Here is a 59,128-nt window from a genome sequence, read left to right as displayed (position 1 = left end):
GTAATTTAATTTTTCAAAAATTTATCCGTTGGAATTTGAAATCTGCCACGAACTAGGCATCTGTCAAACTCTGGCAGTCGTCTGTCCAAATGATATACCTGTAAAACTCATGGACAGAGAGGTGGCAATTGTCTGTCCCTTGATTGGCAGTCGTCAGTCACCAGAATATAGTTATAATATTTACACACAGAGAGGTGGCAGTCGTCTGTCCTTAAGTGGGCAGTTGTCTGTCCATGAACCACTCAACTTGTAAAACACTCAGAATGGTGGCAGTCGTCTGGTAGAACACACAGAGACTTCTCCCTTGGCACTGGCAGTTGTCTGTCAAAACCTTGATAGTCGTTTGTCAGGCTTCTGCCTTCAGTTAAGCTTTACTATATTGACCAGTCGTTTGTCCATAAATAGATAGGCGTTTATCAACTGAATGATTTTCTTTTCTAGTCATTTTTTGATTTCTCTCTCATTTTTGCTTAGATATTCTTGGAATATAGATTTGTTTAACTTTGAAAAATATGTTCCAAGTTTTATATTAAGGTCTCTAAGTCTCTTTGCCTAATGAGTTTCAAAATGAAAAACTTCATATTTGAATAAACTTGAAGTACTTACAAAGACCTGTCCTAAAGACCCCTTTGATTCTTCTTTGCTCTGAATTCTCTTTGTTGCTGGTCTCTGATCTCTCAGACTTCTTCTGAGCTTTCATCTCTTTAAACTCTCTTGATCTTTCATCATTGATTCAGACTTTGAGCTCCTTTGATCTTTGAGTTTACTTGAACTGGATTATTTTGCTGATGTAAACTTTCCACGTTCCTTGATCCTTGTGAGCTTTCAAGATATGACACTTTGAGGTCTAAGCTTTATTTTCTTTGTGTCACGCCCCAAACCCTGAAATGGGACCCAGGGGTGAAAATGTAACCTAACCTGTCCCTGTATCATACAAATCATCATAGATACAGTACAAAGGATGAGGGTCCGACCCCGTGGGGTTCCCAGGCACCCTAAACACATCCAACCACAATCATATACGCAGCGAAAAAACCACACATACATATGCAGTACCATACCAGAGTCTATACAAAAGCAGACACAATGCTCTATCAAAATGTACAAACGGGTGCCCAACACATCCCAAAATGACAACCCACCAAAATTACAGTCCTAGCACTTACTAGCGCTATACGCGGTACACCGGCCACTACGCTCCCTACACCAGGACGCTAGTTCCGGTTACTCGAAGGACCTATAAAAATGTACGTACAGAAGGGGTGAGACACCTTTCGGTAAGGAAGAACATAGGTTATATCGGTGTGTGGCATACACGCATATATTCACATACACACACATGATCAGCAAACTCGGTGTCGTCATACCCATCGGCCTGAAGCCGGTTCGCAACAATCCGGCGTTGGCCCGTAGCCAACCCGCGAAGCACGACGCCACCAGCACATGGCTAGTCCTCGAATCCCATGGCATCGTACCGGTGCATAGCTGGTGGATCCACACCCTTTGTCCTGATCTACTGGAATAGGCTCACGCCCTTGGATATAGAGCTAGACACTCTTGCCTATATGGCAGGCGATAAACACACGCCCTCGGATATAGAGCCGGACACTCTTTTGCCCACATGGCAGGAAATAACACACGCCCTTGAATATAGAGTCGAACACTCTTTTGCCTACATGGAAGGCGACAAACATACGCCCTCAGATATAGAGTCGGACACTCTCAGTACCTGAAACAATTTCGGAACCGCGTTCCTACTAGCATTTCACAATATCACACACACATGCATGCTCATATAACCAAACAAACCACACCCATTTGGTAATCTAAATCATGATTTTTCAAACAAATACAGTTTAAACAAGTCAAGGCACGACCATCCCAATATCACAGTATAAATCAACATATACCCACGGTTTTCAATAAAACCTGGGATGCAACCCGTCGCCCTTTTTTCCCAAAACTGTAATAATGAAAAACTCATAGTTTTCCCCATTAGATCCCCCCAAATGAGTAGTCAAGAATCTGATTTAAAAAATAACCAATATAAACATAGTTCCTCTTACCTTTTCTACGAATATAAAATCCCAAACTCTAAGGCTCCTAAACCAATCGAGTTCCAAAACCTACAAATTACAGTACAAAATATACTCATAAGACCATTCTCTACAAAACTACTAGATCAAAAATAAAAACCGAGTCTTACCTCAATTTTTAGCCAAAACCCAAAAATCTTCGAAACGAGATTACAATCCATAGAATTCGTAGAGAATCCTTCCACAATCCTTGTGGTAACTTTAAATTTCCGATTCTATCAATGATCGGCGAAGAAATCTAGAGAGAGAGAGAGAGTAGGAAGAGGTTTAGAGAGGGAGAGAGAGAGATATCTGAAGTTACTTAGCTTGGAAGTAAAGAATATTCTATTTATAGCCCTTTTGATCTGGCCCAATTCATCGACAAATTGGTGCCTTCGTCGACGAATCTTCCACTACTTTCGTCAACGAATCAGTGACCTCGTCGATGAATCTGAGATCACGTTTTCCGAGGCTCCTCGGCTTCTCCTCGTCGACGAGTCTCTGAATTTCATCGACGAGAAGAACAAAGGCTTCGTCGACGAAATATGCCAAATTCCCAATTTGCCCCTCTCTTATATATTTAAACCCAGTTATCACGATTCGGGTTCTTACAATCTCCCCTCCTTACAAAAATTTCGTTCTCGAAATTTGCCATCTCTCATTCTCAGACTCATAAATACCATCAAACACATACATATCACTCTAAAGAAAAAAACTGGCGACTACTACAGCTTAGCCCCATCATACACATACACATACATACCTTTACTTATGGCGGAGGAATACTGTGGTTACATATACAACTGTCTCAGGAGTTCACAATATACACACACTCCCAATGACTAACCACCTATCCCAACCCATAGTAGGATCATGTACAAGTGCTCAAAATAACAATGGATACTTCCGGTGTATTTCCGTTTCCAGTTCCCAAGAAGCCTCCTCAACCTTGTGGTTTCACCACAATACCTTCACTAACGGTGACTCTTTGGTACGAAGCTTTTAAACCTTACGGTCCAGAACCTGAACAGGTATCTCCTCATATGCTAAAGTATCCCCAATATCAACTCATCATAACTAATATCATGTGAAGGATCCAACACGTACCTTCTTAACATGGATACATGAAGCACATCATGGACCCTCGAAAGTGCTGGAGGTAATGCAACTATATAGGCTAACAGACCCACTCGCTCAGATACCTCGAATGGTCCGATATACCTCGGGCTTAGCTTGCCCTTCCTCCCAAATCTCATCACCCCTTTCATCAGAGTGATACGCAGAAATACCTTACCGCCCACCTCGAACTTTAACTCACGGTGGCGAACATTTACGTAACTCTTCCACAGACTTTGAGCTGATTTAATCCTCTCCCAAATCAAACCTACCTTCTCAGACGCCTGTTACATGAGTTCAGGTCCTAACACCTGACGTTCACCAACCTCATCCCAATACAAAGGAGATCGACACCTCCGACCATACAAAGCCTCGAACGGGGCCATCCTGATACTAGACTGGAAGCTGTTATTATAAGGGAACTCTACAAGTGGCATAAACCGTATCCAACTACCACCAAAGTCTAACACACACGCTCACAACATATCTTCCAATATTGGTATCGTCCTCTCCGACTGTCAATCAGTCTGGGGTGGAACATTGTACTGAAAGTAAGCTTCGTCCCAATGTCTCCTACAAACTCATCCAGAATTGAGAAGTAAACCTCGGATCCTGATCCGATACTATGGACGCCGGTACTCCATGCATTCTCACAATCTCATGCACGTATAAATCTGCTAGCTTACTCAAAGAATAGCCAACTTTCATCGGTATGAAATGAGCAAATTTCATCAATCTATCTACAATCACCTATATAGCATTCTGCCCGTGAAGCGTTGGTGGCAATCCGGTCACAAAATCCATGGAAATATGCTCCCATTTCCACACCAGAATAGGCAAAGGCTACAACGGCCCTGCTGGCCTCTGACGTTCAACTTTCAGCTGCTGACACGTCAGACACTGCTCCACGAATTGAGTAATCTGCCTCTTTATATCAGACCACCAAAAGGTCCCACACAAGTCCCGATACATCTTTGTACTACCTGGATGTACCGTATATGGAGAACGATGCGCCTCCTCTAGAATCATCCTTCGGATCTCATCATCATTCGGAACACAAAGTTTGGTCCCAAACCTCAGCACACCTCCCTCAGAGATGTTAAACTCTGTAGCTAGTCCCTACTATACCTTTTCCATAACCTTTGTCAACTCTGTATCACTAGCCTGTGCGGCCTTTATGCGCTCAAACAAGGTCAGTTGGACCACCAAACCAGTAAAATAAGCCTAATGATCACCAATCACCAATTCTATACCTGAGCTTTCCAAATCCCGTCAGATGTGACACTGAGTTACAACTGTAAGCCCTAAGTTCCGACTCAACGCATCAGTTACCACATTAGCCTTCCCTAGGTGATAATTGATCGTGCAATCGTAGTCCTTAATCAACTCTAGCCACTGCCTCTACCTCATATTCAACTCCTTTTGCGTGAAGAAATACCTGAGGCTCTTATAATCTGTGAAGATCTCACACTGCACCCCGTACAGATAATGTCGCCAGATCTTTAGTGCATGTACCACAGTAGCCAATTCCGGAGCATGCGTAGGGTACTTCTTCTCATACTCTTTCAATTGTCGAGAAGCATATGCCACTACCTTACCCTACTGCATAAGCACACATCCCAAGCCCTTCAGAGACACATCACTATAAATCACAAACCCATCATCCCCCGAAGGAATGGTCAACACTTGAGTAGTAACCAGTCGTTGCTTCAACTTCTGAAAGCACTACTCGCAATCACTGGTCCACTCAAACTGAACTCCCTTCCTGGTTAATCATGTCAGAGGTCCAGTCAGTTTAGAGAAATCCTCTACGAACCGACGATAGTAACCTTCCAGTCCTAGAAAACTTCGAACCTCCTGCACATTCTTCTTCCTTACCTAGTCAATCACGGCTCCAATCTTACTAGGATCAACTGATATACCATTCCCAGTAACCACATGGCCTAAGAACGCAATCTGACTCAACTAGAATCACACTTCTTCAGCTTAGCATACAACTTCTTCTCCCGCAGAATTTGTAACACTAACCTCAAATGTTCCACATGTTGTACTGTACTCCTCGAGTATACCAGAATGTCATTAATGAATACCATTACGAATCGATCTAGGTATTAATGGAAAACTCTATTCATCAGGTCTATGAACACCGCTGGAGCATTCATCAACCCAAAAGGCATAACTAAGAACTCGTAATGGCCATATCTGATTCGGAAAGCAGTCTTCGCTACATCCTCTGCTCTAACCCTCACCTGATGATATCCTGACCGCAAATCAAACTTCAAAAAGACCTGCATCCCCTGCAACTGATCAAAGAGATCATCTATACGAGGTAAAGGATAACGATTCTTCATAGTTACCTTGTTAATCTCACGATAATCAATGCACATCCGCATCGACCCATCCTTCTTCTTCACAAATAATACTGGAGCTCCCCAGGGTGAAACACTAGGTTGAATGAAACCCCTGTCCAATAATTCCTGCAACTGCTCCTTCAACTCTCGAAGTTTTGCTGAAGCCATCCAATATGGAGCTTTAGAGATCGGTGCCTTACCAGGTAGCAACTCTATCAGAAACTCCACCTCACGATTTGGAGGTAAACCAGGTAAATCATTTGGAAACACATCCAGGAATTCATTGACTACCCAAATTTCCTCGAGCCTCAACTCATCCCGCGGCGGTTCCTTCATACAAGCTAGGTACCCCTAACATCCATCCAAGAGTAGCCTCCTCGCCTGTAGAGCCGACAAAATCTGTGGCACTGATCGCACACTCGATCCCACGAATTCGTACTCCTGCTCCCTAGGAGGTCTGAAAACTACCACCTTCCGACGACAGTCGATCACAGCATAACTAGAGAACAACCAATCCATCCCCAGAATGACATCGAACCCCGACATGTCATATACAATAAGATTTACCGGTAGCAGCTTTCCTTGAATTTCCATCGGGCAGTCTACCAACATCTTCCTACAGAAAGATAAACTCCCAGATGGCGTAGTAACAGATAACACCTCATTTATGTCTCGGGTCTCAACCCCACACCGTCCCACAAAATTCATAGATACAAAGGAATAGGTTGCACCTGAATCAAACAAAACAGAAGCTTTATTCAAAAGCAATAACAAGGTACCTATCACCACGTTACCTACACGCATAGTGTCCGCAGGAGTAAGAGAGTATACTCTGGCCAGAGCTGTGTTCGTCTGAATGGTTCCCCGAGGTATCTGATTGCTCCCTTGGTCCCCACTAACTGCAGGCACGTCTCGCCTCGGTGCACGACAATCACGAGACATGTGGCCTGGCCAGCCACAATTGTAGCAGTTACCCCTAAATGACCAGCACTCACCTTTATGCCACCTGTGACATCTAGTACAACGACCACCAGTCTGGCTCATCTGAGAATCCTGGCGCTCGGTATTCTAACGATAACTTGAGCCCTTGCTCCTCTTCTTCCACGATCTCTAACAAAATCCTGTCTGAGAACCAGAAGGTACTGTCATCTTCCTCAATTCCTGATCCACCTCATCCTCTCAGATACCGGTCTCAATCACTGTGGCTTTATCCACCAACATCAAGAACTCGCGGATCTGAAGCATACCCACTAGTCTGCGGATATCGCTCCTCAAACCTTTCTCGAACCTCCAAGTCTTCTCATACTTTCTCGAGATCATACATGGTGCAAAGCGGGACAGCTTTACGTACCGAGTCGTATACCCCGATACCGTCAAACTCCCCTAAGTCAGCGCAGAAAACTCATCTGCCTTCGCATCACGTACAGAAGCCGAGAAGTATCTATCAAAGAACACCTCCTTAAATCGCCTCCACATCATATCCTAAGATCCGGCTCTCTGCTTCTCCAGCAGACTCACCGCAGTCCACCATCGACCCACCTCCCCAAATAGCTGGAAGGTAGCATAGAGGACTCACTGTCTATCCGTGCAGTGCAAGACTTCCAGAATCCTCTCAGTCTTCTCCATCCAGTTCTATGCTGTCGTTGGGTTAGGTCCTCTAGAGAACGTCAGAGGATGCATGCGTGTGAACCTCTCAATGGTGCACCCCGTAGCAATAGGAGAGCGCCGCGTCTCCTCACACTCCACCCGATCTCTTGTAATACCTGCCTCGTTAAACCTCGAGGCACAGAAGGAGACTCATTACTCGCAGTCTCCTCGGAGCCACTTCCTAGGTTATTATCCTTGGGCTCCATACTGCATCACAGTAGAAATCTATTAGTATCCCTATAACACATACTGTTGTGACCCGAAAATAATAATAATAGAATTTAAATAATAAAAGAGAGAGAAATAGAAACAAAAACAGAAAGAGGCCGTAGACTTCATCGACGACACTACATTTTGGAGATAATAATAATAATAATAATAATAATAATAATAATAATAATAATAATAATAATAATAATAATAATAATAATAATAATTTCAAGGAAATTGCCAGGACTTGTCGATGAATACAGGGTTTCGTCGATGAGTGCATAAGGAATTTTGTTGATGAATACAGGGTTTCGTCGAAGAGAAAATACCGAGTGGGGGTTTTTGGCTGCTCTGAATTTCGTCCATGAATACAGGGTTTCGTCGACGAATTTAATGAAGGACTCGTCGATGAGGTGACGTGTCTCGTCGACGAATCTGGCCCTATAAATAGCTAAAAATCGGATTTTTATTCACTTTTAACGCTTCTCTCTTTGTCTCTCTCTCCTCTCTCTCTCTCCTACATCTCTCTATCCTATCTCTCTTTGATTTTGGCCCTGCTGGTCGCCGGATCGAAGATTTGAGGCTACCACGACGCTTCTGGCAAAGTTCTCTACAAGTCCACTGGAGCAAATCGTTAGGAAAACGAAGTTGAATTTTATCCCAAATTCAGGGTAAGACCTTTTAGCCTATTTTTGACCTTATGACAGCTATAAGAAATGATATAGGCAGAAAAATACTGATATTATGTTCTGGAAAATATTATTTTCAGGGTGTTTTGTAGGAGGCTCTGCGGGTGTTAGGCTAGTATTCCATAGGGACTTTCCAGTAGTCAGGTAAGGGAAATATGTTATGCTAGGTATTTTTAAAATATTATACAGTTTATTAAATAATGAAAATTATGTATTACAGTATCGTGTGGCTTGTGAATATGATTACAGTACGGAGATATGTTTTACGATATTTCAGTATTCTGATTTTATGATATTTTAGTATTCTAATTTTACGATATTTCAGTACCATGATTTTATGAACCTCAGTACGATGATAATACGAATATCAGTATCATGATCATACAGTTTCAGTAATATGATTTTGCAGATATTAGTGTTATAATTATACAGTTCTCAGTATTACGTATGAATTACAGTTACAGTTTATGCAGCATCATGACTATTTCAGTATTTCAGAATCATGGTAAATCAGATAGATATGTATATATAGAAATATATTATATGATATCGGACCCTGTTAAACTATGCAGTTACAGAGCACGGTACCGCTGCTACAGATATTATGTTACTTTATAAGTACAACCACTTATTTAGATAATACATGGTAAGGTCAATCACCTAGGCCCTTGAAGAGGACATGCTCCCCATCCAGATATGGGTTGAGGTGGGCAGATCGACCGATGGAGTATAGTGATTTATTCTTGGTTGGCCACCCAAGGTAAATCCAGCCTACGGGGCGCACAACCCTGTCATGAGGGGGTAAGTCACGACACACAGATATCCATAGGGAATATTTTTAGTTATTATCACGTATGTATCGATTTGCAGAAACAGGAAACATACTTACTTATACTAGAAGTATTTTGAATAATAAACTTCAATACTGTCATGTTAAACAATAGGGACAGGGGTGGTGAATTTTATTACTTATACCGTACTTACATGTTTATATGAAAATAGAATTCATGATATATAGTAGCTCATTTGCCACACACTAGTAATAACATATTTCTTCTTACTGAGCGTTGGCTCATCCCAGTGTTGATTCATTTTTCAGGTGAGCCAAGTAGGCGAGCAGATCAAGCTTGTAGATAGAGGGGCTTCAGTAGTGCCCTGTCAGAGAGTGAGTATGTTTTGGGAGTGTTTTTGAATATCCCAGCATGTTAGGGGTATTTTTGGGAAACAGTGACATGTGTATATTTTTGGGAAACATGTAGCACTTTGGTATTGTTTTTGTATTGTGTATATATTTTCATATGGTTATGTCTATGTGATTTATGCTTCTCGATGCTTAGGTTAATGAATGGGTTTATCCCCAGTATGGTATCAGAGCATGTTAAGTATTATGGCATAAAAAAAAACATGGAAATTAAACAAGTCGTTACACATATAGTTAATACAATGATCTACACTAATCATGTTAACTACTCCCTGTCAGGTCTAAGTCTGTCCTATCACACCGACACGAAAGTCATCAATGATCTGCCCTACTTTTAATGGAATCGTCATCCTAGGAAAAACACAAAATACCGTTGATAAATCCCGATCTAGCAACCGAACAACCCTCAACCAACTCTACCCATATCCACATCCTATACTCTGGTATGTACTCACAACTAAGCCTAACCAAGTTTACAAGATCTAGTAACCATTAGTTTTGATACCAAGTTGTCAAGCCCCAAACCCCGAAATGGGACCCAGGGGTGAAAATGTAACCTAACATGTCCCTGTATCATACAAATCTTCACAGATACAGTACAAAGGATGAGGGTCCAACCCTGTGGGGTTCCCAGACACCCTAAACACATCCAACCAGAATCACATACGCAGCGAAAAAACTATACATACATATGCAGTACCATACCAGAGTCTATACAAGAGCAGACACAATGCTCTATCAAAATGTACAAAGAGGTGCCCAACACATCCTAAAATGGCAACCCACCAAATTACACTCCTATCACTTACCTAGCGCTAAACGCGGTACAATGACCACTACGCTCCCTACACTAGGACTCTAGTTCTGGCTACCTGAAGGACCTGTAAAAATGTACATACAACAGGGGTGAGACACCTCTCAGTAAGGAAGAACATAGGTTATATTGGTATGTGGCATTTGAGTGTTATCATGATACAACATACACGCAGTTAAATGCTGTCCAGTACTAGTTTACACAGTGCATACATGCACATATACACATACACACACATGATCAGCAAACCCGGTGTCGTCACACCCATTGGCCCGAAGTCGGTCCGCGACAATCCGGCGTTGGCCTGTAGCTAACCTGCGAAGCACGGCACCACCGGCACATGGCTAGTCCTCAACTCCTATGGTGTCATACCGGCGCATAGCTGGTGGATCCACACCCTTCGGCATGATCTGCCGGAATAGGCTCACGCCCTCGGATATAGAGCCGGACACGTTTGTGCCCACATGGCAGGCGATAACACACGCCCTCGGATATAGAGCCGGACACTCTTTTGCCTACATGGCAGGTGATAAACACATGCCCTCGGATATAGAGCCAGACACTCTCAGTACCTGGAACAATTTCGGAATCGCGTTCCTACTAACATTTCAACATATCACACACACATGCATGCTCATATAACTAAACAAACCACACCCATTTGGTAATCTAAATCATGATTTTTCAAACAAATACAGTTTAAACAAGTTAAGGGACGACCATCCCAATATCACAGTACAAATCAACATATACCCACGATTTTCAACAAAACCCGGGATGTAGCCCGTCGCCCCCTTTTCCCAAAACTGTAATAATGAAAAACTCATAGTTTTTCCCATTAGATCCCCCCAAATGAGTAATCAAAACACACACAAGACCGTGGACCACATTTCCACCGAGTCTAATTTCAAAAATAACCAATATAAACATAGTTCCCCTTACCTTTTCCCTGAATACAAAATTTCGAACTCCAAGGCTCCTAAACAGCAAACCAAGTTCCAAAACCTACAAATCACAGTACAGAATATACTCATAAGACCATTCTCTACAAAACTACCGGATCAAAAATGAAAACCGAGCCTTGCCTCAATTTTTAGCCAAAACCCAAAAATCTCCGAAACGAGATTTCGATCCATAGAAATCATAGAGAATCCTTCCACGATCCTCATGGTAACTTCAAATTTTCGATTCTATCAACGATTGGCGAAGAAATCTAGAGAAAGAGAGAGAGTAGGGAGAGGTTTAGAGAGAGAGAGAGAGAGATATTTGAAGTTACTTAGCTTGGAAGTAAAGAATATTCTATTTATAACCCCTTTGACTTGGCCCAATTTGTCGACAAAATGGTGCCTTTGTCGATGAATCTTCCACTACTTTCGTCGACGAATCGGTGACCTCATCGACGAATCTGAGATCACCGGTTTTTCCGAGGCTCCTCGGCTTCTCCTTGTCGACGAGTCTCTGAATTTTGTCGACGATAAGAACAAAGGCTTCATCAATGAAATATGCCAAATTCCCAATTTGCCCCTCTCTTATATATTTAAACCCAGTTATCACGGTTCCGGTTCTTACACTTTGAGCTTTCATGTTGATCTCTTTAATCCTCATGCTTTTATGATCTTCAGATTTTGATCCATGCTTCATGAATGCTTTCAACATTGATTCTTGAAAAATACAACGCTCAACCGAAGCATGTTAAGTCCTACTTGTTTGTTAGCATCAAAATAGGATATTAAGCCTTGTAAGGCCAATAAAACTTTTCAGGAGCCCCTGATAGGAAAGTAAATAAAGCTCCGCTGAGACAGATACAGCTGACCTGCCCTTTTTGAAGGGTAAGTATTTTATTAGGGCCAGTTGGATTTGGTGAAAAGTGGCTCTAAGACACTTTTTGGGATGTGCATATAAATGTAATAGATGTAGTAACTCTGGTAAAGGTGGATAGTATTATGTTTATAGTGATTATAATTTTATGTTTCTTGTTGCTTAGGCTTCCGTATTATATCTCTGATATATCCCTAGTACCTATGGGTTCAGGTTGATCATGATCTGCTAGATGTGTTATACCGATTTTATTATATTATGGAATATATATATATATATATATATATATATATGGAAAATAAGCAGGCCGTTACATAATTTCTTTGCTTTTAGAATAACAATGACACCTTTACTAACCTTCATAACTCCACCTTTAGTAGAGTACTTGTACCTTTGGATTCAGAGACTCCAGAGATATAACAAGATTCTTCTTCAAATATGGAATGTGTCATACTTTGATGAGAGTTCTCACAACACCATCGTGCATTTTTATTCGTTCCATTCCAATCCCAACAATTTTACAAACTATATTATTGCATATCAATGCAATCCCACTAAAGCTTGATTCATATAAGGAAACCAATCTCTATTGGGAAACATGTGAAACGATGATGCTAATCATCACCTAATGATTTTTAAAGCATGCATCACTAGTAAAGGAAAGAACAAATTTAGTAGCTTCATATTTGTTATCAACAACATTTGCTTTCATGCAAGCATTATTTATTTGTCAAATAATGTCTTAATGAAATTTCTAAAATGTGAGCTCGTAACAGCATGAGGCAACAAATGGATGGATTTTTTTGTTTTAATATATTTTGCATTGGTTGATCCTTATTCAAGTACAAGGACCAACCTTCAATATGAATGAGCTATGTAGCAGTCATTATATGCTTATTTCTTAACTATTGTTTCCCTTCTTCTTCTTCTTCTTCTTCTTCTTCTTTCTTCTGAAAATATAATTAGTTAATTGCTAAAGTGTACTAGTGGAGATCATCAGTAGTGACTTTAATCAGAACATTCTCTTATTTGATGTGGTCTTTTAGATTTATACGCCATGAGTGTATGAGATTTGTTTATTTTCTCTGACTTGTACGATTCATTAACTATCTTATAGATATTAGAGAAGTTGCAGCATTGTATAAAGATAATCTTTTGGCCTTACTAGCATGTTGAAACTCCCAAAAAAAATTATTTTTGTTGCTTGAATCATTCGCTTAAATAGAAACAAAAATATAGCTTTTAATACTTGATAATATCAATATTCATATCCTTTGGATCCAATATCCTTAGTCACCTGCCACAACCAACGACCACCTACTAGCCTCCTGCTACTGTCATCCTCCTTCCTGCCAAAATCTCTGCTTTTTCTACAACGTGCGTTCGCGAGGGAAGCAAAGGAGAATGAAGGAGTTGAAGGGTGTCAAGGTAAATCTTGTTGGACCAAGCAGCGAGATTTGCCACGCGTCACACACCGATCGGCCATTCCATTTCCCCGACAAATCTTGCTGCTTGATCTAACGAGATTTGCCTTGACACGCGTCAACACCCGATTTGCCCGACCCATTAAATCTTACTGGACCAAGCAGTGAGATTACGTGAGCGTCATTCTAAGAAATATTTTCCCAAATAGGGTATTTTTTAATATATTATTTAAAATTAAAGATAAAACGGAAAAAAAACTCAGGGCTGACTTGCTGCATGGGTTCTAAGTTGGGCTTTATACGTTTTAATTCCTTTAAACATGGGCTGTTGGTTTGAGGTTGCTGCTTCTCCCAACACAACGTTGTTTTTACGAATTTTTAATTATTGTTTTTTATAAATAAAATTATAAGAAAGTAGATTTTTTTTGTTACCTAAAACAACTCTTTTACATTATATTTAAAAGCATCTATGATTATCATAATTTATTTAATTCTATATATTTAAATTTAATTCTTAAATTTTATTAATTTTTTAATGAAAAAAAAAGAAAACAGTTAATTTTTCCTTGATCATAAATTTTGTTTATAAATTACACCATACTATAAATTTTATCTGAAATTTTCCCCTCATTGGAATTTTTTTAAAAATTTATATAAATTTAAATTCAAACCATGAAATTCATATTTTTATATACTATCATAAGGTAATTAATGAAAGACAATAATGATTGTTCCTTTAAATAACTTTGCATTTAAATTTATGAAAAATATGGTTGATCTTCCCGTGCATAAAAAATAAACACCTCCTAAGATGAGTTTGATTACCCCTTCTTCTCAATTTTTTTTAAAAAAAAATAAGAGTTCAGTTTACGAAATAAGATGTAAATTTTTCTTTATTGATTTTTTTTTTAAAATTAAAGTGAAACCAAAGTTGCTTTGTAGAATTTTATGATTTTTATCTATTAGACATGGTTTGAATTCTATACACTTAACAAGGTTTCAAGTATCTTGAGTTCATGTGAAAGATCAACTACCATCTCTATTTAAAAATTAACTTCATAAAAAATTTTCTTCGAGCTCATTACTTAATAAAAGTGGCGAAATTAACCTCATTATCATTAACATCATTTATTTCAGTTAAGATGAATCTATTCAACCTGAAAGTAATTTAACTCTATTAGCAATTTTCTTTTTGTAAGTGAGACTATTTTAACGGCTAAATGTGCCATTGTTCTATGAATTAGGGTTAGGTAAGCTATTTTTGTTGTAGTACAAATTAAAATTATAACAAGTTAGCAAATATTTCCTAACTTGTTCACATGAGTTAGAAATAGCTAGCTTGCTCCCGCTTACAAGTTAAGGGTAAGCAAATTACAAAATGTAAAATCAATAGTAACGGTACATTCTATCTATATGCTTTATTATCTCTAATGCGTGGAAAACCAATATAGGATAGAATAATTATTCACTCTAACTCAATATAATACTAATTAGTTTGATTTTTTCTTTTTTCTTTTTTAAAATCCAATCTTAACCTTAGAAAAGGCAAGCCAATAATAACATTTACTTCAACCCTCAATGGTAAAATTATTGGAAGGGAGGGAGGGAATATTATCATTAAAATCCTCTTGGCATTATACATCCTATTTAATTTGTTCCACTTGTAGACAAATAGAAGTCATTTTGGAAGATCAAAGGATTGTAATATGATATTTGTATTTTAAGTTCAAAATTTTAAAAATCTTGGAAAAAGGTTTATGAGCAGATTACATTTTGTTGTTCAACCTAAACTCGATAAACTTATAATTAACTAATAGGAAAAATAAAGAAAATAAAATAAAATAGTAAATGGTTAGTGATATTAACTCTTATGTCTCATTGGGTAAGGATGTCATCATCTATGATTTTTTTTTTTTTTAAAACAGTGACATGTTACTTTAATTTATTGGGTGCTTGTGTGTGATTAAGGTTGTACAGTAAAACATAATTTATCAACTGAACAAAAGAAGTTCAATTAAGTTAGCTCAGTTAAGTTTTTAATTTCAATAAACTTAATTTAACTCAGTTCAAAAACTTTCGTGTTTGGTAATTAATTTGATTTAAGAGATTTGTTTTCAATAAAGCAAACTAACCGACTGATAGTATAAACATTAATATATAATTTATAAATGTACTTATGTAAATAAGTAAATATATATTATAAATAATTATATATTTATATTATATATAAATGTAATATATATATATATATATGTAATTGTAATTTGAAAATGTATCATAATTTTGGTTAACCAAATTAACCGAAATAAAAAATTGTCACAACAAGTGTTTGATTATATTTTTAATTCAATTTAGTTTGGTTAATGGATATAGGTAAATTCTGAATCAAATCTCCCCAAGTAGGATTCGAACCTATGACCAGTCAGTTAACGGCCGACTACTCTACCACTGAGCTACTAAGGAATAACGGGATCTCATAGATGCATATAGAATTCTGTGGAAAGTCGTATTCGATGAAAGTCGTATGTACGGCTTGGAGGGAGATCTTTCATATCTTTCGAGATCCACCCTACAATATGGGGTCAAAAAGCCAAAAAAAAAGAAGAAGTGATTTTAGCCCTTATAAATAAAAAGAACCTTAAAGGAGATTTGAAGAATTCTTAAAGTAAAAAATATTAAGAAATAGAAAGGAAAATAATTTATAATTCACATATTATATTTGGTTATCAAGAAAAGTGAGAGAGAAAATTTAAAATATATCAGATTTATGAAGATATATATATATTTGTTTACTTTTAATTAATATTTGATTTTTCCTAATTTTTAATCATATTAAAATACGTATTAATTTAAAAAAAAATTAAATGTAGAAAAAATTATAATAGAAAATGATTTTTTTCTTATATTTTTTTTAAAATAAAATTCTTGATCTAACCAAATTCTAAGAAAGGTTTATACTTTTTTTGTTAGATTTCAAAATAAGTTACTATGCATTTAGTTTTTAAGAATGGAAGGAAATTGGAAAGAAAAGAATCAAATTTATTTATTGATTTTATTATACTTTTCACTCAAATTTTTAATCCATTCATTTACTAATACTATCATATTTTAATTATTTTTTGATAATCCAAAATTTTAACTTGGACGAGTCCTTTAAATCTACCCGAGTGATGCCAATCGAAGGATAAAAATGTTACCATTTGTTAATTGACACATTCATATTAATTTATTAGGTAAAATATAAATAAAAATAAAATTTTGAATCTTAAGGTTATCAAAACTTAACTTTATTATTATGATTTAAGCAAATTTAATTACACTATTATTATATTCTAGTTGGCAAATCAAACATAACATTAGAGTTTCTTTATATTATATTTAAATTTACGTGGAAAATCAAAATTTTATCAAAATCTAATATTATTTTTAATATTTATTTTATTCAACTTCAACCAAATATAAATTTAGGAATTGAACTAAGAATACTTTAACTCGAGGAGTGTGGTACGGATGCCAGTCCTAGCCACGGATTGGCGGCCGGGACGAGTACGACACGACAGGGGGCGTTTAAGAAGCCGAAAATGCCACTGAAGATGAAACGAATTTAAGGGATCGCCACTACCAGCCAGTGCCAATGATGTCTAGTGAACGTGTATAATTGGAGGTAGTTCCTCGAATCACAGCATGGCTTCCATGGCAGATTCCGAACTAGCCCCATGTATGGCCTTTTGACTTGCAGGTAGCTATTCTTTTTCTTTCCCTGTTTTTTCAAATTCATTCCCTTCTCCACATCACCCTAATTTCAATTCAGCTCATGCTTCCGCATCTCATCTTTCAATCCCAGAAACAGAGACTCTCTCCTCTGATGCTTCAGTTTTCTGCTCTATACTGAAATCTGTTACTTGGGTTTCTCTTCCGTTTGTTTTTGTTTTTTTTCTTTTGAGATTCTTTGGAGGTCTTGAATGTGGAGTCCCTTGTCATCAGTGGTCGTGAATACTTGCCTGCTCCGTATATCATTCTGTTCATGAAATCAGATGTAGTTTTATTATAATTATTATTATTATTATTAATTTTTTTTTTCTGAAAAAAAATTTGTACATTTTATGGTGTATCTCGCAGTTTCTGTTTGATAAGCTTGCTCTTATTGTTTGGTCTAAAATTACAAGCCTCCCTGGGCAGACCCATTTTATTGTTGTCCTCATCGGGGGAGAAGCTTTTGTTGTTAGTGTCCATACCGTTCAAGCCTCTTCCTATACATTCCTCTTCTGTGTATTTGGTATTTTGTATATCATCTACTTTGTATGTTGGGCCGAGCCATTCGTATCCTTGATTGAAAATTGTTTTTTGGTTATCTACTTTACATTGAAATCCCATTTTGTATTTTTAGTTTATACATGTTGCTCCTGTCAATTTTACTTAATTAGTAGTACCAGCTGAGCTCCCTCATCATACCTCAAATCCGATTTCTGGGTTTACCATCAATATCTGTAATCTGTGCATTACTCAATTATTTATATGTGAAACCAATTCTCCAACTCCATGCTAGTTTGTTTGTTGAGACAGTAGTAGGCATCAATGTCGATCATATGTGGCCTGCCTCTCCTTGAGTGTGTTTACTGCCTGGCATGTGCTCGCTGGGCATGGAAACGGTGTCTCCACACCGCAGGTTATGACAGTGAAACTTGGGGCCTTGCCACTACTGAAGAGATTGAACCCATCCCTCGCCTATGCCGCTACATTCTCGCTGCCTACGAAGATGATCTTTGGCACCCACTATGGGAACCTCCTGGAGGTTATGGAATTAATCCAGATTGGTTACTTCTCAAAAAAAATTATGAAGATACTAGTGGGCGAGCCCCTCCCTACATATTATATCTTGACCACGACCATGATGATATAGTTCTTGCCATTAAAGGCCTCAACTTTGCAAAAGAGAGTGATTATGCAGTTCTGCTGGATAATAAGCTAGGCCAAAGGAAATTTGACGGTGGCTATGTTCACAATGGGCTTTTGAAGGCAGCGGCATGGGTTTTGGATGCAGAATGTGAGGGTTTGAGGGAATTGGTGGAGAAGTACACAAATTATACTTTGACTTTCACTGGACATTCACTTGGATCGGGTGTGGCAGCATTATTGACCGTGGTGGTTGTGCAAAACCGGGATAGATTGGGTAATATTGACAGGAAGAGGGTCAGATGCTATGCTATTGCACCAGCCAGGTGTATGTCATTAAATTTGGCAGTGAGATACGCAGATGTAATCAATTCAGTTGTCCTTCAGGTAAGTTCCCAGTGTTCTTGTTATTTGTTCTTGATTTTTTTTTTAAAAAAAAAATGCAGTTGAATAGTTGATTTGAATGGATATGTATATTATGAAGGCTATCAACTTTTGAATTTGTTTTAGCATGTTCATGTCCTGTTATTTTCTTGATATTTTATAATTATACTTTTTGACTTCTCCTTGTATTTTGTATTGTTTTAAGCTTATAATCTGTTGGCAATGATGTCAAAACACAATTTTAGTATATTCATGCTAATGACAATTAATTCTACCAACATCCAAAAGCAATTGAAAGAATAAGTCTGTGAGTTTGCTGCTCTAGAATATTTGGGTTTTTTCATGGCACTGGTATAGTGGGCATGCTTCCTTCTATTTCTAGAATTCTATAGAGAAAGCTTTTGATGTTGATAGAGTTTACTAAATCCAAAAGTTTAAAGGAGATTGGAGTTTAAAGGCTTATTTGTATGCTTACATTTCTTGTTGAATGTTACACTATGCAACCAGGAAATTATAATATGATCGCTATTTGCTTTGGTATAAACAGTGGTGGATGACTTTAATTCTCCATGAGGAGGTGAAACTTCTTGGAGGAGTTTGTAAACAATGCCTACCATATGTGGGCAGTGGGCCCAAATAAATTTCTCTGGTAGTCATTGGTACCAAAATAATGCTAGGCTTGAAAAGTTCAAAAATAGCAATTTTTTTTTAAACATGAAGTTATGCATTTAGACCTAGCACTATCTATATTCTTGTAATATTCCCGTTAGCCATTCCTATTTCAGAATATTATTTTTGAGTTAGGGAGGAATACAACTCATTTTTAACTTTTTTGTGGACAGTCCAGTCATGTTGACTTAGATGTGAAATGGGGTTCACTTAGTTTGTTCACTAACTCATCGTGGGTATTTACTTATGGATCTATCTGTCCCATTTTAACTTGTTGGCTTTTTTCATTTAAGCACATGCTCAAGGTTGCTTAGAAATTTAATAAAATTGGCATAGATATATACCCTTCATGATTTGACATTTGCATATTTAACCACTTGTATTGCCTTAATTTTCCTATGGTGTTTTTTCTTTCTTTTTTCTTCTTCTTCTTCTTTAGAAATGGTTTTCTATTCTTTCGCATTGTGAAACTAAACAACTTAAAGTTGATTTGAGCCAAAATTTTCTATTTAGAAAAAGAGTGACATCATAAGTTAGTCCTATATTATTAAGTGAAATCTATTATAGTCCCTATACTTCTATTTAGTACAATTCAGGATTTCTACTTGTTACTTTTATTCAATTAAAGTTGTCATCTAAAGCAATTTGCTGGTGTTTATGAATTGGAGGATAGAAATGAATGGAAAGCCTACCACGCTATGAATTAGTCAGCCCATTTGGAGCCTAGTTATTATTGGTTATGAAAAAAAGTATATATTATTTTTTAATTATTTTATGCTAATAATACATTTAAAGCCATAATGGTATAATCACTTTACAAATAAAACTTATTTAGATTTTTTTTAACACTAGGCTCCTAACAAAATAATAGTGATACAACACGCAATGTCAATTCAACATTTTATATATGTATGGGGGATTCACTAATTGTTGTAATATGTGTCTCATATGTTGAGTGGAATGCATGTACAAAGAGAAAACATGGTTGAAAACAGAGTTACTAGCTTGCAGGAGGAAACCGTCAATGGTTTTGTCAGGATTAGAAGAAACAATCGAGTGTTATGTAGTGTCATATCGACTATTTGGTCTTGGCATTAAACTGTCGACGGTATTTCTGAAACCATTGACGGTTTGGCTCGGTTGCACGGCGCTGGTTTTTTGAATTTTGAATTGGGAAGTTGTATAGGTTGGGCTTGAGGGGAAAACCTCTGAGAGGGTTATATATACATGTTGTATGTTGTAATCCATATGCCTTTGGACAGAAGTGTTTGCTCATGTGGATGTAGGCATTGTCGAACCACATAATACTTAGTGTCATTGTTTTATTGCTTTCATATAATTTGCGTGATTGTGTTTTTCTTGCATATTTCATTGTTGGTTGCTGCATTGTAAGATTGTTTGTTTCCGCTGCGCATTAATTTGCACAAAAAATTGGTATCAGAGCATTAGGTTTTTAATGGCTTTTGAAATTTCTTCTGCAAAGTTTGATGTTGTTAAGTTCAAGGGAATGGGAAACTTCAGACTATGGCAGAGGAGGGTTAAAAATTTGTTAGTGCAGCAAGGTATGGTGAAGACATTATACGAAGGTCAACTGGAAGGCATGGACGAAACAAGTTGGAAGGAATTGGAAGCAAAGGCTGTGACGACTATCATGTTTTGTCTGGCTGATGACGTGTTGTATCACGTCATGGATGAGGAATCTCTTGCGGATGTTTGGAAGAAACTTGAAAGCCGGTATATGTCCAAGTTTTTAACGAACAAATTGTATCTTTAATAGAAGTTGTATTAGCTTAAGATGGCAGAGGGTTCGGATTTGAACCAATGCATCAATATATTCAATCAGATAGTAAGTGATTTGATGCGGGTTGATGTGAAGTTCGAGGAAGAAGACAAGGTGTTGATGCTATTGAATTCCTTACCTGCGTCTTATACGTATGAAAATCTAGTTACTACTCTGACATGGGGAAAAGAAACCTTGAATTTGGAAGAGGTTACAAGCACTCTGCTAGGTTTTCATCAAAGAAAGAAGGCTAGCGATGAGATTTCATAAGGTGAAGGGTAACTAGGAATGTGGGAGAAGCAAGTGCCGGAGCGGATTGAGTTATAATAAGTCTCGGTCGCAGTCCAAGAAGAAGAAGGATATAAGGTGTTTTAAGTGCGGGAAAAAGGGGCACATAAAATCGGAATGTCCGGAAAGGAAGAAAGGGAATGCACAAAATCAAGAGGGCTCTTCAAAATCGGTGAATGTAGTGGAAGAAGGAGACTCAGAGAGCGGTGATGGTGATATGCTTTCTGTTTCATTGGGTTCAGTTCGCCTTACGAATTCTTGGATCCTAGATTCAGTATGCTCTTATCACATGACACCAAATAAAGATTGGTTCAATACCTATAGGTCAGCTTATTCTGGTTCTGTTCTGATGGGAAATGATGCTTAAAGAAAAATTGTTGGAATAGGAAACATAAGAATTAAAATGTTTGATGGTGTTGTGAGAACATTATGTGATGTAAAGCACATACCAAATCTACGGAAGAATTTAATTTCATTGGACACTTTGGATTGTAATGGGTTTAGTTAAATATTTGAAATTGGGGTAATGAAGGTGTGTAAAGACATGCTAACGATGATGAAGGGACAGAACTTAGCGAGAAATATCTATGCAATGCTGGGTACTACAGTTGTAGGTGGAGTTGCAGTTGCAGATTCTCAGTTTGATAATACTGTTTTGTGGCATATGCGGTTAGGGCATATGGGTGAGCATGGGATGAAGGAACTTTATAAGAGGAATCTTTTGAAGGGTGTCAAAACATGCAGACTGAATTTTTGCAAGTATTGTGTTATTGGGAAACAGAATAAGGTGCAGTTCAAAACAACCATTCACAAGAGGGAGGGTATTCTTGACTACATTCATTTGGATGTTTGGGGGCCGGTGAGAGTAGTATCACGGGGTAGACATATGTATTTCGTGAGTTTTATCGATGATTACTCACAGAAGGTCTGGGTGTACTTCATGCGGCACAAGTTAGAGACATTTTCCAGGTTTGAATTGTGAAAAGCTGAGGTAGAATACCAGACCGGGAGGAGAATTAAATGCCTCAGGTTAGACAATGGAATCGAGTACGCTGATTCGAGGTTCGTGGAGTTTTGTGAGTAGCATGGCATAAGGAGAAATTTCATAGTACGCCAGACACCACAACAGAATAGTGTGGCAAAAAGGATGAACCGAACTCTAGCTGAAAGGATTCGGTGTCTCAGGTTGAATGTAGGGCTTGCAAAGAAATTCTGGGCTGAGGCAATGAGTATGACATGTTTCTTGGTTAACCGATCGTCAAGGGCTGATTTAGAGGGGAAAGTTGCAGAGGAGGTGTGGACAGGTAATGCAATAGACTACTTTGGTTTGAGAGTATTTGGTTGTCCATCCTATGTGCACATTTCTAGTGAGGAGAGATCGAAACTTGATACAAAGTCTAGTCGTTGCATTTTTCTGGGGTATTAGAAAGGTGTGAAAGGATTCAAGCTGTAGGATCCAATGGCAAACAAGGTGATGATCAGTATAGATGTGGTTTTCGATGAGAAATCCATGTTGAAGCGTACTCAGGAGGATGATGAAGAGAAATAGGTGTCAGAAAACTGGAGTAGAGATGAGCATATGGTGCAGGTGAAGTTAGAGCCTCAAGGCAGTGATGACAGTGTTTAGAATGCAGGAAGTTCTGGTTCGGAAACCAGTAGGATCAAAGTATCGCTATGCATAGACCCTGACGCACTATCAGGCCACTGCCCATGCATGAATTTGATGATCGGGTGTCTTATGCTCTCATTACTAGTTGGAAGGATCCTACTACTTTTCAGGAAGCGGTGTACAACCAAGAGAAAAGTAGATGGATGAGTGCTATGGTGGAGGAAATGAAGTCATTGCATAAGAACCAGACGTGGGAGTTGGTGGAGCTTTCAGAAGGGAAGAGGGTGATAGGATGCAAGTGGGTGTATAGGTCAAGGCTCGGTTAGTAGAAAAGGGTTACTCGCAAAAGAAAGGAGTTGATTATGATGAAATCTTCTCCCCTGTGGTTAGACTTACTTCTATCAGGGTAGTGTTGGGATTGGTGGCGCATTATGATATGCATTTGGAGCAAATGGGTGTAAAGACAACGTTTCTCCATGGTGATTTGAAGGAGCTAATTTACATGGTACAATAAGAAGTGTTGGCCTAACATGACTTTTAGATCTTATTTTGATGATAACAAATAAAGGTAAATTTAATATGTTGTGGTTTAAGTGATGATATTTCAGGAAACCAAGTATTTAAAGTTCAAAAGTTCAAGAATTAAGATTCCAAGATCACAAGTGCGATAAAAGTTCATATTCTAATAACAAGTGATCAAAACGAAGCTTAAAGGATTAAAGACAGACAAACGTTATGAAAGCTGAAAGGATATTGAAGTTCAAGACAAGATGGACTCAAAGCAAAGATATACATGAAGACTTCAAGTTTAGAAAGTTTTAAAGTGTTAAGGAAGTCTTGTGTAAGTACTTCATTTAAATATCAAAATGAATGCTTTGAAGCTCATTAGGGTTAATTATGGACTTAGAGACCTTATTTTGAAAACCCTGGAAAAAGTCTTTGAAAAGTCTCAAAACAAGTTGGAAAGAGTTTTTGTAAACAACCTTTAAAAACAGTATTTTAACTGTTTAGGCGAATTGCCCTTGTCTGGTCAGGCGACTGACAAATTTGTTGAATGAAAAATTGGAAGACAGTATAGGATCAGGCGACTGACCCCTGTAAGCTCAGGAGGCTGATCCTGTTTTGACTTTGAAAATACGCTGTTTTTCAAAGGTCAGGTGACTGACCCTCGTAACAGCTTGTTTTTAAACAACGTTTTAAAGTTTCCAAATTATGTTGCTTGTGCCCCAAACTTTGTAAAAACTTGGGAAACACTCCAAGTAATTTGGGCAACATGAATTTATGACTTTTTAGCTCTATAAATACATGATTTCTCAAATCAAATTATATACCAAGAATTGAAAATTTGATTTCAAGCTATATTGCTCATACTTTCTCAAAGCCTACTTGCACACATCTACTTGCTGAGATTTTCTGAGAAATATTGAGTTATTATTCACCGATCTCTGAGCACAACGTCTGAGCTTTGAATCAATCCAAGAAAGATCCCAGTGATGTACTCTTTGAGCTTCAATTCTATTCTTTATTGATATTTACTTTGAAGTATTGATTAGCTGTGCTAAATTTGGTACTAATATGCTCTTTTGAGAGTAATTCTTGCACGCAAGAAATTGTTCTTGTTTTCTTTGTTTTTCTTGACGGTTCAGGGTTGTTGAATCATTGTACTAAGCGTGGGGTATCGTTTGGATAGGTGTACTCTAGCCTATTGAAGGAGGGATTGTAAGGTTGCTCCTACCCGTAAAGGAGTGTTATAGTGGAATCCTTAGGTGGTGTTGCCTGAGGAGAGGACGTAGGCAGGTATAGTTGAACCTTGTAAAAACTCGGTCGCACTCTCTTTCCTTAAACTCTCTTTAATTTTCTGCACACATATAACTGCGTGGTTGTTTATTTCAAATCTATAAATTGTGTGGATTGGATATTAAATAAACCGAAAATTAATTTGACTTTGGGATTGCGGAAACCAAACGGGAGTACGCTGGTTGATCAATACTTATTGCGGAAACCATAAGGGAGTACGTTGATTGATTAACACCCAAGACTCATTAATTGAAGTTTATTTAAATTCTTAGTTTTGGAAGGGTGTTGGAAATTTCAATTGTGCTTTATTAAATCTATTAACACAGGGCTTTTATCAAACTCTACTTTGAGTCATTCAATCGCTGAATCTCGGAAGCTTTGCTGAATTCATTCTATGGTGTGAATCTTGTTTTTGATTAATTTGTTGAGTGGATTGAAATATTCAAAAGCTGAAACTATTACATTGCGAATCATTGGTTTGTGTTGATATTGATTGAATCAATTCATTGGTTGGGTGTTGATTGAAATTGCTGTAAGATTAAGTTGACATACTCATTTATAGAGGCTTAAAATTTGAATTTGATTTTCAACTGGTCTAGTGATTAAAACTTAAACATTGCATTTGTGATTATTGAAAGGTTGAGATTGAATTTATAAAAAGAGTTAAAAGAAACTTTTAAAACCCAATTCACCACCCCCCTCTTGGGACTACACCTTAGTTTTCAAGAAGGGTTTAGTCAACCTGGACAGGAGCACTTGGTTTGTAAACTAAAGAGGTCGCTTTACGGGTTGAAGCAGTTTCTGAGGCAGTGGTACAAACGTTTTGACTCCTACATGATCCTGATAGGTTACAAGAGGTGTATGATTGCTGTGTGTATGTTAAGAGTCTTGATAATAGTTCTTTCATTTTTCTGTTGCTTTATGTTGATGACTTGCTGATTGCTGTGAAAGATATGACTGAGATAAATTAGTTGAAGACTCTATTGAGTAAAGAGTTTGACATGAAAGATTTGGGTGCAGCCAAGAAAATTCTTGGGATGGAGATTCGCAGGTACATAGTTGTAGGGAGATTGTGGTTATTTTAAGGTAGCTATGTGGAGAAGGTGTTGGAGAGGTTTAGCATGGTTAATGCAAAACTGATAAGTACACCGTTGGCGAATCATTTTAAATTGTCTACCACCCAGTGTCCAAGGACGGATGATGATATCCGTGACATGTTAAAGGTCCCTTATGCTAGTGCAGTGGATAATTTAATGTATGCTATGGTATGCACAAGACCGGACCTAGCACAAGCTGTCAGTGTGGTGAGTAAGTTTCTTTCAAATCCGGGTAGACAACATCGGGATACCGTCAAATGGATTTTTAGATACTTGCGGGGTACTTCTCACTATGGCATCATGTTCGACAGGCAATAGAGTGATCTGTTAGTTGTAGGATATGTGGATGCAGACTATGCAGTGGATTTAGATGACAGGAGGTCTACAACAGGGTATGTGTTCGCCCTTGTGGGAGGACCTATTTGTTGGAGGTCCATGGTACAATCTTTGGTTGCACAATCAACAACTAAGTCGGAGTATTTGACAGTTACCGAAACTGCCAAGGAAGCATTGTGGCTTATAGGTTTAGTTAAGGAGTTGGGTATACAGCAAGGTGGAGTTCAACTGCGTTGTGACAGTCAGAGTGCCATCTATTTGGCAAAGAACCAAGTGTATCATGCGAGAACCAAGCATATAAATGTAAGGTGTCACAGGATTTGGGAGTTCGTTTCTTCAGGTGAACTTGTGCTTGAGAAAGTTCACACTTCTGAGAATGTAGCAAATATCTTCACAAAGCTGGTTACCACGAATAAGTTCAAGTATTGCTTGGATTTGCTTAATGTTTACAGTTGCTAGACAAGAGGTGGTCCCAACGTATTGTCTCAGGTGGAGCATGTTAGGGATTGGCCCGGATCAAACAACACATGCGCCAAACAAAGGAAGAGCAATCACAAATGAGACAACAAGATTTTAACGTGGTTCGGCACATCAATAGCCTACATCCACGAAATGCATACACTTATCCACTAATGGCAAATACAAATTAGATTACAACAATGGCTAGCACAACCCCAGCCCAAAACACCCTCTCTAACCCAAGATTTGCCTCACACTTGCAACCACACTTGTTGCACTCTTCACAACTCTCTTCACTCTTGCTTGTCTTACCACCACATACACTACTCACACACACACACACACACACACACACACACACACTTATATAGCCATCAATGGTAGGTGGGAAGGGCGGTAGGTGGAGATGGGAGTCAAATGGGGTGGGCATTAGGTGGAGGTAGGTTGGTGTATTGCGGCTGCCTACTCCATTACGAGCCACACCCTAACAATCTCCACCTTGGCGAGTATCAACTCCCAAGTCCACAGCTTCACCTTGATATGAACTCGATCGAGGCAAATCTTCATAGCTTGGCTCAAATGTCTGAACCATGCAAAGAGCACCGCTTTCTTCATCGGCAAACCGAACTAGTTTGTCCTTTCTTGACGACGTGCGGTTGTCATCATCCGAGGTTAAACCACCAATCAGTGTGGTTCCCATTAACTAATACAGTCCACGAGACTCCTTCCCGGTAAAAACCATTGAGTCACGTCGAGTCACCTCCATAGCTCCACCCGCAATAGAGATTTGGCAACTCTTAGAAGCTAACCGACTAAAGGAGATCAAATTTCTTCGCATCTTTGGAACAAAGTTTATGTCATCCAAAATATGGACCGCTCCAACAGGTGTCTTCAGCATCACAGATCCAACCCCTTTGACACCGCATGAAGACCCATCACCAAGTGATACCATATCGTGAACTTTTTTGAAAAAATGGAAAAATTATTTCTTAAAACAAACATGAACTGAACTCCCAGAGTCCAAGATCCATCCATCATCGTTTGGACTACTGTGAGCATTTATGTTCTTTTTCATCAATTTGCAGCACTCCCTTTTCATATGGCCGTACTTTTTGCAATATCGACACTGCACATCATTTCGATTGATTTGTCGATGTAAGCTGCTTGCCGTTACAAGGGTCTCATCATTATCATGTCATGTGGCATGCTCTGATACATTGACATCATCCCGTGTCTTCTTTTCTTCTTCATACCGTTTTCAATCTTCACAGTCCCTCTTGAAGTGACCCTTTTTATCACACCAATAGCATACAACCTCGCTCGTATCTTGTCCTCTTGATTTTGAACGCCATTGTTTACCTCCGAGCTTTTGGTCTTTGTTTATTCCTTGTCTCTCACTATTTAGCCACCAAAGCCTGCTCATGAGAAGTCACAACCGGCTTTTTTAGCGTCTCAGAATCTTGAAGTGATGCCATCACATCATCCAACTTCAAGGTATCCTTCCCCACGAGCAATGCAGTTACCAGACCATCAAATGAAGCTGGTAGAGACGACAAAGTAGAAGCACCTTATCCTCTTCATCAATTTTCACACCGAGGCTCAATAACTGGGTTAAAATCTTGTTGAAATCTTTTGTGTGATCAAAAGGACTACTTCTCTCGTTCATTCAGAGTTGATAAAGTTTCTTCTTTAGAAACAACTTATTAGTAAGGGACTTCGACATATACCTCTACTCCAATTTCTTCCAGAGCTCCATCTGTGAAGTTTCGTTGACCCTGAATATTTGACTTCATTTTCCAGACACAATCGGATTGTGCTGACTGTCTTCATCTCCAATTCGGTCCAAACATTAGCAGCCATACTCTCCGACTTCGTCTCGATCAACGGCTTGATCAAGCTTCGTTGAACCAAAATATCCTTCACTGTGCTCTGCCACAAGTTGAAGTTTTTACGCCCATGAAACTTCTCTACCTCGAATTTTGAAATGCCAACACCCGCCATTCTGCTCCGAATCTCACAAAATTGACTCCACCAATGGCTCCAGAACGTTGAAAAACTTTAAGAATGACTTAAGGTTTAATTTTGAGACCTTCGGGGGCAGAAATGACAAAGTTCCAAAATCCAGGGACTAAACTTCAATATCTAGAAAAAAATATAGGAACTAAAAAATGTAATTACAGATTTCGAGGACGCTTTTGTAATTACCAGAAACTCCAGGGACTCCTTGCAATAAACAGAAACTTTAGTCAAACTCAGTCAACCCTAGTGCGTCAACTCAACGAGTTGAAACAGTGCTTCTTCAACTTTCAAAAACTCGATCTCTTCCTGCTCAGGATAACAACGACAGGAAGCACAAGCCCTAGGCACAGATGGCGGCCGAACCAAAATAGATCGGGCACCAACCTCGCTCTGATACCAATTTTTAGGGATCGGCTCGGTTCAAACAATGGCAAACACAAATTGGATTGCAACAATGGCTAGCACAACCCCAGCCCAAAACACCCTCTCTAACACAAGATTTGCCTCACACTTGCAACCACACTTGTTGCACTCTTCACAATTCTTCACCCTTGCTTGTCTTACCACCACTTACACTACTCACACACACACACACACTTATATAGCCATTAATGGTAGGTGGGAAGGGGGGTAGGTGGAGATGGGAGTCAATGGGGTGGGCAGTAGGTGGAGGTGGGTTGGTGTATGGCAGCTGCCTACTCCATTACGAGCCACACCCTAACAGAGTAGTCGAGTGATGTTTTCGATTTTCTCCTAAGAGGTGCATATTCGCCAAGGTGGAGATTGTTGTAATATATGACTCATATGTTGAGTGGAATGCATGTACAAAGAGAAAACATAATTGAAAACAGAGTTGCTGGCTTGTAGGAGGAAATCGTCGACAATTTTAGAAAACTGTCGACAGTTTTGTCAAGATCAGAAGAAACAGTCGACTGTGATCGAAAGAAACAGTCGATTGTTATGCAGTGTTATATCTCGACTATTTGGTCTCGGCATTAAACCATCGACAGTATGTCTAAAATCGTTGACGGTTTGGCTTAGTTACATAGTGCTGGTTTTTCGAATTTTGAATTGGGGAGTTGTATAGGTTGGGTTTTGGGAGGAAAACCTTGAAGAGGGTTATATATACATGTTGTATGTTGTAATCCATATGTATTTGGACAAAAGATAGTGAAAATCACGGCCGTTTGCTCCCGTGGATGTAGGCATTGCCGAACCACGTAATACTTCGTGTCATTGTTTTCATATAATCTGCATGATTGTGTTTTTTTGTATATTTCATCGTTGGTTGCTGCATTGTAAGATTGTTTCTTCCGCTGAGCTTTAATTTGCACAACACTAATATTTTTAGATTTAGCTAGGATGACCAAAAAAAAGAAAAAATTGCATGAAATCAGTAAGTACAAGTCCATAATTGTACTAATTAAAAGTATAGGGACTAGAATAGATTTTGCTGAACAGTATTGGGGCTAACTTATGATTTCACTCTTAGAAAAAAAGATTTAGTATGAGATAATCTATTCTGCTGTCATTGTGTGTTTAATTGTCTGCTGTAATACCCATAATTGTCAAGTGAAAATACTTGCAAAAGCAGAAAAAAAGTTATATATAGTATCATGAAAATGCTTGCATTTATTTATTGGAATAATAAATTGGTACTACAGAATTAAGAAGCAGCACTACCAATTTTTCTTGTATCTTTTTGCATGATGATGTACCATTTTCTAATGCTGATGATTGCAAACCCGATTTGGCTTCATATTTGAGCCAGTTTGGCGTGGTGGAAACGTTAATTGGAAAACCATATGAATCTTGTAACTAAGTGTGCCTAGATTTCTTGTTTATTTTTGTTTACTGTTTCGTCTTTAACACCTTGTTGTGGATAAAATTTAAGAGTAGTATTGCCACATGTTCCATTGCAGTCCTGTGTAAGGTAGCAAGTAATTAGTCATCATTGACTATCGCATGCATGCTTTTGATTCATTATCTATGGCTGATAATAGTGAAAGTATGATGCCCTTGGAGTGAGGAGTGGTTCTAATATATAGATTTGATGTTTTATCAGCCCAAGGTTAGTCTAAATGTTTTACACAAACAAATGCTATTCATGAATAAACTGCTTTGCCAGTTGCTTGTAAACATATTTGTCCACTTAGAACTGCACTTATCACATAATGAGATACACTACACCAAGACAATCCATTAAAAAGCACACTAGGCATTATTTTTAGGTGATTGGAAACTGATGATTTTTCTTCTGATTTGACTCTATTGAATTCAAAAACAGTTTTTGTTATATATTAATTAAATGCTATGTTTTGAAAGGTGAAGTTATAAAGTGAGGCATTTTAACCCTTTCAAGGTGAGGCGTTAGCTTTAAAGCATGGAGGAGTAACCTTTTGAGAATTTTATCTTTTACATAAAAAATACACATATAATTTACACATACATTTAAAAATGAAGAAGAAATTATGAAATATAATTTTAAAATAAATTCAAAATATAACTTGTGATCATTCTAAGAATACTAACATTTTCATTAAATCATGCCAAGAGATAACTATAACATTACAAAGTTTATGTTTCATGATCTAGGATGCAACTTTCAATTTTTTGGGAAAGGTTAGGGCTTGTTTAGTGTTGGCAAAAATTTTTCAGTTTCCATTTTAATTTTTGAAAATTACAAAACTGCCACCTTGTCTTTCAGCTTTCCAACATTTGTATGGAAAACTTGGCAAACAGCTTTTTATTGTTTTTCTAAAATTTTCTATAGATATGTTAGAAAGTGTAGAAATGAAGTGGCTTTTTTGTAATTCTTTAGAAAATTGGAAATAGAAATGGAAACTGTTCTCTATAAGAACATGCTCTTAAGTTCCTAGAGATGACTCTGATTTGGGCTTATTACAGCCAAATCTAACTTAAAATTTACACATCAAAAAATGCGTATGCCTCAACTGAAATGGTGCTAATAGTGTGCTTTTTGTACAAATGTGTAATCCTAATTGCAAAATACTACTTTCCTAAAGTTAGTCTATGCCTCATGGAATCTTGAGCATGCGTTGTCTTGAGGTGAGCTTCGTTTATGACTTTGAGCATTGATTAAATATGACCAAGGAATGATGGCCCAACGGTTTGTAGATTTAGTCCTTATTATTGAAGTAGTTTTTTTTTTTGGTGCAGACATCTGAATTGAGGCAGTATCAATATTTAAACATTTGGCATTTTTTCCTATGTGCTGTGTTATGACATGTGTCCAATATTTATTCTTTTGCCCTGATGTTATTTCTTTGTACTAACAATATGTGCTATACTTCCAATTTTCATTTTTATACTGAACCAGGATGACTTCTTGCCCCGCACAGCTACACCATTGGAAGATGTATTCAAGTCACTTTTCTGGTACAAGATGGTTTTGTCATTGCCTTTTGTGGTTAATAGGCTATCAAAAAAGTGATGCTCGTGTTGTGTTAGAGCAAGACAACTTGCATTGTATCTCTCAAAGTGAAGTTACCCCAAGTTTTGTAAGTCATAAAAGAACAACAAACAATGCCCTGTTAATATAAGGAACAGGTGTTGATTAAGGGCTCACGATTGTTTGAGTGAAGGAACACAATCACAACTGAGTATTTATTGTTGTGGTACCATCAATTATTGGATATTCTACTATAATGTGTGCTTTTCTTACTGTTGGTTATGACTTCAATAAATTGAAGAGGCTGTTTTTTTTCTTCTGTCAAACAGTTTGCCATGCATATTATGTTTGAGGTGCATGAGGGATACATGCATACCAGAGGATAAGATGCTCAAAGATCCGAGGAGGCTATATGCACCCGGTCGCCTATATCACATAGTTGAGAGAAAGCCTTTCAGGTATATTGAGTTGCAAATCTCTGGGTTGTCTTTGGCTTTCAGTTCAAGATTTATTATCAATATCAAAGCAGCTCTAATCTTAAACAAGTCATGTGAACAACCTTTTTTTGTCCTCCTACTCCTACCCTTTTCCCATGAAAGTGTTATGTCGTCTGTGTGATTAAACTGTAATCTTGAAAATAAGGTACCTTCCTCCATGTATTAACTGTTCACGAGCTAGTAATATTATTATATATAGATATGTTATGATTATACTTGGGATAGTGTGTAATTGTACCTAATGTCTACGAGCTTTTCCATGATTGACTCCCCAGATTAGTTTAAAATAAGTCCACTAGAAAAGTCCGCCAAATTTAGACGGACTAAAATAAGTCCAACAGATAACTTGGTCAGATTGTTTTTTGTGATTGCTGGATGGACATTCCGTACAAATGTTTTGGTTGCAGGATGGGCAAGTTTCCCCCTGTTGTGAGGGCAGCAGTGCCTGTAGATGGGAGGTTTGAGCACATTGTCCTTTCTTGTAATGCCACTTCTGACCATGCTATCATATGCATAGAGCGGGAAGCCCAGAGGGCTCTGGATGTAAGTTTCATCTCCTTTTTTTCTTATGTAGTAAATCTTATTGATTGTTGAGATTTTAGTTGTCTATTTGTAGAGTTGTATTTTCTCTTGAGTGGGAGACCGAGCTTCTTTAAGTGAGAAATAATGCACTGATTCTCATCTAACAAAACACAGACTTAAATGAGTTAATTTAGTTTTCAGTTCTCAGAAAAATTACTTGTCTGGATGTGGTCAAAGATGTTTACAATATCGAAATGATGGAATACTTGGTGCACAAGCTATGCCATATCGGGTGTTTTGAGGAGGGCATGATTTATGCAGCCTTACCCGCAATATTCATGAGGCTGTTCCACAACTTGAACCTGTGATGTTCAAGTGTGGACGTCTGCAGCTTTTTAAGCTTTCTGCACAAGCGCTACATTGATTTTTTTCAGGCTGAAAACTGGTGCGCTCATTTAGTGTTGGGACTGAAGTATATGCCTAAAGTGTGGTTCTCAGGCAGGCTCAGATATGGTTTCTTGGTGCAGTGCAGTCATGTATGCACTTCATGTTTTGGCTTCCCTTGGATTGTGCTTTTATAACTGCACAACTTACATTAATAGCAGTTGGCACTTAAAACTAAAATTTCCCCTCCACATTTGTATTTTAAAATAATTGAAAGCCAAATTATTTTATGTGTGTATAACTCTTGAAGTTGTTTTGTTGAATTGAATTGATTTGATTGGAAGATTTTGAAGGATCTTGGCGTTACTGTTTTGTTGACAAAACCATCCACAATGTTTGCCTGGATTTCAAGTTTGAACCTACAATATTGTTATAAAATTTTTGATCAGCTATATTTTTTTTGTTCCTTTTGAATATCATGTTTAAAACTTTTTTTTGCACACATTCAAGGAGACGATGAATAAAATGAGAATGTTTGGGTTTTAAACCTCATGCAATGTCTTCGCTGCATTTTTGTATGTATCAACCCTAAGGCACTGCTTCTCCTGGCTTCAGTTAATGCTTGAGAAGGATAAGATTACGGAAATTCCTCCAAAGCAACGGATGGAGCGACAGGAAACTTTAGCCAGAGAACACAGTGAGGAGTACAAGGCTGCACTACAGAGGGCTGTTACTCTGGCTGTGCTACATGCTTACTCACCTTCACTGTATGGCACTTTTTATCAGCAGGAGGGGGAGATTTCAAGCAGATCAAGTGGGGAATCCTCTATTGGCTCGTCTAAGAAAAACAAGAAGGAAGAAAGTTGGGAAGAATTGATTGAACGTCTTTTTGACAAGGATGATTCAGGTCATTTGGTGCTCAAGAAATCACATAGTGATAATTGATGTTGTAATTTGAAGGAAAACTTAAAAGAAAATCATGTAAGAGAGAGAGAGAGAGAGAGAGAGAGAGAGAGAGAGATGATTAGGTCTTTGGAGAACATTATTCGTTGATTCATTTGTACTTTTTCCCTATCGATAATAAAATGGTGTTTTTGTGTGATGCTCATGTTAGAAGAAGCATGAATGGATGGAATTCATCTCATTGATTTCATTGTGTTGATGTATTAATATATATACAAAAGAAAGGGAATAAAAAAGGAATAAGTTTGTTACATATAACTGTAGAGAATAACAGAATTTACAATACTACGGTTCCTTTCTAGTCTATACACCATGTGTTTGTGATAAATTCTCCTTATGTGTAGCTGACTCCGAAACAGAGGTATATATCTTAATACGCCCTTTCGAGTCCAACGATGTATCTATAACATTGAGACTTGACTTGAACTGAAGAAATTTGTTAGCAACCAGTGGTTTTGTGAAGGCATCTGCAATTTGATCTCTGGAGCTAATAAATGAAACTTTAAGCATGCTGGCAGTCACCCTATCTCTAACAAAATGAAAGTCAATATCCATGTGTTTTGTTCTTGAGTGATAGACAGGGTTGGCTGAGAGGTACGTCGCCTCTTGGTTATCACACCATAAAGTAGGAGCTTGAGAAGCTTGATGCCAAGTTCACACAACACAGTATGTAACCAAATTAGTTCAGCTGCTAAGGAAGCTATCGACTTGTACTCAGCTTCTGTTGAAGACCTAGCAATAGTTTGTTGCTCTTTGGAGCTCCAAGAGATGAGGTGTATGCCAAGGTAGATGCAAAACCCTCTCATGGAACGGCGATCATCTGGACAACCCCCCCAATCGACATCCGAGTAAGCTTGGGAGTGAGACTTGATTTGGATGTAAAGAACAAACCATCATTTATGGTGGCTTTCAAATATCTGAGGATGCGCTTCACGACACTCCAATGAGGGGCTTTCGGGGAATGCATGAATTGGCAAACCATGGTGACAAAGTAAGAGATGTCTGGTCTTGTCACTGAGAGGTATTGCAAACCTCCCACAATGCTGCGATATTGTGTAACATCCAGAAAATCTTGGGTATCAGATTTGGACAGTTTTAGGGAGGCAGCCATTGGTGAGGAGATGGGTTTAGCATGAAGCATATTGCTTTGGCTGAGAAGATGTTTGATGTATTTTCTTGGGGATAAAACAAGTCCATCAATGGTGTAATCAACTTCAATACCCAAAAAGAAAGACAGAAAGCCTAGATCTTTTATTGGAAAGGAAAGTCCTAAATCATGAATGCGATCAGTGATGGCCGACTGTTTTGAGGATGTTATGACTATATCATCCACATATATGAGCAAATACGTATGAATGTCATTGCAATTGAGAATAAACAAAGATGGGTCCGCTTTAGAGGCAATAAAACCATAATCAAGGAGCCAGGAACTTAACTAAGCAAACCATGCTCGTGGTGCTTGCTTAAGCCTATAGATAGCTTTCTCAAGCTTGCAGACATGGGAAGGCTGAGAAGGATCCACAAATCCTTGTGGTTGCTGCATATAGACATCATCAGTGAGCACACCATGTAACAAGGCATTTTCAAAGTCAATTTGACGCGAAGACTAGCCACGAGATACAGCGGTGGATAGAATTAACCGAATGGTGGAGGGTTTCACTACTGGGCTGAAGGTGTCATGGAAATCAACACCTGATTGTTGATGAAAACCTTTGGCAACAAGACGTGCCTTCCATCTCTCAAAAGAACCATCGGCTAGGGTTTTAGTGCAAAAAATCCAACGGCATCCCAACACATTCATGTGAGGTACAGGAGGTGCCAAAGTCCATGTTTCATTCTAGATGAGAGCTTTGTATTCCTTAGTCATGGCCTCCTTTCATTCTGCGTGTGTGACAACCTTGGAAAAACTTGATGGATCATCTGGTACACCGGCAGAGACAGTGAGAGAATTTTGAGTAGGATACAACATGGTTCCATCATTAAAACTTTGGGGACAAGAGGAATTTGTGTGGGATTGAGTGATGATAGGGGAGCAAGGTGGGATAAGACATGGGTTAGGTATATTCGAAACAGGGGATGGAGAGGATTCAGGAGAAGGGTCAGAGGAAGGGATGGTGTTTGTGAGAGTATTGGACTAGAGATGGAAGGAGATTGAGTTGGGCCGTGGTTGATGGAAGAGAGTGGTTTATGGGTGCTTGGATGTGGGAGATGGATCATATTGTGGTTTGGGCCGAGTTTTGGACAGAGGGAATGAATTTTCGTTGAATATTACATCACAGGAAATGTACATGCGATTAGTGTTTAGGTCAAGACACTTGTAGCCTTTATGGGTTGGGTTATAACCTAAGAAGAGACATGACGTGGACCGAAAATTTAATTTTTGAGAGGAATATGGTCAGAGATTGGGCCAACATTCACACCCAAAGACTTTAAGGAATTTGTAATCGGGTTCTTGATGATAGACCAAAGAGTAGGGTGATTTGTTGTTTAGGACCGGAGTGGTTAAGAGATTAATTAGGAAAACTACAATTTCAAAGGCCTTTGCCCAGTAAGAAAATAGAAATGATGAGTGGGCTAGGAGGGCAAGGACCGTTTCTACAATATGGCGATGCTTTTGTTTTATGAGACCGTTTTTGTTTGTGAGTATGAGGGCATGAAAATATATGAGTAATGCCGAGTTGTTTGCATAAAGGGGGTAAGAGGTTGAAATTCACCTCCCCATCAGTTTGTAAGGTGATGAGCTTGGTATTAAATAGTCTTTCAATGAATGCTAAAAAAGTTGAGAAAATTTGGAAGACGTCCGATTTTAACTTGATGGGAAAGATCCAAGTAAAACGTGTAAAAGAGGCCATTTATAACCATTTTTGAGACATAGTTAGACCCCATAGGTCAGCACATAACAGTTGTAAAGGCCGAGTATAATGGGCCTATTTTGAAGGAAAATAAAACTGATGACATTTTGTTAAGGGACATTCGGAGCACTCGAAAACAGAGTCTGTGGGAGATATTGGCAAACACTTGGACTGCAGAACGCGAGAGACCAAGGTTAAGGAGGGGTGCCCAAGTCTTCGGTGCCATTGATCCATGGATATTCGTTCACCAATATGAGTTGATGGAGACGACGAAATGGATGTAGCAGAAGGAAAGTGGTAGAGTCCATTACGGGTTGGACCGGTGAGGAGTATTTTCCCGGTTACCTTGTCCTTCACACAGAAATGAGAGGAGTGAAATTCAAAATAACATGAGTTATCAACACAGAATTTAAGAACAGATACTAAATTTTTTGTGATGGAAGGAACATGCAAGATATTCTTGAGAAGAAAGGTAGATGAGTTTAAGGAGAGGGAGGTATCACCGGAGTTTTCGATTGGAAGACTATTGCCGTCACCTACTCTTATGATCTCACCACCTGCATATGCTTCAGATGATAAATTCAAGTTAGATAAATCATTAGTGAGATGATGTGTGGCTGCAGAATCGGGGTACCAAAACGATTCAGAAGGCTGAGTCTAAGCTGTGTAGTTCGCAGAGAAGTTGCTGGGAGCTTTATATTGGTACGAGTGGTTGAATCGATGTTGGCATTGAAGTGCGACGTGTCCAGCCTTGTTGCAAACTTGACAAGTTGAGCGTTGAGCATTGTATTGCTGAGATGAATTTAAGGGATAGGGAGGTCTGTCACCGCGACCATTGTGAGGGTAACGTCCCCTACTACGCACTTGTCATCCTCCTCGATTGGGTCCACGACCACACTGATCTCTTGTAGAGGAGGTATATTTTGCAGATGGTTCCAGAGAAGAATTAATGGATCGGTTTGTATGAGTAAGTCGGGATTCATGGATAAGAAGGAGTTGATAGAGTTCATGGAAGGAAACAGGGGTGGTTTTGGTAGTGATGGAGGTAACGAACAGCTCGTAAGAGGGGCAAAGTCCATTTAACAAATAGGTAACAAGGTCCTTATTTGATAAAGAGGATGCTAGGAGCCAGCTGGTCGGTACGCCTCCAAGAATCAAAATTAGGGTTGGGTTTTGGGTTAGATTGGGAGGAATCGGGAAGGAACTCTGATGGAGGTTTGGAAGAACCGTCGACGAAGGAGAAGAGATCCTACCCACGTAGGTAGGCAGAGATTTGAACGTTCCATAAAAGATAATTATCAATGGAAAGTTTTGTGGTTATTATGTGAGAAAAAGAAGTAGTAGCGGAAGAGTGAAGGGAAGGGGAAGAAGATGGATTGACCGCCATTGATGCAGAATCAGAAGGACTATTGGCATGTTGGTTCTGATACCATGTTAGACGAAGCATGAATGGATGGAATTCATCTCATTGATTTCATTGTATTGATGTATCGATATATATACAAAAGAAAGGGAATAATAAAGGAATAAGTTTGTTACATATAACCGTAGAGAGTAACATAATTTACAATACTCTACGATTCCTTTCTAGTCTGCACACCATGTGTTTGTGATAAATTCTCCTCATGTGTAGCTGAGTTCGAAACAGAGGTATATATCTTAGTAGCTCAGCTTGCCGAAGTTAATGGTGTCAACTGTGAAAATTTACATTTTAGAGAAAAATTGATTTTGCGGAATGGAAATGAAGATGCAGCTGCTGCAGAGTTGAACCCAAAAAAAAAAAAAAAAAGATGACTTAAATTTGAAATGCACAATCCAGTAATTTGTTCTGCTCCACGCTGCACAGAAAGGGATACAACCAAGCATTTTTCCTTTTAGATGCACAATTTCTTCGATTACTTGTACAAAACTGTCAATTCACTTTAACTATTTAATAAAGGTTCGGTGTGAACTTTATATCCCACCTTGATGCCTCCTAAAATTTACTGGGTGATTCAGCGAGTTTTGTATGATAAATGAGAGTAAAAAAGGTGATTTGACAAAACTCGTTGGATGGTCCAGCGGGTTTTCCATGGTAGACGAGAGTGAAAAAGGTGATTAAACAAAACTCGCTGGATAGCTTTGCATGGTGGACGAGTGAGAGTGGCAAACAAGCAAAGGTGATTGGACATGAGAGACATGATACTTGTATATATGTAGATAAAATATAATATAAAATTATATTAATTTTTTTAAAAAAAATTATACCCAAAAATAAATTTATTACTAAAATTTATAATTGTAAACACTATATTAATTTTTTTTTTGTGAGAAATTTAAAATTTTAATTTCGTGTTATATAAAATTGTATTGAATTTTTTTCAAATTTACACAAATTTAAATTCAAAATTCAAAATTTATATTGCTAAATACAAGTAAATATATAATTTTTTTAAAAAAAATTAGAATCTCAAAATTATAAATATTGTATTAGGATAAAAGATACTGATCTTCTCTTAAATTTTAAAAATTTCCTAAATCTCTTTTGAGATTTTGAAAATCTTACAAACTTCCGTACATATTAAGTTTTGAAACTCTTATAACTCTCAAAAATTTTATTTTTAGTAAATATAAAATGAAATATTTGTCTTTTTGACAAAGTTTGTGAGGTTTGTAAAATTTTCAAATAATTACAAAAATGATATCTTATTTTTTAATTTTTCAAATTTTTAAAGGTGCTAAAGGTTTGAAAGATTACAGAATGCTCAAGGGGTTGAAAGTATATAGAATAGCCTGGAGGTCTTTAAAATTTGTAAATTTTTAAAAAGAATTTTTATAATTTTTAAAATATGAAAAAATTTATCCTTTTTTTTGTGTTAAATTTCATAAAATTTTAAAAAGAATTTGAAATTTATAAATTTGAATTTTTTTTTAAAAAAATTTATTAAATTTAACAAAAAAAAAAGTATACTTTTTTTTTTTGATTTTAAAAATCATAAAGATTCTTTTTGAAAATTTACAAATTTTATAGCGAGGCTATTCTATATACTTTCATCCCCATGAGCATTTTCTAATCTTTCAAACCCTTAGCACCTTTGAAAATTTGAAAATTTGAGAAATAAGATATCATTTTTTGTAATTATTTGAAAATTTACAAATTTTACAGACCTCACAAAATTTGTCAAAAAGACAAATATTTTATTTTATATTTACTAAAAATAAAATAAAACTTTTGAGAGTTATAAGAGTTTCAAAACTTAATATGTACGGAAGTTTGTAAGATTTTCAAAATCTCAAAAGAGATTTAGGAACTTTTAAAATATAAGAGAAGATTATAATCTTTTATCCTAATACAATATTTATAATTTTGAGATTCTAATTTTTTTTAATAAAATTTCATATATTTACCTGTATTTAGCAATATAAATTTTGAATTTTGAGTTTAAATTTGTGTAAATTTGAAAAAGTTTCAATACAATTTTACATAACATGAAATTCAAATTTTAAAATTTCTCACAAAAAAATTAATACAGTGTTTACATGTATAAATTTTAGTATTTAAATTTATTTTTGTGTACATTTTTTTAAATTAATATAATTTTATATTTCATTTTATTTACATATATGCTAGTATCATGTCTTCCATATCCAATCACCTTAGCTTGCTTGGCATTCTCTCTTGTCCACCATGCGAAACTCGCTCGACCATCTAGCGAACTTTGTCAAGTCACCTTTCTACTCTCTCGTCCACCATGCAAAGCTCGCTAGACCATCTAGCGAGTTTTAAGAGGTGTCAAAGTGGGAAATAAAGTTCCCACCAAACCTTTATTAAATATTTTGATATAAAATAAAATCAAAAAGGAAAAAAACTCTTGTTTTAGGAGCTAATATAACATGGAATTAAAACACTAGCTTAACTAATTGAAATAATTATGCAATAATTGATTTAAAAAGCGAATTGTTGATTTAAAGTTTTGTAGATTCATAAACTTTTGAGGGGAAGGCAACTAATAAAAAAGAGCTAGAAAGGATACAAATAGCAAAATGATTAGCGAGTGAAATTAACGATAAATTGTTTTATACTTATGGATTTGGGTGGATTTGGATTAATTTTTAAATAATTCTATATTACATTTTATTCAATCCAATACAATCCAAATCCAAGACCTCTTTAACTTCCTTTGATTTATGCTTTTGGAAGAATTGTATCTTAGAGTTCAAGTTAAAAAAGAGTTGAGGTTGTTATTTTTTGAATGTACATAGAAATAAAATTTCATATTTATGTTTTTGATGGTTCAATTATAGACCGTTTATATAACAAACAAGTAAAATGACAAAGTAAAACAATATTATTTCAAATGGAAGACTAACATTAAGGACTTCTTGTACCATTCATATCACTTAACTTGCTGTGTTCGAATTTTTATTTTTCTAGGTGTTTTGTATCAAATTACTATTCATTTTTCTTTACTCGCAACTTGAATAAAATCAAAACAGTAAGGTAAACTTTGTAGTATGAATTTCTGGACTTGAACTTGAATTTGTGTAAATTTTTTAAAAAAGTAATAAAATTTTATATTACGTTTTATTCAAATCTAATTAATTCAAATTCATGATTCCACATTTCCAAACACTGTATAAATCTTTCATAATTATTTACTTTTTCTTTACTCATATTACAATTACAATTTCATTCTACTTTTATTTTAAAATAATAATATAATATATGTTTATAATTATGCTATTATAAAGTAAATGTCTTGTTTTACTCCCATCATTTCATACATTGTTGTTACATTGAATAAAAGAAATAAGTTTATGAATAATTTTAATGCTCCCATGTTTTCCCCACAAATTGAAAAAAAAAAAAAAAAGAGGTCCCTCGAGATCCATCAAGCCCTACCAATAAATTGAAACACTCTAAATAATAGTTTTCATATCACAAGATTCATATATAATCTAGGATACATTAACTATTTTCGTTTATTTGGAAGGTTTGATAGGACGACCATTTTTGAAGACGTAATTTTTTCTCCTACAAATTTCAGCTCTTTTAATCACAATTTTTCAAAAGAAAAATTTAAATTTAAAATTGATATAGCCAAAATCAGTACGCCCATATTTACAAATATGTTTATGGAGGCAGACAGTCGTAAGGTCGACTTTGGGTAACGTTGGGTGTCTCGTGTAACTCCCACTAAACTATTAATAATCTCCAGCTTTGTTACGAAAGTAGCAATTGATGGCTTACATAACCGCCCGCAAGTTACTTGCATGAGTTACTTGCAACCCATAAGTTGCTCATAACCCCCTAGGCATAATGATACCTCATGAATGCCAAGCTGGAGAAAGGTTGGCCTTCACTACTATAAAAAGTGGTTCATAGGGAGAGATAAAGTATCTCACCCATACTCACTCTTTCTAGTACTGTTGCAGTTCAAAACCTCTCATTAGTTCCTTACATAGGCATTAGAGTGATCCCCCGGGATACACCCCGGTTCCTCAAAGCCATTCTTATTTGTTTATTTTCAGGTGGTCGTGATCAAGGAATAATTCATTAAGGTCGTTTGATTTTCAGGAAGCAACAGTTGGCGCCGTCTGTGGGAATTATTTTGAGAGGTTTTTTTTTATCCTTGATCATGGCTACATCACACAATTCGAAGTCAAAACCGGCAATGGGTGACCAATCACCCCAGTCTATACATTCTACACCATGTGACAATTCCAGCGTGACGAGAAGTGAATTCCTTGCATTTCAAAAAAGGATGGAGGACATGTTCACTATGACCTTGTAGCCGAAAAGGGATCATAAGGAACCTGCTCCTCATCCTAACCGAGTTGAACCCCAGTCAAATGAGAAAGTTGTAGTTCCACTAGAAGTTGTTGATAAGGCTTCTAATTCAGCAAAGAAGTTGGAGGACACGAATAATGTGGGCATTTATGAACAACAACCACACGAATTAGAAGAAAAATTTTAAAAAAAAATTTGATCAATTGGAAAAAATGATGAAGGAAGCTCGCAGAAACCCTTCCACCGAGGAGTCCTTAGTCAAATCCTCAAATCCACCTTTTACTAAAGAGGTAATGGATGTTCCCCTACCTACCAAGTTTAAAATGCCAAATATAGAAGGGTACGATAGCTTGTCCGATCCCGTTGATTACTTGGACATATTTAGAGTGCTGATGCAATTGCACGACGCACCAGATGCAATCATGTGTTGAGCATTTGCAGTCACTTTAAAAGGGAATGCTAAGGCGTGGTATCAAACCTTGAAGCCTGGTTCCATTGGATATTTTTCTGAAATGGAGCAGCAGTTTTCTAGAAACTTCATCAGCAGTCGGAAGATAGCAAAAACTTCGGCTCATCTAAAGAGCCTTGTTTAAGGAGAAAGGGAAATGTTAAAGAAATTCATGCATCGTTTAATGCAACCCTAGAGATTCGAAACGTAGATCACAAAGTGATAGTAGCAACCCTGGCAATGACTCTCCAGCTAGGGGATTTCTTAAATTTACTAGGAAAGAAGTCCTCGATCAATATGGGAGAATTGATGGCACAGTCCCATAAATACATCAACCTAAAAGAGGTGATGACTACAAGAAGGAACTGAACCGACTTGAAAAGGAAGGACCCAATTGATGAGCATAGCTCATGAGGGATAAAGAATGGCCCAACAGATGAGTATAGCTCATGAGGCCTGAAAAACTGACCCAACTGATGAGAACAACTCATGAGGTCTGATGATGGGGATCAACATGCACCTCAAGTATCTTTCGTGGATATTGTGACATGTGGAGGACCGCCCAAAGTTCACCATTGATGTGACTTTATTTGCAACAATTGAAGCTTCTCTTAGAACCTAGCTTGGAAAAAGGTTGACAACTTGCAAGTCAAAGAGTCTTGGGTTTTCAAGAAGCATGACAACTTGCAAGTCAAAGAGTATTGGGTTTTCAAGAAGCATTTATTTCATTTTAACTTCCTAGACTCCACTATCATAATTATTCTAGTTTCAAGGTACCTATTTCCTATGACAAACTATTTCCTAGGAACCTCATTACCTATGTTTTAAATGTTTTATTTTACTTTTATATTTTTTTTAATCTTTTAAGAAGTCGTGCGCAAGTCATGTGCATGTAAGGCTATAAATATGTCATCACTTGTATTGTAAAAGGCATCTTGCATTATCAATTAAAAAAAAAAAGCTTTTGCTTGAACTTGTGAATCTTGTTCCTTTCCTTGTGAGTGAGTAGTGTGAGGCTATGTTCCGTCTCCCCGGAGATTAGGTGGTGAGAGACCACGACAACATCAATGTCATCATCAACACTACACACCCACACCTTTTTCATAGCTCACAGCCACAACCACCTCAAGCTTCATTCTTGTCTCAAGATTCCTAAGGATCAACAAGTTTGTTCATGGTGCGATCGAGTATTCATGTGTCTTGGTGTTTAAAATTCCGAACCTTTTGGTAAGCTCGTTTCAATTCCTTGGTTGTAGCCATCTAAAACAGCCCCTAAAAGTACCTTGAAAGCCTTGAAACTCTACCCGCAATCGTGATTGAAAAACCTTGATTATTCTCTTTGAATCTTCCTAGATTTTCAACATGAACATGCTTGCTAGTACCATGCTTAGAGATATTTGATTTGTACATTAGGAGTTGTGATCTAAGAATTCTAATATAACATCTTTTAAAGTGAACTTGATTACTTGAATGAAATGATCAAGTAAGGGCTTTGAACCAAATCATATATGTTTTCAAAATCTCAACAACTTGTAATTATTAGAATATGTTTGTGATGTTCATGCTTGGTTAATTCAATTCTTCTCATAGATTGTGATATTGTGTGTGTGCTACAAAGAGGGTCAACCATAGGACTAGGGCTAGTTAGAATCGTCCTACATCACCTAAAGAACCGACCCAACTGATGAGCACATCTGATGAGGCCTAAAGAACCGACCCAATTGATGAGCACAGCTCATGAGACTTGAAAAACTGGCCCAATTGATGAGCATAGCTCGTGAGATCCGAAAACTGGCCTAACTGATGAGCATAACTCATGAGGCCCAAAAATTGGCCCAGTTGATGAGCACGACTCATAAGGCCCAAAAAATTAACCTAATCGATGAGCACAACTCATGAGACAGATAAAGTTTAATATAAGAAATCGCAAAGCATCCTACTTGAATTGAGCAGATGTATAAAAAAAATTAGGTAAAAACAATAATCAACTCGGATTAAGCTAATTTCGGGAGAAATTGGCTCAGATTGAACTGATTATCAAATAAACCTCGGCTAGAAGGCCTACGTACCCAGTTGAAGCTAGAATAAATTGGAATTGACTTTTATTTGTTATATAAGGAATAGTTTGAATTACCGTTAAGATCCTACTTTCAAGCGCACAAGCTAATTGTGCTGACAAACTTATCATTGAGGCAGATCCTCTAGTGGCTAGAGAGTCAGGAAGAATGATGAGGTGGTCGATTGAGTTAGGGGAGTTCGACATACAATACCAGCCAAAGCCTGCCATCAAAGCTCAGGACCTAGCTGACTTCACGGCTGAACAATCCTACGAAACGGTAAAGAAATCAGAAGTGTGGACATTGCATGTTGACGAGTCGTCTAACGCAGCCAGAGGGAGAGCAGGGCTAATCCTCACGCACCGGACGGTTCGGAGACATTATACGCACTGAAATTAGAGTTCTTAACAACAAACAATGATGTCGAATATGAAGCCTTGCTAGCAGGGCTACGCTTGGTGGAGGCACTGGGGGTAGCACAATTTCAGGTAGCAAGTGATTCCCTATTGGTGGTGGAGCAAGTGAAAGGAGAGTTTGAGGCTAGGGATCAGAAAATAAAGAAATACCTAGCCAAAGCCCAAGAACACATCAAATCATTTGCTCATTTTGATATAGAGCACGTGCCACGGGCGGAGAACGCAAAGGCTGATACACTGGCAAGATTAGCCTCAACTACGAAGCCAGAATGGAAGAACGCCATCTACCTAGACCGAGTCGGAAAACCTTCATTCGAGGAGGTTAGTGTTAACCTGGTGGTAGATAAAGTCAACGAAAGGGATTGGAGAGCTCCTTTGATGCAATACCTCTATGACGGATCCATACCAGAGGACAAGAAGGAATCTTTAAAGGTAAGGAAGAGGGCGGAAAAGTACACACTCATAGACTAAAAGTTGTACAGGCGATCCCTAACACTGCCATACCTCTGGTGCCTGAGTACCGAAGAGGGAGAATATGTGCTAAGAGAAATTCACGAAGTAGTACGCAGAAATCATCTGGCCAGTAGAGCTCTAGCCCATAAGGCCCTACGACAAAGGTTCTACTGGCCCACAATGAGGAAGGATGAGATCGAGTTGGTCAAACGGTGTGACAGGTGCCAACAGTGCGTGGGAATACCACACATGCTGTCCATTTTTCTCTCCCTCCTAACCAGTCCTTGCCCTTTCGCTTAATGGGAACTGGATATCTTGGGGCTACTACCTCAAGCAACTTTGCAAAGGAAATTTTTGTTGGTGGCGATCGGTTATTTCACCAAGTGGGTAGAGGTTGAAGCCCTAGCTTACATAACCGAGCAAAATATCACCTGATTCGTGTGGGCGTCAATGGTTTGCTGGCTCGGAATCTCGTGGGCCATAGTCACGAACCATGGGAGACAGTTCGACAATAAGCGTTTCAAGAAATTTTGTGCCGACCTGTCCATAAAAATTTTATTCGCATTGGTTGCGCATTCACAGAGCAACAGTCAGGTGGAAAACATGAACTGTCCGATACTGCACAATTTGAGGACATGACTCGAATATTCACAGGGCAGATGGATGGAAGAGCTCTCATCCATAATCTGGGCGTACCACACAACCCGTCGAGCAACAATAGGGGAAACCCCATTCATGCTTGCATTTGGAGTAGAAACCGTTGTTCCTACTGAGGTCGGGATCCCCTCTTGGAGGAAGCAGCACTTTGACGAAAAACGTAACAGTGAAGAGCTAAGGGCGGAGATAGACCTTCTAGAGGAGATACAGGAGCAGGCACATATGAGAGTCGCTGTAATGACCCGAAGAATAATGGTATTTAAATAATAAGAGAAAGGAAAAATGGAAACAACAGAAGGAGGCAGCAGCTTTCGTTCGTCGACGACGTTGCACTATGAGCTTGTTGATGAAGGTGCATTTCGTAGACGAGAAAATACCGAGAGATGTTTTGGGCAATTCTGAATTTCATTGATGAAGGTGAGAGTTCGTCAATGAATTGCCTCTAGACCTCGTCGACGAAGCCTATATTATAAATAGTCCAAACCTCGGATTTTAAATAGAAAATTGGTAGAAAATCTCTCTCTTTCTCCTCCCTACGGGTTCTCTCTCCTCTCTCTTTGATTTCAGTTCTGTCGTTCTCTGGACTGATGATATGAGACCACCACGACGCTCCTGGGAAAGTTCTCTCCAAATCTACCGGAGCAGATCGTTGGTGGGGCAGAATTGAAATTCGCCCCTAGTTTCAGGTAAGGCTTTTTAAGCGAAATTTGGTCTTACCGTAGTTATAGGAAATTTTATTCACGGAAAAATACTGAAATTTAGTTCTAGGAGTTGTCATTTTCAGGGTGTTGAACGGGGAACTCTACAGGTGCAGGACGAGCGCATTTTAGGGGGTTTATTTTCAATGTCAGGTAAGGGAATAAACTGAAGCAACTATTTTCCATGCAAATTATCATTATCTATCAGCAAATTAATTTTCAGGAAAACATGTATTATATTTGTATATTATTGAGAAAATGCATGTTTGGGAAAATACTGCTGTTGTACAGGAAATACGATTTTAGAATAAAATGTATGATTTTATTCAGCATTGTGTGACATGAATATTCTTTTACATGATAAATATTATGTTATGATAATTTTATGAATGAAGTATGGTTTTTCAAAAGTTATGAAATATTGCAATACATTATAGTTTCAAAATACATGATAAATAGATTATTTATTCAGAATGATATGTATGGAATGTTCGGTGCAAGACCGTGATTGATAGCCAGTGTGAGGCCGTGTATATGTATGATTTTGGCGCGAGGCTATAGATATGAAAGTAAACGGCGCAAGGCCATATGTATTTACGTTATTACAGAAAATGCTATCAATCGATTTACGTTAAACTGTATAATGTCATATATTATGTATTATCAGAACTCGGATGATAGTTTAGTTTAGTTACAGGAGCATGGTACCGTAACTATACATATCATATTACTATGTTTAGATTTGTGCTACCCGCCCCACGAGGGGGTGAGAGATGGATAGTCGATGTGGCTTTCAGTGTAGAGTTGTAGACATCCACCTAGCAGTCCGGACCAGGGTGTGCCAGACCCATCGTACTTACAGATATTTTTGACTTGGCAGTGGTCGGCCAGCCATTGTCGGGTCCCGCCTTTGGGCTGCACAACCCATCATGGGGGGCAATACATGACATCAGCTAGTTATACATTCTGGGTAAATTTTCAGTATTATTAGCTATATTAGACATTTTATGAACTATATGATTTATTAGAAAATACGAAAGTATATGGTTATTCAGTATGTTATGATGAGTGTTTCCAGGTATATGAAATAACTGTATATATATATATATATATATATATATATATATATATATATATATATATAATTACATCAAATATTCATATTATCACACATAGTTGTATGTAGTTTATTTTCCCTTACTAAGAAGTGTCTTACCCCCAAACTTAAATAATTTTCAGGAAACCCAGAAGGACCGGTGGGTCGTGGCCGCCGTTGAGTCTATTGTGCTACCCCATTAGGAGGGTAAGTTTGAACTAGGATTAGGAGATTCTGATGTGGGATCCTAGTAATATTTTTGTATTTTTGGGAGATTGTATATACATACATTGTTTTGGAGTATAGTTAACTCTGGTATATATATATATTTTGTGGTTATGAGAATGGTGATTTACATTTACTGCTGCCTAAGTTCCGTTGTGTATGAAAGGTGTCCCCACTACCCATGGGTTCGGGTTGACTATTTTTTTTATTATGTTTTATTATAGAATAAGTTAAGCAAGTTGTTACAGTCACCGCGAACCAACAAAAGGTTGTGAGGTACTACAATACTCGCATAAGAGTGCGCACATTCCACCCAGGAGAACTGGTCCTCAGGAAGGTGCGAACAAGCCCAGCAGAGCTTGGATCGAACAAGTTGAGGCCAAACTGGGAGGGACCATATCGAGTTGTAACAAAAATAAAGTTGGGAATATACACATTGGAGGACGTAGAGGGAAGGGAGGTAAAAAACACATGGAACTCTGACATGTTGAAAAAATACTACTTTTAAAATTTCATTCCCCAAAATGTTGTACAACAAAATTGAAATCCCTACATTTATAAGGTTATACCACAGAGAAATTCAAAAGTACATTATCAGTGCTTAATAACACCACAAGATGGACTATTCGGTAATCAGTCAGCTTTACTTTCTTCCGTAACCTCCTCCTTCTCAGGTTCATCCTCCTCATCCATTTCATCCCCGGACTCTGGACTTTCACCGCCATACCCATGCGAGCACACACCAACCAGAGAAAGGTCAGGGTGCATTGTCCTAACCTGCACTCGGAACCTCCTAAAACCAACACAATAGATCTTGGCGGTGTCAAAGATGAATTTTTTGGAATCTTTGTACTTTTTTACCGCGCCTTTAGCGGCATCAGCAACAGCAGTAGCAACAGGAATCTCCTCCCTTCAGATCTTCTCTATTTCCTCCTGGAGGGCCCTCTTGCGGAGTTCGGCTTCATGGAGTTCGTTCTAAGCAACTACATACTTATCTCTGGCCTCCAAGGTTTGCCGGTACATCTCAGTTACCTTCTCCTCTTGAGCCAAAACCATGGTTGCCAGCTGAGAACAACAAAAGGATAGAAGGAGTTAAAAGCAATAAAAAGAAAAGGGGCGCAGGAAAATACATGGGTTCCAGAGGTACCTAGTATGTAGTATGTCGTATATTCGTAGACAAGTGATGTAGAGGGAACACTGAGCTGCAACTAGATCCTCCACATGTACTGCCCGAAACAGTGTAGGACCAGAATGGGTTAGCTTGTGAAAGATGGCCTTGCTAATTACTAAACCAGGTGCATTCGAAGCAGTAAGGGGCTCGCTCTCGGCTACAGGAACTGCCTCCCTCTGAGAAGACTCCCTTTTGAGTTCCCTCCTTTTCTTCTTGCTCCTGCTCAATCTTTGCTTCTTTGCCTTGCCCATTAGGGACTCATACTTGTTGAAGTCAGAGAGAGAGAGAGAGAGAGAGAGAGAGAGAGAGAGAGAGAGAGAGAGGCTGAGCCCATACTGCACAAGAACTCGCTCCTTGAGTAGCTCCTCGTGAGGGACAATCCCCTACTGACTAATAGCTCGCAGGTTTTTAAGGATGGGCTGCTCAGAGAGAGACAACGTGGAGGGTATATGATGCACCTAAGCTAAAAGAAAAAGAAGAAAGAGGTAAGCAACAAGTACCTACACATAGCTCATGCATACAAAATAAGTAAAGAAGGAGAAGAGAATATCACCATCGAGAGGAGTAGACCAAACACGATGCCCATAATAGTTTAACTCCCCAGATGTAAAAAAGTAGCAGGACTTCCAATTGTGAATGGAAGAGCTACCCGGAGTAAATAGCTTATAGTCGGGCAAGGAGGTGAAGTAGTACAGTTTTGTAACGACCCGAAAAATACTGATATTTAAATATTAAAGAGAGAGGAAAATGGAAACATGAATAGAAGGGGACCGCAGACTTCGTCGATGACATTGCATTTTGAAGATAATAATAATAATAATTTTAAGAAATTGCCAGGACTCGTCGACGAATACAGGGGTTCGTTGACAAGCGCATAAGGAAATTCACCGACGAATACAGGGTTTCGTCGACGAAGGTCTTCAGGACCTTGTCGACGAAGGCAAGATTTCTTCGACGAGAGACTACCGAGTGAGGAATGGGCTACTCTAAATTTTGTTGACGAATACAGGGTTTTGTCAACGAATTTAATGAAGGACTTGTCGATGAGATAACGTGTCTCGTCGACGAATCTGGCCCTATATGTAACACCTCGACCCCGAGGGGCTTGGGATATTAACTTTTCACTATTGATTTACAGCGGAAGCAAATAAACTCAATTATTATTAAACTAGAGCGCTAATTATCCATATTACAATCATTTATAAAAAAAAAAAAGAAAAATTTCACAACATAAATATCTGGCATCATACTAATATTTCTAATCAATCTTTATTTTTCTATCCCCACCCGCGTGCTTGCTAAGCCTGATTTCTAATATGCTCTTCAGAGTCATCTGAAATAAAAATATGATTGGAGTGAGACGACGCTTAGTAAGTAAATAAGATTATTATTAGTGTGTGGCCAAAATGAGCTTTAAAAAATTTCGTAAAACAATATTTAATATTATAACTTCAAAACTGTCTCTAGAATAAATATAAATTTAAAAATTTCTGCATAAAACTTTTACCATCAACTATAACAGTAAAATTTTATAATCATATACTATAACTGTTAAATTAAACTTTTAACTTTAAAACTGTATAAATATTTAATGATAAATATACATATACTTTTCCTTATACGTTTTCTTTAGATTGTCATTTAAGCACTAGAATGATCCTTTTCATGTAAACTTACACTTTTCCTTCAAATCATCAGTAACTTTGTACACGTAATTAAATATGTATAAACATATATTATAAAAACCACCCTTAAGCCTGTTTGCCGTAAGTCATGTTTACCCCCATGACTGGGTTGTGCGGTCCGAAGACTGGACTTAACTGGCTGGCCGACCAAACTAAATCAACGTATGTAAACTTTAAGTGATATTTTCCCTATTAACTCCTGATCCGGAACCAGGTGTGCACTCAGGAGAAATCCACTAACATAAATAACCACTCTATAAACAGTGTGGGTGCACTCTGATCCGTATAAACTTTAAGCTGCGGTACCGAACATCTGTAACTTTGAACTTTCGTTGCCATAAGGGGTTTTAAAATCATTTTATTATAATTTATGCAATTTAAAATAATATCGTGAAAATCTCATCTTTACTCATATTTTCATAAAAAAAATGCAACGTAAAAATAAACTCATGCCACACAATTTTTGTGTTAAAAATATATATAATTTTATTTTTAAATAGAAAGAAATGCTGAAAATTTACCCGAGGGGATTAGAATATTTCTTAACCCAAAAATAGATGTAAGTATATTAAAGATATAACTGATATAATTAAATATGCGTAAAAATAAACTCATGGAAATTTTGTGGAACTAATTAACATAATTGAAATTTACTTTATAAAATAAATTCGGGTATGAATTTTAAATAATAAAAAAAAAATAACATAATCAAAATTTACTTACCTTCTTCTTTTACCGTGTGCTATGAACACAATAACTATTTTTAAGAAATGAGATCGGAAAGAGTGGGTGAGTGAGAACTTACTCAAAATTCTCTCTCTACCACAAATTCTTTCACTCACTAATCCTTCTCTTCCTTAGAAAATTGTTGTGAAAAATGAAGGTTGAGAGCTCTATATTTATAGAAAAATTTTGGGGAAGAAATGGAATTTATAAAAGTGTGGGGAGATGGGTGAAATTATAATTTTTTAAAAATTAAAGAATGGGCAAGGGATGTGCAAGGTATGGGTTGAGTATGGGATGGGGATGGAGGCCATGTGGGAGTGCTTGCCACCATTCCCATTAAATAAATTTTTAATTAACTACTTACCTAATTAATAATCAATTAGTTAATTAATTATTTTATTATTTTTTTAATCATTATTATCATTATTATTATCATTGTTATTACTTTTAAACTATTTTTAGTATTTATTTATTTTATGATTTATTCTTGAACAAGAATTAAATTTAAATTTTGAAAACTCATGTGAGCCCCACATGGTCTTGTGAGCCTTACACAATTTCGAGACCCGAATGGATCCTACGTAACTCGAATAATTCTTATACGATTTTATGCATCCTACATAGCTTTGAAACTCGTGTAAACCTCTATACGGCTTCGGGACTCATGTGGGCCCCACACAGTCTTGTGGGCATGATACCTATATTATTATTATTTTATCATATATTTCTATAAATTATATCAGTCAAAATATTATTTTATGTACTTATTTACCTATATAAACAGTGTCTTGTGGCTCCGGGACTCATGTGGACCCCACATATGATACCTATATTATTATCATCTTATTATGTATTTTTACAAATTATGTCTGTCAAAACACTATTTTATGTATATATACTTATTTACGTGTACAAACAGTGTCTATCCTGTTTATCCTATGAAATTCCATTTTGACCAGGCCGACTTCCAGGGAGCGACTGAGTCACAATAGTCTCTGAGCACTCGCTAAGACAAAGTCTTTTCTTAGGCATCAAACATGGAATCAAGAATCCTACATAAAAACACTTTAGTATTGATATTAACTTAATGACCATTTTTATTATTTTATTATTATTGTACTTTAATTATATATATATATATATATATTTTTGGGTCATCACACTATAAATAAGGAAAAACTAGATTTTTATCTCATTTCAGCGCCTCTCTCCCTCCTTTCTCTCTCCTACGACTCTCTCTCCTTCTCTCTTCGTTTTCGGGCTTGTTTTTCGCCCGATCGAAGATCTGAGGCTACCACGATGCTCCTGAAAAAGTTCTTTGCAAGTCTGCTGGAGCTGATCGTTGGAAAATTTGGGTTGGATTTCGTCCCAATCTTAGGGTAAAACATTTTATTCAGTATTTGCCTTTCCCTCAGTTATGAGAAATGCTGTAGGTAAGAAAATACTGATATTTTGTTCTGGAAAATTTTGTTTTCAAGATGTTGAGTTAGGATCCCTGCGGGTATAAAGCCAAAGTTTTATAGGGGCTTTTTAGAGTCAAGGTAAAGGAAATATGCTATGCTAGGATTTTTCATAATGTTATCAGAGATTTCATAGACACATATTTATACCAGTTTATTATACATTATTTATAGAATATGAGTTTAAATGCTTGTGTGGCCTGAGTAGATTTTCATGTGATGAAGGAATTTATATAGCTTATATAAAGTATCATACTATATTAAATACACAGATATAGACAGTATATACAGTTTATATAGTTTTTTCCAGTATATGAGATTACACAGAATATACAGATACAGATTTATATTCACAGAGAGTATACAGAGAAATGTACATGCATATACAACTTTTATATGGATAGTTTCATGAAACAGATATATATATACACACACATATACATGCATACAGTTTTACTCATACCAATATTTATATTACAGTTTTATACAGAATAGTATATACAGAGTTATAGCATGCCATGTTTCCTATTACCATAACATACAGAGTATACAGATAGAGTATATAGACAGAGTATACAGACAGAGATATAGGGGTAGCATCAAGATGCTACAGATACAGTATACAGAGATTATAGTATTTACAGTACAGAAAGATAGAGTTATGGTAATTTTGGAAACATGATGAAAACAGTAAAAGAGTATATATGTGTATATATATATATAGTATCAGATCCCTGAGGAAAGGTTACAGACAAATATAGATAAAGATTACAGAGCACGGTACCGTTGCTAGATACAGAGAGTGTGACGCCCCGATTTTAATACAATTTTTTTTTCAATAATAAATAATTACACATCATCCACAACACCCACAAATCGGCCACGTCAACAATCCTACTATCATTCATACGACCCGATCCACATTGGGTACTGGGTAAAAAGTATTTTAATATACAGCCTAACAGCGGAAGACAGTATATACATAATAGTCAGAATACAATACCCAGAGTATCAATATACACATATATAGGGGTGAGCAAACGGTCGGTTCGGTTAAATTCAGGTAATTAACCGAATTAACCGAAAAATTCGGTTAATATAAACCATTAACCGAACCGACCGAATTGACGAAAGACACCGAACCGACCCCGATTGAATTGCCCATTCTGGTAATTCGGTTAACCGATTTTAACCGAAATCATTCAAAATTAATTGTTAGAAATATAATACAATTATAAATTTTTTTTAAAACCAAATCCAACTTAATTAAATACCTTATTTATTAATTTTATTAATGAAAATAATATTTTACCATAGAACAAAGAATCCAAATAGGTTAATTAAACTCCTTAATGTACTTACATAAGCAAAATTTATATTCATAAATTATATTTAAAATCTAATTAATTAGTAATTCGGTTAATTCGGTTAACCGAAATTTTTTTTACCCTTAACCGAACCGAAACCGATTAACCAAAATTTTGTAGAATTATAACCGAACCGACCGAACCGGGATTTTTACCCGAACCGAACCGACCAATTTCGGCCGGTTAATTCGGTTAATTCGGTTTTCACCGAATTTTGCTCACCCCTACACATATACACAATACTATCTCATATCCAAAAACAATACAACCCTAGGGAATCACACCTTCCTAGTCCAAACTCACCCTGTATATCAGGGTCTCAGCTCCCTATGATCACGGAGCTCTACCACCTGGCCTATCTCCGTCCCCTGAAAAATTAAGATAATTTGGGTGAAACACATCTCAGTAAGAAGGAATAAATTATTTACAGTATGTGACCATATGAGTACAATTATAATACACTTTACTTTTCAAATCATCATTCCATCCGAAAAAGTACACTGATATACACATTCTCATAATCATATAGATATACAACACAAGCTTTTATAAGCTTTAAAATCATTTCTCAAATTCAATAATTTCCAACACATATTTACCGCGAAGTTCCTGAGAATAGGGAAGATTACCTGCCCATACAGGTAGCTTCCCTCTGCCCTAACACGTTATGCAACCATGTATGACCACATCTGATACCTATTAGGGCACTCACCTTACTCAGTAAGCCCTCAGGCGGAGAGTTTCACTTCACCTTAATTATTTATATTATTAACTCACACGGTTCCATTTCTCAATTTTATCATTCTTTATTTCTCAATTTCCATTCTTTCTTTCATTTCTCATTTTAGCCAATTTTGTCATTTTTTCACTTTTCGTTTCCATTTTACTTTCCGGCTCATGAGTATCCTCGGTATCAAATACCCACATTGCGTCTGTAACTTATGTCCACCTTGAGGATCTTTCTATACACGCCATGCTTCCCCCTATGGTCAAGGTTGTGCAGCTCGAAGGCTGGATCTAACCGCGGTTGGCCGACCCGGTTAGATCAAATATCATATCACATATCGCATCTGTAGTACGATTGGCCGGCCTATAACCCTGATCCGGACTCAGGAGGCCCAACAACCCTACACAATGGCACAACCGACTGTCACGCCACACGCTCCAAGAGTCTATGTGGTTGCACTAACACCATTAGCAACGGTACCGTGCTCAATATCATAACCATCCAACAGGGTTTACCACCACATACCTCCAATCATTATGCGGTATTGGCATTTTATCATTCATATTTCATGTATTTCCACATTTCTCATTTTCATATTGCAGAATTAACATTGCAATATTTTTATTTCACATATTCACATTTCAATATCAGTATTCTCAACACATTTCATCATTTAAATGATATTTTCTCAGTTCATAATTCATCTCATCTCATACTATCATATACATATTTTATTTCACAATTACTCAATATTTCTCAAAACACATTTCCATATTTCACCTTTCTTCATTTTCTCAGAGAATACATTTTTTGCACATTTTACTTTCATTATTTTCCCACATTTCAATTCTTATATTAAAACACATTTCAGTGTCACATATTTCACAAGGTAAATCATCTAACTCAATTTAAACATTTTTCAATATAAATCATATGCCACACAAATTTCATCTGATATTTATATCATAATAAATTTCAGGTAAAATAACATATACCATTTTCACATATTTCTCAAACCATAATTTTCATAAAAGGACTGTTATAATTTATTCCCCTTACCTAGCTTACTGAGAGTCTCGTTAGAACCCAAAATCTCACGCCTTTGGCGCCCGAAATTTAACTTCTGTAATTTACATTTTTTCCAAATTAATTAATCTATTTCTCCAAAATAATACTCATCTATCCTTCCCTAGGCTCCATATACCTCAAATTAATATTTAAACTATTATTTAACACCCCCACTTAATTTTCTGAATTTTGTCTGTAGGTCCCAAAATTACACCCACTACGCTCACCCAGGCCCTAAATTCTAGAAATCCTACTTCAGCCCTAGATGATCAATATTTTAGCATTTCTAAATTAATGCTAATTGATTAAAAATAAGCCCCATAATAACCCTCGTACGCCAAATTTGGGGTTTTGGTCCGACACCCCCACGAGAATTCTGTCCCGCTAGACTTGTAGAGAATCATTTATAAATTCTCGTGGTGGTGTCCATTCGTCAATTGGACTTATAATTTTCAAGTAATTAAAGAAAAAAGAGAAAATGGCTTACCTCGGGAATATGCCTACGCCGCTCCTACCACTGATCCGTTCCGGTAAAAATGACGGCAGAGGAGAATGGAGTCCAGTGGTATCTTCGGATTTTTCGATCGGGTGAAAATTTGTCAGGAAATTGAGGAGAGAGGGAGAGAGAATGAGAGGAGAGAGAGAGAGTCCTGCGTTGCAGGAAGAATAAAGAAAAGAAAGGAAAAGAAAAGAACGAAGAAGAAGAAGAAGAAGAAGAAGAAGAAGAATCTTGAAGTTGAGAAGCTTCAGGATAACTAATAATAATAATAATAATAATATATTTAATTAATATTAATAATAATATATTTTATTAATAAAAATAAAAATAAATTTTATTTTCTTTTTTTTATTAGATTAATTAATTAATTAATTATTATTATTATTATTATTATTATTATTTTTTGGGAATCACTCTACTAATCTTCTATAACCCTTTTTGGGGTTATTACAGATAGAGTGCAATCATATATCTCAGATAGTGTGTGGGTACCGTCAACCGTGCTCGGAGAGTATGCAGCTTCCCAGTTTGCTGGGTGGAAGGGGCCGGTTTGATGAGGTAGTAGCCAGTTTCGAGCTTAGGAGTGGATGTAGTTTGGCCGGACTGAGGTAGTGTAGAGTATATTGACTTATTTGGAAGGCCGACCAGATGAAGTCCCGCCTATGGGCCGCACAACCCTATCATGAGGGGTCAAATCATGATGTACAGAGTCCTAGGGATAAAACACAATTTTACAGTATATGATATATATAGTATGAAATTAGCAGTATGAAGAGTAGAAAATACAAATGATATGGTTATGTTTTACATTGTGAAAAGAAAGATATGCTTTATAGATTGTTTATTGCATTACAGTTCAATTGCTATTCAAAAAGTATTCTTAACTTAGTTGCCACACACTAGTAATAGCATATTTCCACTTACTGAGCGTCGACTCACCCCATTACTTTAACATTTTTTAGGTCAGCCAGTTAGGCGAGCAGATCAGGCTTGCGGATAGAGAGTAGTTTGATTACCCTGGTTATAAGGTGAGTTTTTGACAGAGTTGTGTATATTTTTGAGTAGATGATGCTGGGGGGGTATTTTTGTATGACTATGGTCTGTATATACTGGATTCTGGTATTGTATAGTATATATATGTGAATGGTTATATAATACGTGTTCCCGCTGCTTAGGTATGGATGTAGACACACACACACACACACACAAATATAAGGGCAAGAATTTTGAGGTCGTCACAAGTTCCTTCTCTACAAAGTGCGTCCTCATTTGGAAGTAGCTTCGAAAGAGAGACACCAT

At 37.3% G+C, this 59,128-nt stretch overlaps 1 protein-coding gene, 1 long non-coding RNA gene and 1 other non-coding gene across 5 annotated transcripts; 1 reads left to right on the top strand and 2 right to left on the bottom strand.

Moving 5' to 3' along the window:
• Positions 1–15,736: 15,736 nt before the first annotated feature.
• On the bottom strand, positions 15,737–15,808 carry TRNAN-GUU (transfer RNA asparagine (anticodon GUU)). Its single transcript has one exon. It is a non-coding gene; the product is annotated as a tRNA-Asn (tRNA).
• A 1,026-nt stretch (positions 15,809–16,834) lies between these two features.
• On the top strand, positions 16,835–34,596 carry LOC131146974 (uncharacterized). Of its 3 annotated transcripts, none has more exons than XM_058096884.1 (6): positions 16,835–17,084; positions 17,892–18,625; positions 32,017–32,075; positions 32,418–32,546; positions 32,993–33,128; positions 34,107–34,596. In XM_058096884.1, the coding sequence occupies exons 2-6, from the start codon at positions 17,921–17,923 to the stop codon at positions 34,434–34,436; spliced, it is 1,359 nt and encodes a 452-aa protein (XP_057952867.1). In that variant the 5' UTR covers positions 16,835–17,084; positions 17,892–17,920; the 3' UTR covers positions 34,437–34,596. The 3 variants fall into 3 exon arrangements, with proteins under 3 accessions (XP_057952867.1, XP_057952866.1, XP_057952868.1); XM_058096883.1 differs by having other exon boundaries at positions 16,851–17,084; positions 17,909–18,625; XM_058096885.1 differs by having other exon boundaries at positions 16,851–17,084; positions 17,905–18,625.
• A 2,688-nt stretch (positions 34,597–37,284) lies between these two features.
• Positions 37,285–38,962, bottom strand: LOC131146973 (uncharacterized). The gene is made up of 2 exons (XR_009134515.1): positions 37,810–38,962; positions 37,285–37,657 (listed from the first exon to the last, which is right to left on the bottom strand). It is a non-coding gene; the product is annotated as an uncharacterized LOC131146973 (long non-coding RNA).
• Between the last annotated feature and the right edge of the window lie 20,166 nt (positions 38,963–59,128).

Source organism: Malania oleifera, chromosome 13 (assembly GCF_029873635.1).
Source record: "Malania oleifera isolate guangnan ecotype guangnan chromosome 13, ASM2987363v1, whole genome shotgun sequence".
Taxonomy (NCBI): domain Eukaryota; kingdom Viridiplantae; phylum Streptophyta; class Magnoliopsida; order Santalales; family Ximeniaceae; genus Malania; species Malania oleifera.
This window is presented reverse-complemented; position numbering and strand designations above follow the sequence as displayed.

Excerpts from the sequence above, each read along its gene's own strand:
- LOC131146974 (XM_058096884.1), top strand. The coding sequence starts at position 17,921 with ATGTCGATCATATGTGGCCTGCCTCTCCTTGAGTGTGTTTACTGCCTG. Across the intron at positions 18,626-32,016 it reads TCAATTCAGTTGTCCTTCAG|GATGACTTCTTGCCCCGCAC; the intron begins GTAAGTTCCCAG and ends ATACTGAACCAG. Across the intron at positions 33,129-34,106 it reads AAGCCCAGAGGGCTCTGGAT|TTAATGCTTGAGAAGGATAA; the intron begins GTAAGTTTCATC and ends TCCTGGCTTCAG.